Source organism: Cibotium barometz, chromosome 29 (assembly GCF_041138505.1).
Source record: "Cibotium barometz isolate CiBa-2024 chromosome 29, ASM4113850v1, whole genome shotgun sequence".
In the NCBI taxonomy this organism is placed as follows: domain Eukaryota; kingdom Viridiplantae; phylum Streptophyta; class Polypodiopsida; order Cyatheales; family Cibotiaceae; genus Cibotium; species Cibotium barometz.
The window spans coordinates 51,637,515-51,709,603 of NC_141074.1; the positions used below are offsets into that span (position 1 = coordinate 51,637,515).

Genomic DNA, 72,089 nt, shown 5'->3' on the forward strand with positions numbered 1-72,089 from the left:
TCATAAATTGTAGTGGTTTTTTTAAGTCTACTGTGTTTTGAACCCATTAATATGTAAGAAAATAAAGATAAGTATAAGTAAGTATAATTATAAATATAAGTATAAATATATATTTAAGTTTAAACAATAATATAATTAATTATCTTAGAAATATAAATATGTTTTATGATTTCTTATATTTTAATAAAGTGTCATTAATTTTAAGTCTATGGATATAAGTATTAAAAAAATATAACTTTAAGTGCAAATAATAATATAAGGAACTTTGTAAATAATATAATAATAATATGTAACAAGAAATAGAAGTATGATTTATGATTTATTATATTTTATTGAAGTGTCCTTTATTTACTAAAGTATAAACATAAGGTATTAAAATAAATATAAGTTTATAGATATTTTAAGTACAATAATAAACATAAGTATAAATTGCATCCATCTAGCCTCATGAAACCCAAAGTCATGACCCACCACTAGCTTCATTGAGTGCCATCACCATTGAAGGGGTGGAGTACCTCCTCGTGCAGGATGTGTTGGAGCTCTTAGAGTTTTTATGAAATAAATATTACTCCATTAAAATTTTAATAAAATATATATTACTTTATGAAAGTTTTAATGAAATAATATATAACTTTATATTTATAAGTATAAGTAGGGGTTATTTTCATTCACTTCTATTGCATTCTCTATCTCTCACTTTCTATCCACCTTGCTTGTTGCTCCCTTTATGCCTTCACCATGGCTTCTCATCATGATGTGTTCGTATAGTGGATGAGTTATGGTCAGATGTGGGACCAGATTTACCCTAGGTTTTGTTATAGTGTTGAGCTAGAGAATATATTTAGGACTCTAGAGTCCGATAGCTCAGTGCTTGCATATTTTTACGTACGGGATGTGATGATATCACATTTTTCACCCTGACTCCACTGCTCGATGGATACCCCTAGAGTTCCTCTTCTCCATGAAGAGTGTTGACAACCATAGAAAGGTTGTGCAAAGAGCACTTGCACATGTCCCCCCCCCCCCATTCCGATCTACCTCTGTGCCCCTCAATTTTGAGTCGACAGACCCAATCGTCGATCTCATCGAGCGGGATATTGCCTTTGCTATTTGTATATTATGCTCTGATTTTGAAGAGGAGAATGATGAGGAGCCAGTGGTGCCTCTTCTCACCTATGAAGAGAAGGAGCGAGAAGAGACAATCCTAGACAAGCAAGAGGAGGAGGCACGTAGCTTGACTTTGGACTTGTCGACTATCCACCAAGAGGTAGCCCATCCTATTGAGAATGCAAAACTTGCATCATTGAGTGCCATCACTATGGATGGTGTTGAGTACTTGCTCATGCATGATGTCCTTGAGGTCTTGGATTTGAGGGAGCAAGAGCTGTACTGCCAGCTTGTCCAGGATGTTGATGAAGACCTCATTGACTTTGACACGTGGATGTCCCTCCACAAGTAACTGAGATTGGCTCTGATACGATGGTACGAGCATGGACGATTTCTCTGCAATCATCCACATCCAAAGAAGTGCTATAGAAGCTGCTCAACTTGACTATGATATCTCAGATGAAGAATTTGAGAGGTTGCAGGAGGAGCTCTTTGGACCTCGACCACACATTAACCTCTCAGACCCTCTACATGGTGATAGAGCGATCACTGGGGGGGCAGACCTAGATGCACCGATCGAGAAACTGAATGATGAGGCTGAGAGGGTACGTAAATTTTTTTTAAATCTTCTTGAAAATTTTTGTGCGGGGCCTCAGGGGCCTAGGGACCTGCAGAATCAAGGCCATCCTCGCCAGCCTTCAGCTGGCATGCCGCCTGGAGGGCCTTGATGTATGCCAGATTACATGTGTGGGGTCCCCAGGCCCTTGAGGCCCTGCACAGACTAGGCCTTGCTACTGGAAAGATTGATCTTCATGCTATCCAACTTGAGCTCGAAGGAAATTTTGTTGTAATTCCTTTGCTTAAAGCTCCTACTAACTCTGTTGAGCCTAGTACTAAGAGGCACAAAGTTTAGGATTTTTGTACTTGCTTCTATGTCATGATGTAACAATTTCTATATTAATAAAAATATATTTCTGAAGTTTTGTTGTATTCGTGCGATCAACAAATAATATTTAATCATTAATTTAAAATTAAAATCACAATACAATTATGATTGCCAAATATAATCAAGTAGACACTTGGCAAGGATTTTTAAAAAATATTCTCATTAAGTAAAGCATTTACATCATGATCACATGAGATTACATTGTGGCATATACATGAGATTACAAGATCTCCCTAAATTTGCAACTCATCATCATAATCTTCCCTCCACTTCTGCATGCGTAGAGCTAGTCGCATATCTTTGTCACTGGTGATGGTGACTCTCTTGGCATGGACTGCTGCTGCGTACACTGTGTCACCAAACATGTCCACCAAAAAATCTTCAGCAACCTCTTGAAGAGCTTCCAAAGCTACTGCTGTCCATCGTGCGGGAGCCTCACTATTGCCGACCCGACGATGCCATCGAGATAACCGGCTCACGTTCAAATCATCCATGATCTCCCTAACGAGGAGATGAAAAGGTCTCCTCGGGATCAGAAGGTCTGTCATCTTCTGATACTTTCTTATTTCTTGAAGAGCGACAGTGCTAGGTCTCCACCAATGTATGCGATGTGTGGCCGGTGTTGGGGGCCTGACCTTCACGGGATCAATCCTCCTGGTAGTCTGCTTGGTGCGAGCCATGTTCTTGAAGAAGATAAAACAAGAATAGAATGAAAATGAAAGACTCTAAACTTATATTTATAACTTCAAAACTCGAAAATATAACTTATATTTATATTTTTATAGAATGAAAATAAATAACTCTTAAAAATTTTAGTAGTTTTTATTATATTTAGTAATTTCCTTATTCATCATAAGAGGCCCTCTGGAGTGGTCGGGTGGACCTGATGAGTCGGGTTTTTCCTTACAAGAGACTAGAAACCGAAATGAAATCTTTTGACATATTAGGTAGGATCCCCAACCCTGTGGAGATCGCTTATAATGGATTGTCCACAAGAGGCATTGATGAGATCGCTCATAATGGGTTGGGATTGATCTTATCGAGTGAGGTGCCTCCCTATCCTTGGTGAGACGGGATGGGTGGTATCTTACAGAAATTCCTCTCAAAGTTCTCATTCTTTATATAAGAACTCACGAAGAGATTCAATCTGCTCTTGTATTATGGGGCATTGTGGCAAATCTACCATAGCTAAAACTTAAGAAATAACAAATATTTTTTTATGAGAAGAGTGTTAGAAAATACATATCTCATTGTTGTGGTGTCTTTGAAATTATCTAGAAAAAATAATTTAATACTCGAAGAGCATGTGAATTTATATACTTTTTATGCATATAAAGTATAAACTTTTTAATTAAATATTAAATATTAAAGAAAATGAGAAAAACAACAACTAATATTTTTAAAAGTTGCTATTGCGATAGTACTGAAAACAACAATTCAAATAAAACTTGAACTCATAAAATAAAATATAAACTGATTATTAATATCAAGGTAGGAAAGACTTACCTTGAATTGATGAAGTTGTTTGCTATTTTTAAACAATAAAATTTAAAATTGATAAAAACATTAACTATAACAAGTTCAATAATAAGTTCTACAATCTTCTAATAATACGGATGTGATTAGAGACAATTACTTTCTTGGGTGGTAAGTTAGATTTAAGGTAGTGAAGACGAGTAAGAAATTTCATCAGATATTTTTGGGCTGTCTTCTAAGCTATATCCCCGAATAATATTTATGTATTTCATGATCTGACAAAAGCGGATGTTTAGAGTGAAAAGTTTGGTGTTACGACGATGGGTATCATGACAAAACATTCCTCATGGTCACGTGTCCAAATCTTTGACCATTCGTCGATCACATCAAGGAGGAACAAGTATATTGTGTTGGTGACTACTAATTATGTCACCAAATGGGTTGAAGCAAAAATGTAGATAACTTAGCAAGAAGTAAAACATGGTTTCTCTGAATGACCACAACCTCAACACATTGGCTAAATCATTAGTAGAATCAATTCCATTGGGTAAGTGAAAGAGAAAAAGATAAGATTTAAAAAATAAAACGAATACTCAAAGTAGAGCTACGAGATGATGCTGCTCAAGTGGCTATATAGAGGGAAAAAGGCAACGAGAAGAAGAGAAGAAAACTAAGGAGTTGTTAAATGAGCAATTGCAAATCAATGAGAAGGTAATTCAAGAGAGAAATGAATTAAAACATGCCTATTTTTGCAATTAAACAGAAGAATAACCATAACATATCTAGAGAGAGAAATGAATTGAAACATGCCTATTTGTAGTTACACGTAAGAATAACCAAAGCATATTTAGAGAGAGAAATGGATTGAAACATGCCTATTTGAAATTACATAAAAGAATAACTAGAGCATATCCAAAAGAGGAGATAAGGGCAGTCACATCAAATAGTGGACACAACACATCAACTTTACTAAAGCAACGATCAAAGCAAAGTTGAGATAGAGTTGAAATACCATGAGCATATTCTCAAAACTTAGCTCAGTTCCACACCCACCAAGAGGAGAAAGTAAAGTAGAAAGAAGAAGTGAACCAATCTACAAAAACTTGTATACACACTTAGGACCATACTTACAAGATGCATTAGGACCATACTTACACACTTAGGACCATACTTACACACTTAGGACCATACTTACAAGATGTATTAGGACCATACTTACAAGATTTATTAGAGAGAATCATTCAAAACAAAGTCATAACATCAAGGGGTAAAGTGGACTTATAGTACCACTCCCCCAAGTGGTACTGTAAGATGTATTAGGGAGAATCATCTAGAACAAAATCATAACATCAAGGGGTAAAGTGGACTTACAGTACCACTCCATACTTACAAGACATATTAGGGAGAATCATCTAGAACAAAGTCATAATATCAAGGGGTAAAGTGGACTTACAGCACCACTCCTCCGAGGGCCTTTTGTTTTTAGAAAATCTTGAAGTCAACGCCAAGTTGCAGACAATCAGCATAAATAAGTATATGCTAGAGATCTACCAAGATCATTAACTCAAAGCTATGTTTGGAGTTTGTCAAGTCTCAAGATAAGCATACCAAAACTCGAGAAGTGACTATGCTAGATGGAATAAAGAAGAGAATACAATGACATCATGTAAGCACTTCAATTGCCCCCAACTACCATAACTCACAAGCTAGATGGAATAAAGAAGAGAATACAATGACATCATGTAAGCACTTCAATTGCCCCCAACTACCATAACTCACAAGGTAGAAAATAAATAGCTTTCATTTGAACAAATACTGACAGAGATCAAGTATAATAATAATAGGGTGGAATACGATAAAATGAAGACACAAGCATATAAAAAGACCTATAGGGATCGAACTCACGGATTATGCAAGTGAAGCCAATGGATAGATATACCATATACCTATCAGATTCTTTTGCTACGTAGAAATCCTACCCTAAGGAGGGATATAAAGTATTGGGTTGAAGGAATCTTGGACAACACAGGAGAAATGAGGACAACACAATCAAGACTCCCGTGAAAAAATATACTGGTTTTTCATGCCATGATGACTACTACTAAAAATAGGGCATATGCCCCAAATCTGTAATTGGTGGCCCACCACAACCTAAACCTCATGACCCCCTGAACACTTAATTTTAGGCCTGAAAAACTCTGATTATCATGCCCATGAAAATCCATTTCTTGGTTTTTCAAACCTAATAACCAAGTTCCTAATCTCTCAAATTAAGGGGTTGTGAATACCCTAACCTTCTTATTGACTTCGTAAATAGAACTAACATTTCTTGACCATGAGATTTTGTCAAGAAAATCATGCATGAAAAACCTATGGTTTTTCACATCCTAATAATTCTCCTTATCCATTCTTTATTAACAGCTTTCTCTTATTAATATGTTTTCTATCATGAATTTATCTTCCCTCTATAAGAAACAACCCTAACCATTTAGTGTGAATATCTTTAGATATCCACCATGACTGGAAAACCAGTCTAGTTTTTCATGCTAGAGAAGTTGTGCTAGATTAACATGAAATCAACTACGTACATGTTTTCCAATCTGTTCCATTCATTTGCTGCTGATCTCTTAAAAACATTAAAACATAATTGACGTGAATATCTTTGGATAGTCGTGATCATGAAAAACTAGTCCAGTTTCTCATGCTTAACCAATTAACTCATAAGTACTTAATTTCTACCCAGATCTCATCCTTGAATCCAACTAACTCCATTTCTCTAGTAGCATAACCACCATCCTTGAGGCATGGATATCTTTAGATATTTACAAAAACTAGACCAGTTTTTCATGCTTAATAGTAACCAGTTCCAGAGAGAGCTGCATAGATCACTTACTATAACATACACACAAAATAAGGCTTGGAAGATTCCATACCAACCTAGTGAGGTGGACAAATTTATGTCTACTATTATAGGATGGCCCCTCCTCCTAAGGAGACTGAAGATTTAGATTGCACATCTTTAGACCCTACACTTGGGCCAAGAAGAAAGGAACAAAGAAAGTGTCTTAGGCATAAAATCTTACCCACCTTGGTTCATAATGACAAGATGTGGCTGGCACTTAGGTGGTGATCATAGCAAAAGATGGATGGTGGCTTTCCAATATCACTCCCTCGAGTGTCTACTTTTCCTAGAAACACTCGTGTTTTGTGAGAAACTACAAGCAATGGCCTCAAATAGTATTTGAAGAGCAATTCTTAAAAGTAATAAATGCCTTTCTATGTGCAAATTTCATCAAAACTTCCAATATCACTCCCTCGAGTGTCTACTTTTCTCACTTAAAAGTAATAAATGCCTTTCTATGTGCAAATTTCATCAAAACTTATGATATAAAAGGACAAAGATGGGTGAAGCAACCTTGCTAGATGGGAGCACAAGAAGGGTAATAATCTGAGAAGATATAAAAGGACAAAGATGGGTGAAGTTATCTTGCCAGATGGGAGCACAAGAAGGGTAATAATATGAGATATCAGAGATGCCATGTGGATATCTCCAGCTACCTGTACACATTATGTGAAAAAGGAGAACCTTCCACTTGATACAATGCTCAAAGAAACAGTCTTCAATAACATAAGGTGGAGTACACCAACATCCGTAAGACTGATGAAATGACTAGCAAGGTTGTCTCCATGATTATACAAATATAGCTAGTGGGGATAGGTACAATCCGATTAACCTATATAAGCTCCAAAAGATCCACCTAAATCTATAAGATAATTGGGCATATTACCTACACAAAGGACTAAATACATATCTTAACTAGCATCAAAATAAGGTGGTCAATTCATATCTTCTAACCAAGGTATTAAGTCATATTACAGTAACACCATTGCCTACATAAAGAACTGAATAACTAACTTAACTAGCATCAAAGTAAGGTGGCCAATCCACATCTTCTAACAAAGGTTTTGAGTCATATTATAGGTACACCATTACCCTCAAAAGTCACCCATGAAGATATCCTAGAGAATCTCAATGAAGCTGACCTACTCATAGCCAACACAAAAGAAGTCTTAGTAGGTATGGAGACTAAGAAAAACAAGATAGCAAGGAGGAAGTCCACTCCAATGAAACTAAGCCCACACAAAACCCACACAAGTTAAGAGGATATAGGTGAAGAACCTCTAGAGTCACCACCTCCCCAGGGCTTGCGTTTGTCTCCTTCACAGAACAAACCCCATCCTCTTCCAGCCCTTCACAAAGTGTGCGACAGTAGCCAATTCATGTCACCCTCATTCAGGCAGCTCCTATTACACTTCAAGAAGAGCCCTTAGACCACCAACAAAATCAAGAGGTACACATAAAAGCAAGACAAGTATATCTATCACACCATGACTCCTTGGAAGTGCAAGCGTCAGGTGAAGAAGTAAAGTTATTAGAGGCAGAGGGCCAAAAGATAAGGACTGAAGGTTTACACATCGAGAGGAAGTCTAACCTACAACTAAAGTCACACTTATCCCACAACTCGATAAAGCCTCACCCGATAAAGCAGCAGGCCCATCTCAAAAACATGAAAGATCCAAAGATGTAGAAGATCAAAGGCCATCCAAAGTACAAAGAAGTTTTTAATTGAGGGACCTTACACTCCAATTGCCTGTCCCACAAAGATTTGATTCATTAAAGCTTATGTCTCCATGCCAAATTGAGCCAAGCCTACTAGGATACATGTCAATCTTAGAGCACTATTTAGGTGAAATATATAAGGATGCGTGCTCTTGCATAGCTCAACTGTGTCGTAGAATATGGAGAATGAACAACTAGTTTTATAGATTATCATATGCTCACCAATTATATATTGACTCACAACCAATAATTCCACACATAGAGGATGGTGACGGCGTAGCATGTGAAGATGAAATCAACAAAGCCAAATCAAAACTATAGGAAGAAACCACCAAAAGTTGAGCAGGATCACTGAGAATAGAAAACAAGTCTATCAAGATACATTGGTCGAGATTAACACTCACATTGATGCCATGAGAGCAAAGTTTGACAAAAAGGTAGCTGACCTATTAGCACATAAGAGGATGCTGAACTTCTGCAAGCACAAGTCATGGAGCATGTTTAGGAATTGAAAGTAAAGAGCAACTCTAACATCAAAAGAAACTAACATGAGACAAACAAGATACTAGAATTGCAGGACAACCTCCAACAAATACAAAGAGACTTTGGTGCAAGCAAAAAGATAGTAGAAGAATAAATCTATGAGCTGCACAAAGATGAGGAGGCCCAAAAGCAACGAATAGAATATCTTGAGAAGGAAAGAGAAAATATCAACAAACAACATTCCCAAGCTATCCTTGCACATTCTAGAGAATTAGCAGATGCCCTCTAGCTTCTTGGGGATGCCCAAGAAGCCATTGTGTTAAGCTAACTTAAGAGTATTGTGTTAAGCTAACTTAAGAGTATTGTGAGTGATTTCTCAGTGATTTCATGCAATAAATTACTAACATGTTAGTGTTATTGACATACGCATAATGGGGCCAAAGTAATGTTTATGTATTGCAAGGGATATTTTATGTGTTGGTACTATGCTAGTGTGTTTAACATGTGTTTGTGCCTTATCACCCATGAGTGGTTATTATGTATTTAGGGGTATGTATTTAGGGGATACGTATGAGGATACCAAGTGAGGTGTCACACATGTGTGAGGTTACCAAGATTGAGGTGTTGTACGGATGAGTGGTGCAAGGGGCAAAACAAAAGTAAGGACTAGCTGGCCATGGCAATTGAGAGCCACCAACAGTAACATAGGTAGTCACACACTTGACCACATCCCTCTAAGAAATCTTGGCAGCTTTATAAACTAAGGAAGAGGTGCTAGAGCAGATATCAACACAATTGGTAACTCAAGTTTAAATAGCTCAAGAAGCTATGATGAAGTATGACATGCTTCTGCAAGCAAGGGTAGTATGCAAAGAAGCAATTACAACACTTCTAATAGTAAAAGACCAAAGGATCTTCCCACTTGAGCAGTAACTTAGCCAACAATAGAAGCCATAGCTAAGAACACCAAATGAGTAGCTAAATAACCTCATGGAGTGAACATCATAGTTGGCGCATCATGCTAGTGGTTCCCCCTCCTTAAACTTTTCTATTTTCTTTTCTACACTAACACTCTTCTTTTGGCAATATGACCTTAGTCTAAGTGAAGATCTAACATGGGGAGACGTTGCATTGATCTAGTAAAATTTAGATAGGGATGTCAACCTCGCCATCATCATGGGGTAAATCTTTTACAATAATCTAATAGATAATAGATTATACTATCATGCATACATATGCCATGCATCCTACATTTCTAAACTTTAAGTCCTATTGTAGATTTCTAATCAACTCTCTCATTTTGGATGACAAGAAAGAATTATTACCTTTATATGCCACCTAACCTTCCTCCACCCCTGCTACTTTTGAAACACTCACTAACTCTTTTACATGGTTCTAGACCTAGGGATGGGTAGAAGCTTATGATACATTTACTTATCTAGACCTTCATGAAAGTACATTATACCACCCCAATGGGATACTAAAGCTTTATCAAAATATCTATGAGCATCTAGAGAAGATATCAGTCTTGGTGGTTTATAACTTTTCTATAAAGCATATGGAATATCCTACTGTTGTCTCTCAAGAGGAACAGTTAGAGCTTAATAACTTTTTAAATATCAGTAAGCCCCCTCCTCACCCAAATCTTGAGGATGATAAAGAGGATGAAGGATCTTATCCATATAGATATCCTCTCCAAAAGCCTCTTTCTTCTAAGTTCATCCCATCCCATGGGCAAGTCCCTCCTACACCTGCTACTAACACAAAAAGTAAAACTAGTGTAGCATCTTCATCTATACAACTTGAACTTCCTACTGACACTCTAGCCCCTGAGGAACCACTATCACTAACACTGATAGAGCAGGAAAACTACATAGAGGTAGTTTCTCAATCATTTCAGTTCCAACTGAGTACCCTAATGCTGATATTTTGTTGCAGTTACCAAAAAACTGATTATGAAGATCTCATGTTCGAGTGGGAAATCCAATGTTACGGCCAAAGCTTTTCTTTAAAGTGCTCATGTAGGTGAAACCATTCAACCCCACAACTTGAATTTTCCCCAAAGCTTACAGTACCACTCCTTACAACTTGCCTTATGCTTCTTATCCAAAATGAGCACCCATGCCAAAATGGGAAGAATTGATGTCAATAGGAGAGAGTATTCCGGGTACTTAGAAAGCTATACATATTATGAGAAAGCTGGAAAATTACCAAGCTTATTAAGTAGATTAGGGTTAAGTTTATGCGCCCAAGTGTGAATAAGAGCCAGCTGTATAAAAGGGAATTTCTCATAATGAATAGACATAATCCCCCTTTGTGTTACTTGATTTATGCTTGTCTACTTGCTCTATCTTGTGGAGAGAGAGAGAGAGAGAGAGAGAGAGAGAGAGAGAGAGAGAGAGTTGCAAGTAGAGTGTATGATTCTTTGTGCATGTGCCTCTTATTCATTATGTGAGAGTGAGTGAGAGTGAGAGAGGTGAGTCCTTGCAAGGAAGTAGAGTATCTCTTATTCATTGTGTGAGAATGAGAGAGGTGTTATCGTGTGAGATTGAGAGAGGTGAGTCCTACAAGGAAGTAGAGTATCTCTTTGGTGAGATGACAATGAAGAGGAAGGAGCTTGGAGTTAGAAACCATTGACAATGAAGAGGAAGGAGCTTGGAGCTAGAAATCTTGGAAGCTATGAATCCCAAGCCGAATACAAGGTTAGTCCCCCTACAATAGCTTTAGTTTGTTCCACTTCTGTTAGAATAGGAGAGTTCTAGAGAAGCTGTGAATGACCAAAACAAGCACGGCAATAATCATTCATTGGTAAGCCTCTCTCAAAGCATACATTGAGAGTTCAAATGTTTAAAACGAGAGATATAATCTCTCATCAACTCATGCTCTTATTGCTTAATATTGTAGAGTTGTGCCACTGAGCTCCACTTGTCACCACTTCTTGAAAATCTTGGCATAAAGACATTCTTAAGTCAAGTGAAATCGACCTTATCCTCTAGCTTAAGTGGCCTATACCATCATTTACATGCCTTCCCACCTAACATTAGGGAAAAATAATGGATCTTTATGAGTTCATTCCTATCTCCATTGAAGCTTTGCATTAGTTTTTCTGCGTGGTATGGCTTTATGGGATTTTGCCTTGGGGCATAAAATTTTGTAGTCCCCAATTCCCTTGCCACCCCCTATCTATTCGACTACAATCCTTAACAAATCAACTGGGGTAGCTATGGTGATTAAGAATAGGGGTAGCTAGGTTAGTTTTGTGAAGTGTATATTCCCTCTCCCTCTTCCCCTCCCCCTTCTAAGATTGGTTTCTCTGTGATATTCTTCTCTACTTGAGGTCATGGGAAACCAAAGTATTTTTATATTTAGTGCTTCTCCACCTAGGAAAAAATATCTCTTTCCCTTGTAATAACATTGTATGTGAGGAAATTAGGATTTGTTAGTTTGACTTTATTATCATTGTATTGAAGGTCTCTTACCTCTTAATCCTAGGAGTGTAAGTGATTCGGTCATGAGGATGGGTAAAGGTTTCCCTTGGCACAAAATTCTATATGGGAGGTGTTGCTTGCACAACTCCTCTTCCCATTGGCAACCTTTAAGTTGCTCATTGTTACGTGACCACTATTGGCACGCATAGTGAGCCTCTTGGTCCATATCTGGCTGTATTTGGAATAGCCCTTTGGCAATGTTTATAACAAGCCCATCAAATATTATGGGGAAGCTTCAAACTCTCTCCTCCACTTGCTCATATATCATCTTAGCTTCTTTCATGGATTCCTTGCTAGTAGTCTCGCTTGGACTCTGAACTCTCCAAGTAAACACACTTTGATGTGTGCTCTGGACCCAATACTCCAAGTAAACACACTTTGATGTGTGCTCTGGACCCAATACTCCTTTGGTAGGAAGATCCTTGGTAATTAGATGCACTACACTTTGGAGCAATTCATCTCCCAAAATATTTTTGTCCTTTAAAGTTTATATAAAGAAGGCTAAACCTCAATTTTTGGACTAAATTTCTACTTTATGAACCTCTAGTTACCCAAAGGCGGAGTTATTCATGGCATGAATAAATCAACCTTTATAGCATGGATAATTCTGGTTTTTCACATCAAAAATTTTAACTTATCCTTAAACTAGCATTATTTCCTCAATTGGTTAGACTAAGCACCATTCACGATTGAGCTAACTCAAAAGACAATCATGACGTGAATATCTAGAGACAATCTTGCATGAATAAATTAAGAAACTCTGGTTTTTCACACTGAAATTTTTTCAAGCCTTAAGTACAAATTCATTACCAATGAAGTCAAACAATCCAAAATAATGAAATAATTTTAGGGCAATTTTCTCAAGAAACTCACGGTCATTTATAACTTTGGTTTTTCATGACAAATTTCTTGATCTTTTCATACCACAATGAACTTAAGTGATTGGTTTAAATTATGTGGACATCTTTAAATCCTCGAATGATGAAAATATTTTGGCATAATTTTCTCAAGAAATTCACAGCATGAGTATCTAGGAGATAGTCACGTGGGATACCTTTGTTAAGTTGTATAACATAAGTACCAAGGCTAGGAAGATGTAGTTAAAGTAGCAATTGCATAATATATCAAGGGAAAGTTGTGTATGAATGATTACTCAAGGAAAAGTTATGTATCAATGATTACTCAAGAGAAAGTTATGTATCAATGATTAGGGATTACAAATTCTCTTGCCCTATATTCGAGCACTAGTTGATGATCGTGATTTGGTGTCAATTACATTGAATGGGCTTGAAACACTTGATGATGGCATGGTGTTAGACTATGATCAATTTTAGACATTTATCTAAATTGGAGAATTTTCTAAACTTTTAGGACCTTATAGCCCTTTTGATTAGTGAGCCGATGAATGTTGGGAGTAAATCATCCGTTTATAAATTATAGGGGTAGGTCTTTTACTCATATATAGGTAGATATAGTGGTAGATATTCATCAAGGGAAAGTTATGTATCAATGATTACTCAATGAAGGGGAAAGGGATTGCAAATTCTCCTACCTCTATATTGGAGCACCAGTTGATGATCATGTTCAGTGTCAATTACATTAAATGGGCTTGGAGCACTAGTTGATGATGGCATGGTGTTAGACTATGATCAATTTTGAACATTTATCCAAACTTGAGAAAATTTCCTAAACTTTTAGGACCTTGTCGCCCTTTTGATTAGTGAGTAGTAGATGAATGTTGGGAGTATATCATCCATCGATAAATTATAGGGGTAGGTATTTTATTCATATATAGGTAGATATAGTGGTAGATCTTGATCTAGAGGATGAGGTAGAGGGGCCAATATGGAAATAAGAATCATGGACAACGTGATTCACAAACATGATTCACAATCATAAATACGTGAAATAGGCCACTATAGGGGCAAGAGGAGCTAGAGAGGATGAGGTGGATGGCAAAGAAATCAGAGGTGAAAATAGTTTAGAGTGATATTACTATGACAAACCATGGCATATAGCAAAGGATTAATATAAAAAGAAAAATGATATAATTTAAAGTGGGAAGTTACAGCTAAGGGAAGTATGCATCTTAAGTGAACAAGCTAAAGATATAAGTGAGCAACAACTATTTATGACGTAACATATGCATCTTAAGTGAACAAGCTAAAGATATAAGTGAGCAACAACTGACGTAACATATGCTTAATTTCATGACTGCAGAGATGCATCAAATTGAGGAGACGTATGGTATGTTGATTCGGGCTTCTCTTGCCATATGACCATCCACGGTTAGTGGTTTAGAGAATTAAGGGATTTGGAAAAGCTAGGCTATGTAGAAAATAGGTAATGATACAATACACCCTAATTGTGCATGTTTGTAGGTTTCTTCGTCTTTGCAAAGTACCTTGCTCATATGTTTTCATGTGATAAAACATAAGAAAGGACTTGGTTTTTATTAGCCAAATGATTGAGCAGGGCCTACACAACAAGTGTGGTTTACCCCTCTTGGATGTTACATGGAAGACTTTAATAACCACTGTCGCTTGGTTGTAAAGGAAAATTGAGTTGGCACTATGTTAACATAGGATGTAAGCATGCTAAAAGTGAAGGCTACAATGTTTTCACATGGTACATGTGTGATTGCAAACATTGGCATTTGGCATAAACACCTTGGACATGTCAATATTACGTGATTGTAGAATATGGAGGCCCAAAGTATTATTACATGTTTACGAAAGTTTAAAGTGGATGGAATACGAACACTATATGAAGCATGCCAATTAGGCAAGCTAAGCATACATCTCACCAACCTAAGCCGCAAGTCTCGAAAGAAGGGTGCAACTCTTCTACGAAATCCACAAGAGCCTAACCATAATCTCTACTAACTCAAATGTTGTGGTGGATTTCCAAAGAACTTTTTGTAAGCTCGGGGATATTGTAAAGGTAATGTTGAATCATTAGGAGAATTCAGAGGTCATTTTGAGGCCTTGTAAGACTTTCTATATCATCATAATTTTTTGGGTGAGAAAAGTTGAGAAATAGGTCATTTTTGGCATAAAATATACAACTATTTATATTTCATTTTGAATATAAAAAGATAGTTTGCAAAGTCCGAGGTGGATGGAGAGAGAAACGGTGCAGAATCTCTTTTAATAAGTGATATTCTAACTACCTCAAAATGAATAATAAGTTCTTAAGCCGTGATATCTTCATCACAACAAATTCCTTAACTCACAACAACATTGAATTTTTAGAATAGAAGAAATGGAGGCAGCAATAAGCACGAAGAAAAGGAACAAATACCTTGTCTATCCATTACACACATTGATTTACCAAAAGAGTATGAACCAATTTAAAAGAAGAATAAGTGTAGCCACATCTCAAAGACACAAAAGGAAAGCATGAGAAATATAGGGATGAAGAAAATTGATCTTTGGTGTGATGGAAGATTGTATCCAAATCATCCCAATACAAAAGCTCCTTCTCCCTTTTTCAATCTAACTACACTACTATAATGAGAAAAATAATATACTTTTTGATCTAAAGTCTATATAAGAAGCCATGGTTTGCTTCTTTGATGTAACTCTTAAAGAAGCTCAAGGAATCCCCAAGTTTGTCTGATAAAACTCGACGAATGCGAGGTTGTCAAGCAAAAGAAAACATAAAGGATAACAATAACACTTATGAATAGAGCTTTGAATCCACAAATAAATTGCTCTGATCCATGTTACTTCAGTGTTTAGTTAGAAAACAACATCTAGTGGCTTGGTTCATTTGAGGTAAAGTCTATATAAGAAGCCATGGTTTGCTTCTTTGATGTAACTCTTAAAGAAGCTCAAGGAATCCCCAAGTTTATCTCATAAAACTTGACGAATGCGAGGTTGTCAAGCAAAAGAAAACATAAAGGGTAACAATAACACTTATGAATAGAGCTTTGAATCCACAAATAAATTGCTCTGATCCATGTTACTTCAGTGTTTAGTTAGAAAACAACATCTAGTGGCTTGGTTCATTTGAGGTAATATTCCAAAAGTTTTTAAGTTTTATTATAAGTTGTATTAATTGTTTGCTTCAGACCAAAATTAGCAACATTTTGGATGTCTAAACGATGGACAAAAAGCACCCACAGGATCTCGAGGCAGCCTCGACCAATTTCACTAAAGAAATCCAGATGCCTCGACGAACGCCCCTGGGTGCGTGCAATGGACTCTGTCACGCCTATGAACGCCTCCCCCAAACACCTTGGAGCTCATTTCCTACCAAATTATACACACACGCATCCACGGGCACATCGCCACCAACACCCCGAATCCATGGGCATCACCCACTAACACCCCGGACAATGCCCGCCATCCTCTCCCCTGGGTACGCCTCCCTACACGTACCCCCTACCACCTTTCCCCCCTAAACCCTTCCTGTGGATAAGTGGTGCACATACCCCCCCTTGCCACCTCTCCCCCCCATGTATACCCCTTCAAGATGCCTCCTGGATAGGTGGTGCCCCCTCCCCAACACACCTACCGCCCATGCAGCTAGCACTAATGGTACCCCCACCCAAATGCACTTGCTCCCCTTGCTGGCACTCTCTCCAAATGGCACTCCCTCCGTGCGCATGCACCCCCTCCTGCATCTATATAAACCCCCCTCCCCTCCCCCTATGGAAGGTAACACTCGCGTAGAGTCTAGGCTCTAGCTCTAGGACATGTTCTATAACTCTTCTTCCCCCCTGTGTGAATAGGCTTAAAGTCACCTCTTAGCCTCTCCCATAGCCACGGCTAACCGTATCCAAGCCTCACTCGCCCTTCACCTTGAGAGCCCTCTGGCTAAGGACACCCTCTCCAAACTCCCCCATGTGAAGAGACTTAAAGGTGAGCTTAGGCTTTGTTCTCAGTAAAGCTTTAGGATTTTAGGCAAGCTTTTGGAAGCCCAAATGATATCCGTTTAATCCGCTAGAATCCTCTCTCTCTCTCTCTCTCTCTCTCTCTCTCTCTCTCTCTCTCTCTCTCTCTCTCTCTCTCTCTCTCTCTCTCTCTAACCCCCCCATGTGAGGAGACTTAAAGGTGAGCTTAGGCTTTGTTCTCAATAAAGCTTTAGGATTTTAGGCAAGCTTTTGGAAGCCCAAATGATATCCGTTTAGTCCACTAGAATCCTCTCTCTCTCTCTCTCTCTCTCTCTCTCTCTCTCTCTCTCTCTCTCTCTCTCTCTCTCTCTCTCTCTCTCTCTCTCCTAGTGACCCTTAGCATTTTGCACCCACCCCACTCTGTTCCTATTCTCCATGAATAAAGGAGCTACTATGGCGCCAAATTGTGCCAAATTGAAGAAGCACACAACATTCAAGGTTGAAATGAGGAGGCATGCATCCAAGCAAACAAATCCGCTCCTTCCAAAACAAATCGTCATGTAAATGATAACCAGACTGGCCATATTTTTTATTCTTTTAAAGAAACTTCTTCCTTTTGGCTCATAAAGTTAAGACTCTTAGACTTAGTAAGATTACGTTCCTATTGGATAAACTATGACTAGCATTGTAGAAGCATCATGCCTCTCTTTTAAGTTAAGTAGCATAAAAGATTAAGGCTCCAATATAGAGAATTTCCACTTTCGTTCCTCATATATGCCCTCTTAAGTATCCTGAAGTAAGGCTAGAATGCAAAATTGTGAGTAATTAATCTTACTCTCTAGAATACCTTGTGGTTCTTTTTTCTTGTTAACAAGGATTGTAGCTGAGAATACCATCATTTCTTGATGTTGTTTTCTTATTGCTCAATGAATTATTGAAAAAGAAGAGAATGTTTTCCTGGTTTCAATGGATATGTTTACTGGTTTCATTGTTAATCTGCAGCAGGTACATCTTCTTCCCTCCCTAACTAACTCCGCTCTTGCTTACATAGTCGATGGGTAGAGGAAGTGGAGAAGCAGAAGGGTTTGGTTACAAGCGGCAGTGCTTGAAGAGGCAATATGCCGGCTTGGCCCTTGCTGGCTGCTGAGAGTATGGTCCATGGGGGATACCCAGCTAGTTGAGGCTGGAAGACTGAATTCTAGATCATTTCGACAGCTTTGTTTGGTTTGGCTTTGATTTGGATATGTCTATGGACATGGATATGGAAGCTTGGATCTGGTAGTTGACCTGGTTTTAGGGTCTATTGTAAATATTTTTGCTGTAAGTATAGTTATTATGTGAATATTATTGCTTACAATTTTGTGCACTAAGGGTTGCTTAAAGAACATTGTGGAACTCCTTTAATTAAAGAACATTGTGTTTTACATTGTGGTAGGACCTATTTAGATAACAAAATTAAATTGGTTGAATGGGTGGAAAATGGGGGATGGATGCCCCGACGGTGCTATCCTATGGTGGATGGGTGGACCCAATAAGTCAAGTAACTTTCCAACAGATTTATTAATTACAATCCATAGTCAGAATAGGGCCCCGAATTAGTTTCATTTTAGGGGAATGAGCCAACTCTTAAAGAAAGAGGAAAAAGGTGTTGTTTTCTTAGAACCAAGTACGGACTTGTTCCATCTTTGATCATGCACATTGAGTGCCATTCGATCGAAGGAATAGATTCTTGTTAGAATTACTATGTTTCCCATGCGATATAGAGCTAGGTCCTTCAATTTGCTTGTATCCTCATATTTTCAAGAGATTGAAGTGTCGCCAATCAAAGACCAGGGGACTTAGCCACCTATCAAAAGGATCCCTTTGGCCTAGCTAGGGTAGAGACCTTACACTATGATAGGATTGGTGAGTAATTATTGGGCAATAATTATAATTACAAAGGATATAAATTTCCCTTGGAATTCTTAGTGCTGGTACATATTTAATGATAGGAAAACCTTTTTAGAACATGGGTAGGTGTGTCCTTTACAAGTCTTAAAGGTAGTTTTTATTTATTTCTTTGGTACAATATTAGGTTCAACTACCTTAAGACTCACGTCACATATGCAACACATATATATGCTCACGGCTCTCATCTATAGGCTTATTTCTCGCGTTAGCAAGTTCACATCATGTCCCTATCTATACTTACGTCTAATTTTCATGGGACTGTGGTCACATTCCCAGTTTGGCCTGGTTTTTGGAGTTTTTCATAGTTTCTTGAAATTGATTAGGAGTGATTAAGATTCCTAATTCTAATGGTATTTATGTAAGTGATTATGTGTTTTTTGTTTGATTTTGATTGTTTTTACATGCTCTAAGCTACCAATTTCAACAATGCATAAACAAAAATTCTAAAATACATGAACAAAGATCACAACTTTCTCACTTGAATCCACACGAAATGGAGCTTGTAGCTAATATTTTTAAAGTGAATCACACTCCTAAACATAATTGCTAAATTATTTCTTAATGCAACAAAATCAAAGCCTTCTAAGCTTCCAAAACATGCGAAAGTAGTACTAAATGTGTTCAAGTCAAGATCTTACCTTCGCTTACATTAAAATAAGTGTCGTTTGGTCTTGCCTTAGAGCTTCAAATTCAACTTCCTAAAGTGGGTGCAGTAGCCCCCATCCATTGTATCCTCATTCCATTGTCACACCGAAATGGGGGTTGTTTTAGAATTCAGGTCAGGGTTGCAACAATACACACACACAAGATAGAGAAGCTCAAGAGCACACAAACTCTCTAGATTAGAATGAACAAATATGTGCCAGATACAAAAGATAAGTACACACCCCAAAATGAGTAGATAAGAGGGTGTACATACGCACAAGGGAAAAAACCTCCTAGTGAGGGAAAAAGTGGCCCGACGGTCCTAAGTGTGTTCACACACCACTACCATATAATGCTACAAATCCCCCCTGGAGGAATGATGATATGAACATGTACTGGGTATGGCCGATTAATCCTAAAAAAGGCAGTAAGCCCAAAGCTTTACGAAAAGCTTCAAACTTTTCACGAGGAAGAGCCTTCGTGAATAAATCTGCCATGCTGTCATGTGTAGGCACATAGACCAAGCTGATCTCTATTGTAGAAAGTCTTTCCTTGACATAGTGGTAATGCACCTCAATGTGCTTAGTGCGAAAGGTACCTGAGGCAATGAGAGAATAACCATCATTTCTGTCATCCACAAATTTCACCCCATCGCTTGACAAGGCTAAGGCTAAAACTGATAGAGCAAGTTCTTCTTACTGCCTGGGACATATAAAACTTTAGAAAGCGTAAATACGCCCCCATTTGCAGTAGTGAGCACAACTCTAACAACTCCTTTGACAAGATATGAGGAACCATATGCACATGTGACGGTTCCTTCATTTTTGGGACATATTCTAGAGATGAGAACAAATTTTTTTTGTGAAGTAATGTGCTTACTAGCACCACTGTCAAAGTACCAAGCATATGATTCTGCCACTAACATGCATACATCATGAACAGAAGGGTCCTAACTGCAATGTACAGTTCATGCCCAATCATCTTGAGCAAAATTTGTAGATTCCTTCTCTGCACACTTGCAATGGAGCCAAGTCCTTGCATGTAGACTACCTTTTTTTTTATCATTGCCATGCCCTGTTTTTGGCATTTTGGCTATCAAATACAACCATTTATTTTAAGGGATGTCAAGAATAAGGTAAAATATGAAATAAGTTACAATTTGCATTTACAAAATATGTCATGCCTTCATGTGAGTGGGTTATTCTGTTGTTGTTACATTTGCTTGTATTCTATAGTTGTAAGTTGTTATATTTTTTGCGGCAAGAGATACTTTTTGGATAATTTGCATTTACAAAATATGTCATGCCTTCATGTGAGTGGGTTATTCTGTTGTTGTTACATTTGCTTGTATTCTATAGTTGTAAGTTGTTATATTTTTTGCGGCAAGAGATACTTTTTGGATAATTTTAAGGATTTAATTCTATATTTTAAAATAAGTGGGTGAATTAAATAAAAAAAATATTGAAAGTTAAATTGTAATGTACTCAGTAGAACCTATATCTAATTGAAAAGATAATTATCAAATCACTTTAAAAATTATAAATAATAGACCCATTTCAATTGTTTAAACTAAACCTTATTGGATGTGTGTGCGTGTGTGTGTACACACACACACACACACACACACACACACACACAGAGAGAAGAGAAGAGAAGAGAGAGAGAGAGAGAGAGAGAGAGAGAGAGGGAGGGAGGGAGGGAGGGAGGGAGGGAGGGAGGGAGAGGGGCGTCGTCTTTTTATTTTCGATTTCGAAGCTTTGTTCGTTGACAGAGATACTGAGATAGGGAGTGTCTAATGCAGGCTCCTTGCATGCCAAGTACAAGGACTCTGCCTACATCTACGTGGGAAACTTCTCCTTCGACCTCACAGAAGGCGACCTCTTAGCCATCTTTGCCCAGTAAAAGAAGGTGATATCATAGATCTCAACCTCGTCCGTGACAAAGCTATAGGAAAATCATGATGTTTTGCCTTTCTTGCCTACGAAGACTAGCGTAGCTCAATCCTCACAGTTGTCGAAATGAATCAAGGAACCATAGATATGGATTTTGTAGAGGCGATGTCTCAACAAAATATACATAGAAGTTTGAGGGTGGAGGGCTAGAGCTAAAGCCTGAAGATCAGGCTAAAAGGCAGAGATTGATTGGAGGTGAATATGGAGGGAAGGAGGTTGGTCGGATGCTTTAGGATACCTTGCTTCTTGATGCACCACAAGAAGAGAACCACGAGGTGGCTTTTGACTTTTGAGTTGCACAAGCTAATCAAATTTTGCAACCATATGTAATGGCAAATCATGTTAGGGCTACCAAGGTTCCAATAGAGGAAGTGGTAGATGCCCGAGTGGAAACATGGTGGTTTGTGGCACAAGTGGAATCCTTTCATAATAGGGCTACAATTTTCTTTTATACTGGACGAATTCCATTCTCCAAATAGGATTACATATCGGTTATATGATTTACTCAATGTGGTAATTTTGTGGAGAAGATCTTTGACAGTCCCAGAGGATTCTATGAGGTCCTATTCTCATCCAAAGAAGTTAGAGATTTGGTTATGCAAAAAGTCCCGTTATTTCTAGATGGACAATTGGTGCATGTTGTACCCTAGTGCCCTATGGTAGAGTATAGAGATATGTTGCACCAAGCATGCCCTATTTGGGTTCAAGTTGTAGACTTTCCATCAATTATGTGGGAATTGTTACCGTTGGCCATGCGTACTATTGGGGAGGTGTTGGTGGAGCCCATAATGTCATCAAATAATAAAAACAAGGTTTGCATGATGTGGGATACTGGGAAGCCATGACCTCAACAATTGAGGTTATACATGGATAGATTTGACCCTTTGTATTTCAAATTCAAGTGGGGATCGTTTGCAGGCCATTGCTTTCGTTGTGGGGAGATGGGTCACTTCATATATCAAAGTGTCCAGAGGAGGTGAATGCTCAGCCACAACCGAATGTGTACCAGGGTGACTTATAAGGATACATTAGCTTCTGTTTGCCATTTTGTTTGAATCTAGAGAAGGGAAAACAAGTAGCAAAACAAAGTGAGCAAGTGGTAGATAAAGGTAAACAAGTTTTGGCAAATACAGAAGATACACCTTGGCTTGTAGTGGCGAAGAGAGGTGCTCGCTAGACAGCTCCTTCTAGTGGTAATCAAAATGTGGGTGCTGGTCATGATGCATCTTCATCATTTCATCATGGTGCCACAAGATGGACTCGAGAGAAAGATAACCAAGGCAAGGTGTCACACTCACGGTATAATCTGAGACCTTGAGTTAAGAGAAAGAAAATCAGGTAAATTTTCCTCTTCTATATGATAGAAAAAGTGACTATGGTCTCCGCCTTGGGATAAGAACTATCCGAATTTCAAGTGGAGACAGGATACATCACCTAGTGATGCTCATACTTTAGGTGAGAAGGAATAGGTGGATGTTTTGCTATGAAGAGTATAGGAACATATGGAGAGAGAAGGCATTGAGGATCCTGTGCAATATTTTAAGGAAAGAGAGGCCGATGGTGGTACCTCTCATTGATTGGCTTTCTATTTTTTTTATAGATTATGAAGATTGCTCTTTAGAATGTAAAAGGTGTGTGTTCACCATCCAAGAATCATCTCATGTGGCATACTGTGTTTCAAGGTCAATGGGATATGTTTTGTGTTGTGGAGCATAAACAACATTCCATGGTTGGACTAGTGTATGATTACAAGGAATTTCATGTGTTTTATAGTGGGCACCCCACCACACAATCAGGGGGTCATGATTGCAATGAAATCTTAGTTTAAGCCATCACTGGTTATGCAAGATGTTCAGAGGCGGTTCATTGTTGTGGAAGTGGAGTTTATGGATGAAACATTATGGCTTGTGGGGCTATATGCGCCTAATAGTGTTGCACAACGTCATCAGTTATGGGACGATTTATTGTGTTTGTAAAACACTAATCTTGGCTTTGTGTTGGGTGATTTTAATGTATGTGAATTGCCAGAGCATGCTTCTACACCTCACTCTATTATGGGCTGGAGAGGCTCAGCTGGAATGCGTTTACCAATCAAGTTTTGAAATAAGATATGTGGTCATGGCTACACCCGCATGAGAGAGGATTACATATGCCTCCTCTCCATAGTACTTGGGTACAAGAGCTCGTCTGGACCGAATGTATATTTGCCAGCATGATTTGTTTCTCCTAGAGATATTGTCCATGCAAGTGGAATATAATCATATTTTGTCAAATCATTTCCCTTTGGTATTGGAGATGCATAGCCATTCCATGGATGCTTATAGGCAATTATTGGTAAAGGCTCCTCTTAAGGTTAACCAAACTTTCTTAGAGCATACTGGTTTCCATTAGTTTTTGTTGGCAGGTGTTACAAAAATTTCGAGGCAATGTAATTTCTGTTGGGCTGTTAGATTGGGAGTGTTGTATGTTCAATATTCAAAAGCTTGCTCGCCAGTATGGGATTCATAATGCATCATATTTTAGGGAGAAGTTACGAAACCTAGAACTGTTGTTGCTGACGGTTCTTGCCACGACATTGAGATAGCTATTGATTGGTTATCCCATCAGGTTGCAACATTACACAAGAATTAATATGTGAGATATAAGCTTATGGCTCAAATAGATGCCCTATTGGATTCTAATTCTCAGCCACATATGCTCTTTGCCCATTTGCAGCAAAAGCATTCACATCATAATATTGTCAAGATGCAAGATAGGCAAGGAGTATTGATTACTAATCCCGCTTGTGTTCTAAATGTGTGTATGGACATTTATCGCCATTTGTTGGGTCTAAGGAGGTCATGTCTCCTGATGTCATTGTAGCTAGTGAGTCTTTGTTTCACTCGGTTCACTAGGTATCAGATGTTTCTATAAATGAATTGGAAAGAGATATTTTTAAGGATGGGGTGGAAGTAGTGTTGAAGCATTTGCCCAAAGGGAAAAGTCCAGGATGTGATGGGCTCCCCAATGAGTTTTTCACGAAGTATGTTGATGAGTTGAAGACCCCTCTGGCTTCTATTTTTAGGAGGTTTGGAATATAGGTATCATGCCTGTGAGTTGGAAGATTGGGCTTGTATGTTTATTGCCTAAAGTTCCATCCCTAGTTAATCTACATCAATGGAGACCAATCACATTGATGGGGGCCATGAATAAGATATTTACAAAAGGTCTTGGCCAACAGATTCAGAAATTTCTTCCTACTTTGATTCATGCAAGGCAATATGGATTTATTAAAGGTCAAAATAATTTGCATAATATACTGAATGTACAAATTAGAATTGATTATGCAAGGGCTTTGAGGTCGTTATGATTCAACTGGATATTGAAAAGGCTTAAGATCACATTAGTTGGTCTTTTCTTTCACAGCTTATGCACACTATGGGATTTGACCCTCGCATGTCTTCTTTGATTTATACTATTAGTAGCCAACATGTAATGGCTAGGCTTATGATTAATGGTGGGGTAACTAAGCCCATTCATTTGATGAGATCAGTCAAGCAAGGATGCCCATTTAGCCCTCTCTTGTTTGCAATTGCAATCTTATCTCTCGACTGGATAAGCTAGCTGAGGACGGTGAAGTTGTAGGGCCTACACTTCCAAGCAGAGAGCAAATGGTCGGCCAAGCATTGGCCGATGATTCTTTCATGTTCCTTAAGGCTCAAAGAGAATGTTCAGAAGGCTATGGTTGGGATACTTTTGGTCTTGCTTTAGGGTTATGCATTAATATGCAGAAGTCTGCTCTGATAAGTCATACCAAGAACGATATTCTTGGTTTGGGATGGAACGGGTAGGTCATACAAAGGGGATGCATCACACGCCACTTGGGTTATCCGATTGGAGTTGATGTTGATTCACAAGCTTTATTGGCATGGATTTCTACAAGGATAAATGATGAGTTTGTGTATTGGAAATCTTGGGGTTGACCTATGCATGTTCAGCTCAAGTGGGGCACAATCCATTATGATTAGCATGATATCTTTTTTCTTTCCTTTATTCCCATGGATGGGCAGCAAAGCTTTACATCAGATACAACAACCAATTTATGCTCTGGAAAAGAGCAAGAAATAAGCTAGGGCAGACATGGATTTCTTTTGGGAACATGTTACTACTCTGAAGAGGAGTGGAGGGGCAGCCCTATCAGATGTCAGATTACATATGGGCGCTAGGAGATGGCTTTTATTGTTGCAAGATGTGTGTATCTAAGGAGCCATAGGTGGTAATGGCTAAGACCCTTACAGAGGAGGTCGCACTTGTGCATGGCAATACCAGGATTGATGATACATGGTGGGATGTAGTGAATGATTTCCAACAAGTTCAAGTGGTGGCTTCACCTCTCCTTTCTCATTTGATGATCTCATGGATGGAGGTGTTGGCACACACTAAATGGAAGCCTTCAGATTAGTGGTTGCAATTGAATTCTATGGCAGGTGAGATGTTAGCTACTTCATGACTTCTAGAGTGGCCTGAGAAACTTATTGAGCGTCCAAAACTCAATAGAATGGCTCAATTGGGACTAGTGAGAATTCTGGATGCTTTGTTGCCACGTAGAGGTCACTTATTGTCTTTTTGAAAAATCCGTTAATATTTTCAGTTTCCACATGGATATGTACAGTTATGGGAGAAGGCGAGGGCAGCACTTACATCGTTTGGTGATATTCCTCAATTAGAGGATTAGTAAACTTGGTTAGATTGGGAATTTAGAAAGCCTCAGGACATTGTCCAGTGTACAACAAATCAAGTGTACCATATGATGGTGGAAGATAAGCGTTGGATCACTGAGAAGGCTAATAGGGTATAGAACATCAGGAAGAGTAGGGCGTGGAACGAAGTAATCTTATAGGGCTGGTGGTCTAAGATTCCATATTAAGGGAAGGTGTTCCTATGACGTATGCTAGTTGGAGGCCTACCATTGGGGGACCAATTTCGAAAGCGACGGATTGCCTCTAGTAATTGTGTGTTTTGTACTACATGCTTGGAAATATGCTCGCATCTTTTCATTTCATGTCTAGTAGCAAAGAAGGTGTGGGATTTCCTTTCTCGCATATGGATCCATTGATAGATAGGCCCATAAAGGTTAAAGATTGGATTTTTGGAAAGATTCCGAATGGGCTGGTAACCCAGAACATTCAGTTTTCTTTCATTTTTTCGGGTGGACAGGTTTGTGGCATATTTGGTTAACTAGGAATGCCTTCATATTTGATGCAAAAGTTGGTATTACAGCTCAGATAGGGCTACTATTGTGGCAAGTCTCTTCCTTGTAGTTAGCTCATTTGGTGGAGAATGGCACGGCTATATATTGGATGAGGGTACTCTGAGCTACACCTATGGTTCAAAGTAACTAGTGAGGGAAAGCTAGTACATCACATGGCGGCCATGTGGCCATTTGTAAAGTAAAGTTTTTGGTAATATATCTTCTATTACAAGAGAGAGAGAGAGAGAGAGAGAGAGAGAGGGAGAGAGAGATTTGCCTACTTGTCCAACATCTAGTTTCAAAAGCAAAACAACAATATACATACAAGTTAATTAAATTCATGGCATTCTAATTTTATATATCACAACAAAAAACATGTTGCTAATTACATTGCAATATGAAATCGATGTCCTGCCACTCCAAAATTTTATCAGTTTATTTCAAATTGCTAATTGCAATATGGAATTGATGTATTGCCATTCAAAAATCCTATCAATTTATTTAAAAGTTGATTAAAAATAAGCCTAAATCCATGGAGCTGGATTATTGCCATTCAAAAATCCTATCAATTTATTTAAAAGTTGATTAAAAATAAACCTAAATCCATGGAGCTGGATTATTGCCATTCAAAAATCCTATCAATTTATTTAAAAGTTGATTAAAAATAAGCCTAAATCCATGGAGCTGGATTGAAGAAGCGAATGAAATGAAATTAAGGAGATTGGGGAATAACTAATGAATCTTTTATGCTCCTCTTGTCCTTGCTAACTCTATAAGTTTGGTAATATTGGGCATGATAAACCTTGAGTTTTTAGCAATTACTAGTGGGTCGGTAGAACATTGCAAAACACACTAAAACATATAAACTTTACCTTTCATGATTCACTGCCTACTTGGATTCCCAACCCTCTTCCTAGAGCGCTCAATCGTGTTTGGTTTGTGAGAGTTTAGGTTGCCCAAATTAGTGCAAGTTAAATGGGGAGTTAGGCTATTCAAAGCAGAATGATGTGAGCTTAATGGACTGGTTAGAAAGGTTAAAAAGAGGCTTACTATAAATTTTAGACCTCTAAGGTCTAAAGGCCTTTAACCCAGCTTTCCTATGATGTGCATTGTGACAACTATTACCACCTCATTGCACAAAATGAGACCTACTTGCAAGACTCCCATACAACTTCAACGGCTATTGGCATCCCCATCCCTTTGGAGTTTGAATGCATTATGCAACTACCTCCAATTCAGCATGTCGACAAGCAAAAAAACAAGCAAGTGGCTTGTGTGTGTGGGTGGCAGCAAATATGTGTGCGAAACCACCAAAAAAGTTATTAGTAGTAGACACATATGCGTGTGAAATTATATAAAAAAGTTATTGTCACCCCATAAAATACACTCAAAATATATATCCAAACACAAAGTTATCCCAAAGAAAGCCATTAACTCGCTCCGCTATCAATCAAAAGATGACAAAGATTCTAATTCTTTAATCAAAGTCCAACATTAAAATTAAAATTAAATAAACTACAAAAAATTTGTAGCCCTTGGATGAACCAAGAAGAGGTTGATTGAAAATGAAATTGCTTGGCAACACTCCAAGGACCTCTAATTGGGCGGCTAAGCATATTTTATGGGCGGCGGTTTTTTCGTGTGTGAAAAGGCCTGGGTGCGTAGGCAGCTTATCCATCCTTCTGTGCGTCTGAGATAGCCACAGCGGTCATGGCTCTCGCCCTCTCTTCTATGTTAGCTTCTCCTTGCGTCCCGACGTTTCGCCGGGGTGTTTTCCCCTCGCCGCAACAGGTATTCGTCTCAGTTTACTTCATTTCAAGCAAGGACAGTATATTTTAGTTTAAAGTCTTCGAAAATCTCATGGAGAGAGAGAGAGAGAGAGAGAGAGAGAGAGAGAGATCCATCTACCTGGAATTGTGCATAAAAGGTTACCCATTCAACACTGGTAGCGACTCCCAGGTGTCTTATGGAGCACATCGCAGACTCGAGAACGTGCACGCTATGGTGTGCATGCCAGGGGGTGTCCAAGGTGTCCTAGGGTGCATTGCTGACTTGAGAGAGTAGATTTACGCTAGAACACGGAGGCAATGATTAAGGGGGTGTCCTAGGTTCCACTGCTAACGTGAGAGAGTAGCATGCATGGCTGACCTTTGTGAGTAGCACCACACTAGAGCTTAGAGGCTGGGTGTAGGACATGGAGGTCACAGAGAGCGGGTTCCAGGGTGTCCTACCATGCAAAGAGGTTGGTTCTATGCTAGAACATAGAGGTGATGGTCGGCGTGTTGCGAGGTATCTTAGTATCTTACTTTCACTACCCATGATGCAATGGCCAGAAGATTGGCAGGTTGGGAGTTTCCTAATGTGTATTACTGAAGTTGCACTACATCAGAGTATAGAGGCATACTTCCCTGACCTCGAGAGCGGCACTGCACTAGCACATAGAGGCTTGTTTTGTCAACGTCTCAGGCATATTTCCAGAGCAACCTCCCACAATAGAGGTCCATCTTAACGGATTTCAATAGTTTGTGGAATGAGCTTCCAACATTAAAGGTCCCTGCATGGATGTATGGATGAATATTAGAAAGGCAAAGGCATTAACCATGTTTTTCTGTGAGTTGTTTCAGGCTAGTTTGAGCTTTGTTTGCTTCGATGGCTTGCGGATAACTGATACACCAAAAGGGTTAGGGTTACCAAGCTTAATTCAAGGATGCACACCTGTCCCACGGCAATCATGGGATGGGTCTCTTGCCGTGGTCCCTGTCAGAGCAACCACAGCAGAAGCTGCACCACTGGTCAGTACATCTTCTCATTTTTAATGAAGCTGACTACATTTTTTTTTGTTTTCAATCTAATTTAATGTATCTCTCCAATTTAAGTCAAGCTTAATACGTGTCCTCGCTTAGGCAAGCTTAATATGTCTCTTCAGTTGTTGTTACCATAGAGCACCTAGGGACCTGAAGATGTTCTATAGTTGTGCACGCAACCTAATCTTGTGTGTACATTGCTAATTCTCTCAGTCACCTTCAGGGAGTGCCTCTATCAACAAATAGAGGCTCATATGATACCTTGCACCCAGCGTATGTCTGATAGCACTTCAGCAGTATAACATTCAGCATCCCCTCCTGCTTCTTGGAGCAGAGGGCAGGAGAGTCACCCTTGGATCCTGATGCTCCACCTGTTTCTGGTATATATCTGAGTCTTGTATCTGCATTTGGTATAGAATCATCCGAGGATAGCCCAAATGGTAGCTGTGGAAAATCTGTTACTGTTTTAACAACTTCAAACAGCTTCTCGAGGTCTTCACAAGATGCAACCTATCTTAGATCTATCTGTTAAATAAAGAAAACATGCAATGAGAAAGTCATCTGATGAGTTTAAAGTGTCTAGAAAAAGAGAGGCAGGGGCCAGGGGGCTTATTCCATGGCTGGCCACTCTCAAAGGGAGGCTACATATGTCGTGTTGGAATAAAAACCACATTGGGGCCGGGGAGGCTGCACATGCTATGGTGGGGGAAAAAACCATATTGGGGGATGTCAAGTGGTGTCATTCCCCCTCTGAGACAAGAAAGGTCTGGGGATCCAGATGTGCAGAAAAGCTGCCCTTTGTTCTTGCATAGCCTTGGAGCCGGCCTGGAGGTGTTCCCAGTGGCTATGGAGGGTGTGAGCAAGGATGCTACTTGCCTTTCTAACGTGGAAAGCCAGGGAGGCTACACATGCTATGGTGGGGGGGAAAGCCATATGGGGGGATGTCACCCCCCCCAAATCAGACAAGAGAGGTTGGGGGGTACAGATGTGGAGAAAAGCTACCCTTTTTTCTCGCATTGCGTTGGCTGGAGACGTTCCTGTGTGAGCAAGGATGCTACTTGCCTTTGTAACGTGTTGGTTTTTCTGCTCACAACCCAAGTTGTCAATGAAACTCAAATGAACAACAGCAGAATACATTTGAGAGGTGGGATGGCACCTCAGGGTTTGACGAGACTTGTGTGTGGTTGGTGCCTTGAATAGAAGCAACTGTACAGTTTCAGCATTTCAAAGAGTTGCAGAGAATTGATACCAAGTCATACTGCCTAACTCAAGCATTGGTGCAGAAATTTCTAGGCTTGATGTGGTCTGTGGGGTATCGCAAGTGGTTGGTGCCTCCTATGAAGGCAACTATATGGCTTTCTAGTAAGCTGCAGGAAGACTAGATAGTCGTGATACCATGATTCCACTAGCCATACTGCCTCAATCATGTCTTTATTCAGAACTTGGTCAAATTGTCACGTGCAAGACATGCACTGGCTGATCTCAGAGCTAATCTTGAAGGGCAACAAGATAAAGAACCAGATAAGAACCTGATTTTGGAGCGTGTGCTGCTTGAGTGGGCAGGGAAAGACTAGTGGAGGACCCAAGAGGGCTGTTGGCCAGCGCAAGAAGGGAATATTCTATTGTTGGCTGCAGTATTTTGGGAATTGTTTGTCCAGGACCTGGTTGACCAGCAGTTGGCCAGTCCACTTGTAGTTCCCAAGGCCTATAAAAGGCATAGTTGCTCATTGTTTTCATTATTCAGTCCAACCAAGGACTGAGTCGTAGATTTAGAGTCAGATTAGGTATCATTACCTTCTCCAAGACAGCCTATGGCTGTAGGACTTGTACATCCTTTTGGTACCATATGAATATACTAAATACTCAGCTCTTCTGCATGCGTTTTGCATCAAGCATGTTCCAGGATGGTGTTTAGGGTTGAAAGAAGACTCCCAAAGGTTCTGCATGTTGCACAAATACTACTTGCCTCATTGACTTGATCCTTTGCTAAAGACCATGCAACACGGTCCATTTGGGAATAAGGACTCCTTCACTGTCCACCAAATCTGGCTGCTGCTTCTACTTCACTATTGGAGGCAAAGGTCCAATCAAAATTTGATAAATAATCTCATCATATACTTCTCAGCATGAAAGCATCCATGGAGGCCACATTGGAGGTCTGTAATGCTAAGTGATGTCATTGTCTCTGTCAGAGAGGAAGGTGCCCTATTGCCAAGTGTGGAGGAAGGAGGCCCCTAGATGTCTCTGCATGCGGTCCGAATCTCCGTGAAGGTTTTCCCACTAATCGTAGAGTGTATGAATGATATCTGACCTGATGGCCTAGATGGACTCCGCTTGTTGGGGGGGGTGAGAGAGAGAGCCCTCGATGGCCTCTTGCTCCATGCCCACCAAATGTGCCATGCCGCAATTGTTACGTCCCAAGGCTAACCGGACCTTCAGGTTAAGTTAACCATCGCCTATGGCAAGGCATTTTAAGTGGGGGTAAGTAGCTATTATGAGACATGTGCTATATTTGGCTCCTAGTAGGAGGCCTATATAAGTAACTCTATGAATCAGTTTGAGGGAGAGCTCCTCAGACCTAGACCGAGACTCGAGGCCTTGAGATTACTTCGTGCTTATAGGTGTGTCCCCCCTGTGCTTGGGGGTGAGCCTGAATGGCTTTACGGTTGGGTGGTGAGCTAGATGCCCGAGTCTTTGTGTGTGTTTCTTGTTTGTTAATGCTTAATTGCAAGGTCTGCTAGCCTGGGGGCTTTACATTGGTATCAGAGCGAGACCTATTTGGATTAGTGTTGCATGCTCGGAAGCCTTGCTATACTGATCCACAGTCCTAAGCCTGAATAAGAACATTGATGCCAAATAAGCATAACTAAGACAGAGGAGAGAGAAGAAGAGAGAGATTGGTGTCCGGGTTTTCTTATATTTAATATGGTACAAAAAGGTTACATGCATTGAGGTTTATTGTGGTAACGCACAATAGGGTCTTCTTTATACCTTGAGCATCCAAATTCTCAGAGCAGAGAGAGAGAAGAGAATGAGAGAGTGAAGTAGACAACACCTTATTGGGTCCCAAATACTTGTTGAAGGGTCCCCGTTGCAAGTAGAAGTATTTGCTTATATTTTTCTTTGGAGAATGTTGTACAATGCTTGAGAAAACAAGTGATATGAATGCCCAACACAAGGACGAGGAAGACCGTACGTCGATTGAGTATCCACCAACTCCTCAGACAGATAGCCATATAGAAATATATAATTAGTTGGCATTTGATGTTCTCAAGTCGTATTGCCATAATTAGCAATCAAAGTGGGAACATTATCTTTCTTTGGTACATGCCATCATCAACGATACCCACTCATCTAGTATTGGTTAGAATCCTTGTGAGGCAGCATTTGGTTGCCATTTGGTTGCCATTTCTCATCGCTTCTTACGAGGATGGTGTTACCTTCCTTGGAGGCCAACAAGAACCACAAACATTTTTAGAAATCATTGAGTCAGTAAAGGAGCACCTTGCTAAAGCTTATGCTAGGCAAGCCAACAAGTCTCGTAGAGATGTGAGTTGGACTAGCATTGTAGATGGTCTTCGATGAGCAACAACCAGAGATGGTTGACAAAGCCGAAGTCATCGAGCTCAAGCAAATTCTCCTCCATAGATGGAAGCATGGTTCCGATCTTAGATAACGACAATTCTATACGAAGTTTAAGGACCAAAGCACTCATGAAGCCGTATGGCTAGATGAAGAATTCTTCCAAGAGTTCTCGTAGATATTGTTGGACTATTTGGAAGCCATGAACTTGCTGCCAAGGCAAGCAAGAGGGAATGTCACATGCACCTTGCACAATAGTGCTATGTGTTAGCACTATATGTAACATCATACAATATTAATACCTTTTTAGGATTATTTGTTTTATGAATTGGTCTGCTCCATTGTAAGTCCTAGTCTAGGACATGTCAAGCACGAGCTACTTAGTGATAGAATGTGCAGCCGAAGAAGGGAAAGTGGAAACACAGGAGAGAGAGTGAGAGAGAAAGATGGAGAGGAAACACAGGTGAGAATCTGCTCTCAATATCATCACCAAAAGGAATACATGTCCTGAGCAAGAGGGGAGAACCTCGTATGTGAGGGATTGCAGCTAGACAAGCAGTGAGATATGAGGGAGGCATGCTGGCTATATATATGCCTACATGAAGGCAGCCGACTGGAGATAAAGTGCCTCCACGACTGGGAAAATACCTAGGACCATAAAATGGGAAATAAATGTCACCATTTGGCCACCCGATTGGTCCATCCGTGCTTTCTTATCATGTATGTACATTGGATTGGTGTCCATGGGAGTTGTATATGCCGGGGATTGATGCCACTCATGTGATACTGTGGACTTGGCTTTCCGTTGGGACTTGTGCCTTCGTGTACATGCCCGGAAATGCTTGGTGGATTGGTGTTCCATTGGGTCTGGTACCACTGGAGCACGTCTATTTTGGTAGTCTCATGAACGGGGATTGTCCATACCAATGCTGCATTGCATAGCATCTTTATGTGCTTGCTTGCAATTGAAATTGCATGCTATTTTCATGCTTGCTTGACCAATGTGTAGTTCCGGGTAAGGGGACGCGTGCCCACGAACTGTGCGTGTGAAACTGTCTGCTGACATGGTTATGTGGCATGTTACAGGTGGTAAGTATTGGTCATAAACCTAGCCTTAGGAGTTAGCACTAATTTATAAGTGAGTGTGTACACACTTCATTAAGTTTTGGGCGACCAAAACTCACTTTTGTTCTATATAAGAAACTCTTCTAATCAAGAAGTAGAAGGATGTTTGCTAGAATTGGGAGTGAACCACATTTCTCTATAACTCATCACTTTTGTAAAAGCCTAATTTATAAAGGCTACCTACCTTTTCATTTATCCTATGGTTAAGAGGGGGTCATTTTGTTCTTGTATGTCCAATGCTCACCTTGCTCCATGTTTGGCATTCTCCCATGGTGACATTGAGAGGGGAAATTGAAATATATGTTATACAAGTGGTAAAGGGTGAGAGAAAGAGGTCATGTAGGTGTGAACGCACCCCAAAAAAAGCGAGCATGTGGGTGGAAATGGGATCTAGGGTTGGCCCAACCCTAGCCCTTGGTGGACCCTATATAAAGGGCAGAAGGCCTCACTTTTTGTAACACAAGTAACACAACACTGTCAGAATACGCAGCGGAGATGATGACAAAATCTGGGAACACAAGAGCAAAAACGCAGGCATAAAAACAGCACAAGAGAGAGAGAGATGTAGGCGTGTAACTCTGCTCTATATACACAAGAAGATCCCGAGAAATGATACAAATAAGGTATGGGGACTGGGGTCCTATATATACATCCCATAGAGGGCAGTCGGCCAGCAGAAAGAGTGCCCACGACTGATAAAAAGGTCCCACGATTGCATAAATGCAGTTGGCCAGCACATGAATGCCCACGACTGATGAAATCCGGTCGGCCAGCAGCTCAGTAGCCCACGACTGATGAACATACAGTCGGCCAGCACTGGAGTGCTCCTGGCATCCTCTGGCTACCCTCCCAAGCCTCAGAAAAATGGGAATAAATAGGGGAAAAATACGGGGAGTGAGGAAAAATGATAAAACACCTGATAAGGGCGGGCACACCCACAACAAAGGCCCTGGTGTATAAATCTAGACAGGAGATGACTTCTAACACCCCCTCTCAGCTCCTGGTTGTGTAACCAACCACTGGGAGCTGGGGTGCCGCCTGAGCAAATCCTGAGAGAGCGACTTCGTGAAGAGGTCCACCGTACTGTCCTCCGTTGAACAGAACTCTAGCAAGATGTCATCAGCAACGATCTGTTCACGAACAAAGTGCCTCTGGATGACCATGGGTTCCTCCAGTGGAAGCCCAAACCTGCAATGTAACCTCCTCCTGCTCCATAAAACTGCTCTTGGGCCATAAGTAGATCCCCTCGTGTCCGAATCTCCTCCCCAAACCGAGTCACTCCAACCGTGGAGTCGGACTCCATCCAACAATCCCCCTCCTGTGTACAAAAGTCCATGATCCTTCGCATGCCGCAAAAACCACAGGAAACACAATCCTGCCTCCCAAAGAGACATCTGCAACCATGAGCTCAACCGCCTCATCAGGAAGCTCCCGTCCAATCTGGTGTCCATCAACCAGATCAATGAACCATACATTTTCTGAGTCACAGAGACATCACACTGCTCACAAGGATCAACACCTGTTACAGTGCACAAACAAGTCCTGGAAACCTGATGAAACCTGTCAACAACCCCCTCTGAATCCGGAACCACAAAGCCTGGAGAAACCACCTCCTTCTGCAAGTAAGCACCTGTCACCTGCCTGGCTTTCCGAAAGGTCCCCGTGGAAAGGACATCCTCATCTAGTGGAGGTTCTTTGTCCCGAACACTACGAGACATCAGAGCATAAGTGACCTGTTCAGCTTCCTTTGACTCATTAACACAAGAACTACCAACATCAGTACTGGAAAGTTCCTGCCAACTGTTGCCATCTACTGGCAAGCTATCCACCACCTGGTCTCGGAAAGCCCGCACCTGTAGCGTATCCACACTTAAGTGGCCATTACCAGACTGCCACTCATCACAAACCTGAGGACCTGGGAGAGAGAGTGCTGAAAGCCTGTAAACTCCATTCTCCACTCCGCCTTCCCAAACCACTTGGCCTGTTGCTTTATCCCGGAGAGCAACAGAATGCTCATCAAACTCCACCCGTACGCCAGTCTTGCAAACCTGATGCACTGACAACAGATGAAAACCAAGTGCCGGAACATACAACACCTGGGAGGAATGCTTCCCCCTCTGCCATCGGGAACTATCTCCATCCTGCCCTCACTGTGAACTGGGATAGTGGATGTATCACCAGTAAGAATATGACCAGAAAGCCTGCAGAGATCCTGTAAACTGGAACGGGAAGGAGTCATGTGCCTGGAAGCACCACTATCGAGAATCCACTCCCGAGTATCCGTTGCGGAGAGTCCTCCAATCTCCTCTTTGCCTGAAGAAAATGAAGCATCGGTGTCCATCACCTCCAGGTGCACAAAAGCCGGAGTCTTCATGATTGCTGCTGAGGAGTCTTCACCCTTCTCGGTCTTCTGCTTGGGACACTGCCTCCAATAGTGGCCTTTCTCGCCACAATCATTACAAGTCCTCTCTGCCTTCAGTTGCTCGCGGTCAGCGTCGGACTTCTTCTTAGAAGACTTCTCCGATGAAGCCTTCCCTTTGCCCGAGTTACGGCCTTTCGACCGTTGGCCAGTTAAGGCCCAAAAACCTCCACCCTGAGGAGGGTTCGTGAATCGTTCCTCCTGGTCCAAGACCATGGGCACAAGCTCCTCCCACGTGATGGTGCTGAGCCTGCCACCACTGGTAATCAAAGACGAGTAAAATGTTGAGTACGAAGAGGGCAAGTGTGACAGCAACGTGATGGCCATGTCCTCTGACGATATCTCCTTCCCAGCCTGAAGAACTTCCTGCTGAAGAGCCTGCAGCTTGTTAATATGCTCCCGCATCATCGACGACTTTGCAGGGCTCATAACCCGCATCTGTACTTCCAAGGAAATCCTCTTCATGGGCGATACCCTGTTGTAGAGTGAGGCCAAATGCTGCCATATACCTCTGGCCAGCGTCATATGCTTTATATGATTGATTACCTACGGTGTGCAGTTGAGGAAAATAAACGAACGGACCCTGGCATTGACACGATCCCACATCTGTGTCTGGGCCTCCCGGTCCTTCCGGATCGATGGTAACTCCCCTTCCTCTACTTCCGGCCGTGGAACACCAACAACGACGAAATCGGCGAGGTCGTAAGACTCCAGAACAGATTCCATCATCACCTTCCATATGCCGTAGTTGCTCCCGTCCAACTGACGGTCCACCGGGAACGTGGGGAGTGTCGGGATCTTCACATGTCTCTCGGCCATCTCAAACAGATCTGCCATAGCGGGGATGTACTCTGAAAAAGGGTGGGTGGGTGGGAACAAAGAAGAACTAAAACTTGCAAGTGGCTGTCCAGCAAATCAGCCCGCCTTCCTCTTGCTTCTCCTCTTCCCGATCAGCCCAAAACAGTCCACCAATCAGCCACAAAACAGTCCCCCTCTTGCTCACACAAATCCCAAGACCTATCTAGAGCCTAGGGCTCTGATACCATGTCAGAATACGCAGCGGAGATGATGACCAAATCTGGGAACACGAGAGCAAAAACGCAGGCAGAAAAACGGCACAAGAGAGAGAGAGAGATGTAGTCGTGTAACTCTGCTCTATATACACAAGAAGATCCCGAGAAATGATACAAATAAGGTATGGGGGCTGGTAGGAGAGTGATTAGTACTTGGAAACACTCTTGGAAGCTTGGAAAACACCCTAGCAAGTTGGGTATGGCTATGGAGAGCTTGGAAATGGAGAGAAATGGTGGAAAAACAGAGTTTTCAGCCTCCAAAAATCCTCATGAAGAGAAAACACGAATTTCTCTTAATAAGTAAGTGAATTGGGGTCCAATCAGGTGAAGGGACATGGGGAGATGCCCATTTATGAGTAAAAAGGGAGGATCAGGTCCTGGACATTGAGTCTTGTCCGCCTCGGGACTTCAGTGAGTGTGAACTTGGAAGCGGTCATAATTTATAAGTGACTTTTGGGCGCCCAAACTTTAATGAAATGGGAACGCACTCACTTATAAATATTGGCTAAGTCCTAAGGGCTATTTGAGCCTAGATTGGGTAATACTTACCACTTGTTCACATGCCACACAACCATGTCAGCAGACAGTTTCACACGCACGGTTCACGGGCGGGCGTCCCCTAGCCCGGAACTACACATAGGTCATGCAGGCATGAAAACAGCATGCAATTTCATTTGCAGGCAAGCACATAAAGATGCTATGCAATGCAGCATTGGCATGAGCAATTCCCGTTCATGAAACCATATAAGACCAGGCGTTTCCAGGCAAGTATATGCGATACCAGACCCAGTGGAAAGCCAATCCTCCAGGCGTTTCCGGGCATGTACACAAAGGCACAAGTCCCAGCAGAAAGCCAAGTCCTCCAGGCGTTTCCGGGCATGTACACAAAGGCACAAGTCCCAGCGGAAAGCCAAGTCCTCCAGATATTCCGGGCATGATAACATCAAGTCCCAGCGGAATATCATATCCAACTATACAGCATGACACGTGTCAATCACCTGCATAGGCATATTCCATAAGCCATGGACACCAATCCAATATGTACATAGTGTGAAAGCAAGAGTGAACCATTTGGGTGGCCAAATGGTGACATTCCCCCCCGCTTCTAAACAGTTGTCCGCAACTGAAATGCATCCAAATATGTCTGAAGCACATGCGGGCAATCTTTGAAGAACTCTTCATCTACCCATTTAGCATCAATGGGAAGATAGTTCTTAAACTTCACAAGGTAACGCCTCACAACTTTGCCTGCAGCAAGCTTGCGTTCCTTGTGATACACAATCTGCTCTGGCTGCAAGATCTCCTCAAGCTCATCCACTTCTGGTGGATCCTCAATGACCATTTCACTGGGCTCCGGCCCTACATACTTGCGAAGGAGACTCACATGAAAAGCATTGTGAATGTGCCAATGACTAGGTAATGCCAATCTGAAAGCCACTTCATTGATCTTCTCGATCACTTGAAAAGGTCCATAGTACCTAGTTGCAAGCTTAGGATATGCACCCTCTTTGCCAGGCCTCTTTGCAAGTCTTGCTTTCTCAAATTTCAGCAATACCCAATCATTCTCTTTAACATCCAATTGCCTTCTATGCTTGTCGGCAGCCTTTTTATGCTTGTCTTGTGACCTTGCAATGGCTGTCCGCACCTGAGCAAAAGCAATATCCAAGTCTCTTACATACTCATCAGCTGCAAATATCTCATCCTTTGTGCGAAGGATGGGTGGCAAAACCACCTTATCATAAACAATCTCAAACGGGGCCTTTCCCGTAGATGCATGCACCGTGTTGTTGTATGCAAATTCCACAAGCGGTAAGTACTTCTCCCAAGAAGACTTCTGATCCGCCACATAACATTTCAAGAGATCCAACACGGTTGAATGTGCAGCCTCACTTTGCCCATCCGTTTGAGGGTGATAAGCTGATGAGAAGTCCAATTTGGTACCCATGTTATCAAATAAGGCCCGCCAAAAGAGACTTGTAGTCCTAGGATCTCTATCCCCCACAATGGACTTCGGCATTCCATGATGTTTGAACACTTGTGTAAGATATATTTTAACCATATGCTCAGCTTTGATGGTCTTTTTGACCGGCAAGAAATGAGCTTGCTTGCTAAACCTGTCCACAATTGTCCAAATTGCATCATTACCCTGTTGGGTACGTGGCAAGTCCATAATGAAATCCATTGTAATACTTTCCCATGGCTGCGTGGGAATAGGCAATGGCTGAAGCAAACCTGGTGCCTTTTGCCTATCAAATTTGACCTTTTGATAGGTGATACATGCACGTACATGTGCCTCTATGTCCTTCCGCATACCTGGCCAAAAGAAATACCGCTCAATCATGTGCGTAGTAGGCATTATGCCTCTATGACCAGCATATGGAGGAGCATGGCACTCATCCAAAACCTTTTGCCTCATGTCAGACACCACACATAGGCAATTATCTTTCATGAGATAACCCTCTTTGATCACATATGAGGCATGTGCATGACTAGCCATCAAATCAGCCCAAATAGTGGCAAAATCAGCATCCGTATGATACAAATCACGCATGGTAGACAAGTCCCCATGAGAGGCAACCGAGATAGCTGCTACATACGGCTTTCGTGACAATGCATCGGCCACTACATTCTTCTTTCCCGGGGTGTGCAAGATCTGAAAATGAAACATAGAGAGGAAATTGGCCATCCTCATATGCTTCTCTGACAATTTAGTTTGAGTAAGAAAATATCTCAAACTCTGGTGATCTGTCTTCACAGTGAAATCAGCCCCAAGAAGGTAATGTTTCCATATAGTAAGTGCATGAATTACAGCCAAGAGCTCTTTCTCATAAATGCCAAGAGATAGCTCTGCATCATGCAATCTACGACTCTCATAAGCCACGGCATGTCCCTCTTGATTAAGGACAGCCCCTATGCAATTTCCAGATGCATCACATTCCACACAAAAAGGCTTTTGCAAATCCGGAACGATCAACACTGGACCATGAGTAGTTGCATCTTTCAATGCGAGGAATGCATCTCTCTCTACATTAGTCCATTTGAACACGGCCTTCTTCTTTGTCAAATCATGCAAAGGAGAAGCAATCCATGCAAAGTGCCGAATGAACCTGCGGTAGTAAGAGCATAATCCAAGAAAACTACGGATCTCATGCACTGAACTCAATTCGGGCCAATTCCGAATTACATCAATCTTTGCAGGATCCATCCGCACTCCATCTTTGGACACAATATGCCCAAGATAATGTATCTCTGACAAGAAGAACTCACTCTTCTTTGCATTTATGAAGAGTTTATGCTTATGGAGCTCTTCAAAAACAATAGCCAAATGAGCTTTATGCTCTTCTTCGGTCTTCGAGAAGACTAGTATGTCATCAAAGAAGACACCTGTAAATTTCCTGTATCCACGGAATATGCGATCCATCATTCTATTGAATGTAGCCGGGGCATTTGTAAGACCAAAAGGCATAACAAGATACTCATAAAGCCCAAATGCTGTCCTAAAAGCAGTTTTGTGTACATCCTGAGGCACTACACGCACTTGATGATATCCACTCTTGAGATCAATTCGGCTAAAGCATGCCGATCCATCCAACTTGTCAAGGATGTCGTCTATGCGTGGAATCGGAAAACGATTCTTGATGGTAAGCTTATTCAAAGCTCTATAATCCACACACATACGAAAGGATCCATCCTTCTTTTGAACCAAGAGGACGGGTGAACAATATGGAGAAGAGCTTGGCTGAACCAAACCCTTCTCAAGAAGCTCATTCACTTGCTTCATGATCTCCTCTTTTTGGGATGCACTTACACGATAGGCTGGCCTATTAGGTGGTGAGCTACCCGGCACAAGATCAATGCGATGATCTTCCGGTCGTACAGGTGGTAACTCATTTGGTAACTCATCAGCAAAACAATCATTGTGCTCTTGCAAAAATTTCAGCCTATCATTACTAAGAGTGTTTACATGTACATTATTTTTCTCAACATGATCTCGTACAAAAATCAAGTACGCAAAAACACTCTTTTTCATTACTTTCTTAATTTGTACATGAGATACAAGGAGAATGGTATCACCCTCTTCACCAGCATCAATTACATGTTCTCGGCCTTTATGCATGAATGTGATCCTGTTAGTCTTGTAAGCCTTGCACGGATCAATACGTGTATGCCAAGGCTTTCCAAGCAATACATCACAGCCATTCAAAGGCGCCACAAGAAAATCCTCATGATCCACATAGCCTTGAATGTGTATGCGCAACTTGCCAAAAATAGGCATGACCTGCACTTCTCTACCAACAAAGGCAGTCCCTGCTTCAATTTGAGGACCCATGTCCTCCACTTCAATACCCAAAGCAGCTGCCATCTGAGTGGATATGAAATTCTCCGATGCACAATCATCAAACATGAACAAAGCAGGTTGATCTTTGAGCTGTCCCCAAGCTTTACATACAACCCTATCTTTGCTATCATGTGAAGTGTTGCCCTGCACATCCGGAACCATATGCACATTAGGCTTCGGTACATTAGCATTTTCAACTTTGTTCTTCTTATTTGGGCATGCTCTTGCCATGTGCTCAGTGCTGCCACAAGTAAAGCATTTGCCTTCACGCATATATTGCTCCTTCTTCTCAGCACTAAGACCAAAGTTTGCCGGCTTATAAGGGCGCTTGTTAGCAAACTTATTTTCAGCTTTTGGACCTGATTTGGCTTGGTTTTGGTCCCTTTTAGGTGGCTGTCCATCATTTTGCAGGTTTTGGACAGCCCTCTCTTTGCCTTGAAATGAGGGTTTAGCCTTATTGGATCGACTCAATTTGAGTTCCAATTGCTCGGTGGCGGTGGCGGCTGCGATTAATTGGTGTAAGGTATGACCAGGATACATTTGTAATCCCGCTTTGTACACGGGTTGCAATCCCGATTGAAACCTTCTTTTCCTTTCCGCCTCGGTGACATGCATAAATGGAGACACCTCCAAGAGCACTTTCCAAAACTTTTGTACATATGCATTTACCGATTCCCCCTCATTTTGCTTTACCCAATCCCACTTCATTGTTATCTCATTCAATGCATTGGGAGGCAAGAATTGAGCATAGAACCTCTCCTTGAACTCTTCCCATGATCTAGCAGGATTCGGTGAGAGCTTCTCCGTGAGCCACCAATGGGCAGCAGTGCCTTTCATGAACATGCTTACATGCTGGATCATGGATTTCTGAGTGAAATCCTCATCACTGAAAGCAATATCAAACTGGGCAATAAAAGCAAGTGCCTTTGATGCATCATATTCTCCATGATGTGTGTCAAACTTCACAGATTTGTCTCCGGTTTTGAAGTCACGAGACTTTGATGCATGTGTGTGCATCTCAACATGTTTTCCCCCATGTTTGTCCATTGGGACAGTCCCTGTAATTGGCATCATTTTTGGACCAAAAGGTGATGCATAAGGCATAGATACATGTGCCCTGTAAGCATGAGGCATGGCTGGCCCCTCAACATGCATTGATACATTTTCAGCCATAGCTTCTCCCTCACGAGCACACTCGAAGGCATGAGTGGCATGAGAGATACGCGGAATACCTGCACCAACAGAAAATTGCAGCCCATGTTGCATGTGTTGTGCATGTACATTTTCAGCCGGCAATGGCATTTGACATACATTTTGACCACTGCCATAAACATTGTATCCTTCACGGGCTACATGAGATATTCCTGCATGGCGTGAAGTCACTGATTGTTCCTCTCCCAATGCATGGAGATTCATCCTCTTAGACATAACTTCTTGTTCGGGCACTTGTGGGGATTCCAAGACATGTGGGATGGTTGCCTTTTCTGCATAGGCATCCTCGGTACGAGCCAAGTATGCACGTGCTGCATCCCTCGGTTGCATGTGCAACTCTTGAGCAATCATTGCCATTGCATGATCCATATAAGATTCAGCTTTCTTGGCCTTCAAACGATCATGTACCAATGGATCCTCGCGGCGATAGAGATTCAATTCTTCTTGTTGTGCATGGAGAAGAGCCTGCATACGAGTAAGTTCAGCTCTCAAGACTATGGACTCTTCTTCTTGCATCTTCTCTTTGCCACGAGACGGCTGTCCCACATATTCATTGTTGGGGTAAAGGCGTTATGCCCACCCTTATAGTGTGTACAAGCCCATAAGTTATAGTACATAGTACACTTAGTACTTTTAATGTACTAAGTGCACTATGTGTACTAGTGCAATATACATGTGTGATAGGGGAGTCACACACTCATGCCTCATGAGTTGACTTATCCCCACAACTCTCTCTCTCTCTCCCTTGTTCTTCTCTGTGTATGTCTCCCATGAATACTCTAACCTAACCCTAATTCCAGTTTCTCCCCATCATTCATGTTCCCTATTGTGCACCACATGAGTTTGCTCATCCTGTAAAGCATTGGAGGCATGCATTTCATTGTCCTTGCCACTTGTATTAGCATCTCCAACATTCATTGTATGGCTGTCCATAATGTTCTAAGTGTAGAGATAGCTAGTGTTCACGGTGATCGTCTCTCACGATAGAAGTGAAAGAGAACCGTATGCTCTGATACCAATGTAACTTGGTTGAACACAATGCTAATCAATACACTTAAATACACTAAGATTTGAAGGACACTTGCTCAAATACAAGAAGTAAATTGCTGAATTGACAAGAGGCACACAATGAGCCGGAACGGCCGACCCCTCCCTTGAGTAAATTGTATTACTATTGGAGAAATTCAATACATAGCTTCACGGGCATCCATTGCCAAATCCTCCATGCCAATGCATATGAAATTCAGCATTTAGAAAACAATGGTATGTCGATGTAGATCACCAAGGAGCTGCCTTGATGCCCGGCCCGACTTCAGTGCCCATATTCTCTACCATTGGCTCTATGTTCTACCAAGCAAGGTAGCAACATCTTCAAGAGCACATAGGACAAGAGAAATACTACACAGGGCGGCTAAACAAGGAGTCCTGCCCTTCTACTGAGTAAGTAATGACAACACATTGTCCAATTAGCTTACCAGTCTTCATAGAAGTTGTTGCAAGCGGAAGCCTTCGCGTTGGAAGCTTTAGAAGTGTTGATATCTTCGATTTGCCGCAATCCTTCGCGACAAAAGTCTTCAAGAGGATGAAGGGAACCTTGGGAAAGCTTCCCCTATGGTTCAACTTGAGAAAGGAAAGCTGAAATTAGGGTTTTCAGCAAAAAGACCAGAAATTACAGCAAAAATGAGAGCTGTTTTGCTGAATTTCAGTCATTGGGAGTGAGTAGGAGAGTGATTAGCACTTGGAAACACTCTTGGAAGCTTGGAAAACACCCTAGCAAGTTGGGTATGGCTATGGAGAGCTTGGAAATGGAGAGAAATGGTGGAAAAACAGAGTTTTCAGCCTCCAAAAATCCTCATGAAGAGAAAACACGAATTTCTCTTAATAAGTAAGTGAATTGGGGTCCAATCAGGTGAAGGGACATGGGGAGATGCCCATTTATGAGTAAAAAGGGAGGATCAGGTCCTGGACATTGAGTCTTGTCCGCCTCGGGACTTCAGTGAGTGTGAACTTGGAAGCGGTCATAATTTATAAGTGACTTTTGGGCGCCCAAACTTTAATGAAATGGGAACGCACTCACTTATAAATATTGGCTAAGTCCTAAGGGCTATTTGAGCCTAGATTGGGTAATACTTACCACCTGTTCACATGCCACACAACCATGTCAGCAGACAGTTTCACACGCACGGTTCACGGGTGGGCGTCCCCTAGCCCGGAACTACACATAGGTCATGCAGGCATGAAAACAGCATGCAATTTCATTTGCAGGCAAGCACATAAAGATGCTATGCAATGCAGCATTGGCATGAGCAATTCCCGTTCATGAAACCATATAAGACCAGGCGTTTCCAGGCAAGTATATGCGATACCAGACCCAGTGGAAAGCCAATCCTCTAGGCGTTTCCGGGCATGTACACAAAGGCACAAGTCCCAGCGGAAAGCCAAGTCCTCCAGGCGTTTCCGGGCATGTACACAAAGGCACAAGTCCCAGCGGAAAGCCAAGTCCTCCAGATATTCCGAGCATGATAACATCAAGTCCCAGCGGAATACCATATCCAACTATACAGCATGACTCGTGTCAATCACCTGCATAGGCATATTCCATAAGCCATGGACACCAATCCAATATGTACATAGTGTGAAAGCAAGAGTGAACCATTTGGGTGGCCAAATGGTGACATGCGTACTCCCCATAATTTTGACATATGCAAACACATCCTTGAAGGACATGAGCAACATCAGGACTTTCTCCCAGAACTCAAAATCCAACCTAGCACTGATGCAGTCATCTTTGGGTCATCAGTAGTTCCTAGATTCATCTTTGTCAACTCATCTTCCTTGACCCACTTGGAATGCTTGAGGTCTTTGTCAAAAGCCTTTTCCGCCCCACTGCAATGATTTGTTGTAGGCTCGGGGTACTGCCATCATCGGCCAGAGCCTCGTAAACATTTGTAGCTTCACCTAGACTTTGCCTTATGCTTTGCGGATTAGACTGATCCTTGGTGACTTTATCCTTGTGTGGAGGGCTTGGTATGTGTCCATTATCTTGACTACGTCAACCTTGAACAGGCTAATTAGGGTTGCATTTTACTAGAGATAATCTTCCTCCTCGTCGAGGTATAACCCTTCCAGCATGTTGACTCCCTCGGCTACTCTCAGCCAAAACGGAGATAGACTGGGGAGTCCTGTGCAAACTCTCTAGTCTGTCCCAACTTTTTTTTACTGCATAGTACTTTCTTTGCTGAGCAGTGCAAATAGCAGTGAAATATCGTTGCAAAATAGTGAACCCGTTTACTGCAAAAATAGCAGCATTTTTAGCAGCAAAAACAGCCCGACATCTACCTATCCTTCTAGTTATAAAAATGGTGCTATTTTTGTTGCTACACCCTCATTTTGTTTTATTGTTTGGCTTACCCTGATCACATACCATAGCAATGGCACAACGACACCAACAAAATTTGGCTATTCTAGGATTCATAGGTGAATACAAACACATTGATGATTTAATGACTGTAGAGAAGATTGTCTTGTGACCTTGCAATGGCTGTCCGCACCTGAGCAAAAGCAATATCTAAGTCTCTTACATACTCATCAGCTGCAAATATCTCATCGTTTGTGCGAAGGATGGGTGGCAAAACCACCTTACCATAAACAATCTCAAACGGGGCCTTTCCTGTAGATGCATGCACCGTGTTGTTGTATGCAAATTCCACAAGCGGTAAGTACTTCTCCCAAGAAGACTTCTGATCTGCCACATAACATTTCAAGAGATCCAATATGGCTAAATTTGCAGCCTCACTTTACCCATCCATTTGAGGGTGATAAGCTGATGAGAAGTCCAAAAGTTGTGAGGCAGTACCTTGTGAAGTTTAAGAACTATCTTCCCATGGATGCTAAATGGGTAGATAAAGAGTTCTTCAGAGATTGCCTGCATGTGCTTCAGACATATTTGGATGCTTTTCAGTTGTGGACAACTATTTAGAAGCCGGGGGGGATGTCACCGTCGGCATCACAAGATGTAAAGACTCTGTATAAAAGATGGGGTCCATTTGCTCAAACTCTGTACCATGAGTTGCTCAATGCTGTATAGAAGTACACGCCATTGAGTGGGCATCGCAAGATGAAAGAACACCACATCCCCCTCTGAAAAAAGAAGTCGTCGGACTGGTACAAGCCCAACTGATTTCTGATCCAAATCCAAAAAACTTTGGAAGTACCACTGTGTCCCAGGCACGTTTAGCAACCACAGATCCAAAGCATTCCACCGGGTCCAAAAAAGCGTCCTCCAAAACAACAGGCTTGCAGAACTAGCAGGGGGAGGGGCATCCTTAGAAGCATCACAAAGAGAGCCAGAGGTAGATTCCTCACAATGAGGAAGGGAAGCAGGATATAAATTGCAGTGGTAACAAAGTCCTCAAAAGCATCAGAGATAGCAGAAGACTGTTCCAGAAGTAGAACCAGATCCCAAGAATCAGCAACAAATAAATGATTCATGTGAAAGGATCACACCGCAAGGGCAAAACACCCTCCTTGTTCTGCAAATATTACAAAGAACACAAGCTTCGACAAAATAAACTCTCCTCGGGATCTCTGAGAAGATCACCTCTCCTCCAAAATCTGTAAACTCCTGTCACAGAAGAAAGTCTCCACAGATACAAAACAGCTCCCGAAAAACTGATCCTCAAGTGAAGTAGCTGGATGTAGAAACCGGGAAACCGTGTAGGCCAAGAACAAAACACAGGTATAGATGCTCCAAAATCAACAAAACGCTGACTGAAATCTGAAATTCAGAATCCTCCTCAAGTACCAAACTGCCTCCAAAGCCACAATCCAAACAATAAACCCCCTTTGCAAGTGATCTGTGTCCACTGGAGAAGAAAACACAGCCAAACAAGGGCTACAAACCTGAAAATTCAGGTCAACCAGTGTCCACACCTCCTATGAGGAAAAACGCTGAAGAGAAGGTACCTTCGGGTCCAATAGATGAAGCCCAGGTGAAGGTAGAGCTACCAGCAAGATCGGGTCAGAAAAACGCAGCAACCATGGCTGCAAATCTGAAAACGCAGAGGTAAAAGGGGCAATAGAAAGGGCTGAATATGGAAACGTTGAAGCCTTAGATCAAGAACTGCTGCGAGAACAAGTACAATCAGGGGGGGAGGGATGGCACACGATAACTAGAAGGGACAGGCAAAAGGGGAGCCCAGAGAGCTCCAAGAACAGGGCGTGGGAAAGCAAACCCAAACAGGCCAGAAACGCAGCCTGTTGGGACAGCAATGTTGCTGCCCAGACTTGGAAAAATAGTCACCTGAGAACCTTGGAAGGTGCCGCTAGAAGGGTGCATCTCAAGCTCGCTATGTCTTTGCACTTGCAAACGACTGGCTTATAAGTGGGACCATGTATTTTACTCTTATTTCGTCTCATCATGCTATGATGCTTGCAATTGCAAGTGATCAAGTGGTCCAGAAGCTTTTGTTACTTTGAAAGAATGGCTGTTTGACATAGCTCTCATTAAAGTTAGCTGTCGGGGCTCCTTTTAAGGGTTTTTGACTTATTTATTTCTGTTTGTGTGGCTTACTGACTGCACTTTTTCATGGCTTTTAAATATATGTACTAAACTGTGAGACTGTGTAATTGACAGGCCCTTCCAAAGCAAAAGATTCGCATCAAGCTGAGGTCATATTGGGTACCTCAAATCGAGGAGGCCACAAAATTGATTCTAGATGCTGCCCGCAGTACGGAGACCAAGATCATGGGCCCGGTGCCTTTGCCCACTAAACGAAGAGTGTATTGTGTGTTGAGGTCCCCACATGTCAACAAAGACTCTAGGGAGCACTTCGAGATACGAACACATCAGCGCCTCATTGACCTCGAAAATCCGAATGCGGGGACAATCGACTCTTTAATGCAGCTTGATATTCCCGCTGGAGTAGATGTTGAGGTCAAGTTATCGTAAGGATTTACACCTTTTGGGTGAGGGCAGTTTTTGAGCCATTTTCACGACAAGTGTTTGTGTTTTAAATGCATTTGCGTGGTGATTTCCAACCTTTTTTGCAGGGGTATTGTTTGTCTATCATGTTCCCAAAAGCATGTTCTGATTTCAATTCTAAGTGTTGGGAGGGTATCTCTCTTGTCCTCATGGCATGTTTGGCAATAGGTCTGTCTGCTGTATATAGTTTCAAGGAGGCGGCTATGTTGGCCTTCTAGTTCTTGCTTTATTGGTAGCCGTGTAAGATTTTTTTTTTTGCCAGCAAACCTTGCATTGGAGCTTTAGTGTCATCCCTTCCCCGCGGCCCCTAAAACTAGCTGGCAATCACATGCTCGCTCATGTTCGCATGGGCGCACACCCCTTCACCTTGAAGAAGCATAAATGGTTTTCATGATTTTCACTTATTGTTGCATTGCGTTAGGAAACAATTGGGGATGATTTTTCATGATTTTTTGAAGTTTTTAGTTGTTGCACTAAAAACTAGGGTTTGGGGTTTTTTTTTTTCACGTTGTGAAAGCCATAGTTTTTTACATAGTTACTCAGCTTGTGTTGAATAATAATTTTAAGCCATTTCTATTGAATTCTTCATCTAGACGTACAGTTGGTTTTTATGACCATGAAAAAACTAAATTTTCACTGTTCTCATTTTTTGAGATTTTTTTGGCTGAAAAACTTTTATTCTAAGTCACTTTTTTTAAAATGGGAATCTTGAATTTTTGATGCTAGCACATCCGTATATGCAATTAGGTCAATGACCAATTTCAGATGATGAAAAATCAAGTTAGTCACTAATGTGAAAATTGTAAACTTGTGAGTTGAAATTGACTTTTTGCATACATAGTGGATTACCGTTATATAGTAAAGATAAAAAAACATGGTAATCATGTGATAGAAAAGAACACAATGATGCGAATACTTAAAGCTCTCATATCAGGCTTGATACAAGAGCTTGACCATACATAATGCATGCATTAGTCTCTCCATAGACAACCTTCCACCACCTCTATGTAGGGAAAGTTAAATAAAAAGGAGACAAGCCTTTATAGAAACAAGGCTTACAAAAAGATACCCATGACATTTTGATTTTGAGGGGCTGAAGTCTAAGCAAAGAACCCATGACTATACAATATACTCAAATTTTGGGAAACATCCTGGGGAAAGAATTCTTGACTCTAGAAAAGGATTAGAAAGCCCAATCATAACCTTGCTCAGTAAGAGAAAGATTTTCCATCTCTGTGAGAGGGCTCCAACTTCGGATGTCGTAGATGCTTTAACTTCATCTTCATACTCTTGTACCATGTTTGCATGATCCTTTGATTGATTTGTTTCCATCTTATTAAAACATCTGTCTTTTGTATGTCCAAGATTTTGCAATAGGTGCACGTGATGGTCTTCCTTTCTTGTTTGCCTTTTATTTTGAAGAGGAAGGCTTTTTATGGTTGAAGTGGTGTTGCTTCAGTCAGCTCTCTAAGATGGTGACTCATCATATTTTCTCATGAGACATCCTTAGTATTGGTAGGATCTCATTGCTCTTTATATCCTTTCTATGCTGGAAGAGGATGTCATTCATATTATCTTCATCAACTTGTGCTTTGGTCACACAACAAGTTAAATGATGGAGCCTAAGTTGCTCAAATGTTCACCCAAAGTTTGATTCTCATTCATCCTTAAATTAAAAAACTTTTACTTAAGGAATATCTTTGAGTTGTTGATTTTGTTGCCCAATAGGCTCTCTAGTTTCTTCCATACCTCTTTTGGGTAATTTTGTCAAAGTACACATGGTGGATGAGTTGTCGGTCCCAAGACAATCAATGCCATTGCTTTGCCATTCTTGTCCTCCCATATTAGGATTTGTTGGGCATCTTCTTCTTTGTTCGATGTTCCATACTCCTCACATCATTAAGGGAAGTCATATCTTAGTCTGCCATGTTGGGAAGTTTTTCCCACAATAAACTTCTCAATGGACACGTTTCCCCTATGTGCCTCCATGCTATAGGAAGCCATCAAGTGGTGATACAGAGGGACAACCCATAATGCTAAAGAGGCGGGAAAAGAAAAGCGCAAGGTTGAATGGATGAAAAAAATGTGTGATGGTGGAACAGTAGAGAAAATACATCATAGATAGTGGTGATGTAGGATTCGCCCTTGCTTTGATACCATGTAGGTGAGCATGGTTTTAGCCATGAGAAAGCATGAGTGGAAGGAGAGGTGGAGAGATCAAGCCATGGTGACTTGGTGCAAAGACATGGCTGGATGGAGATGGAGATGGAGAGAGAGAGAGAGAGAGAGAGAGTTGTTACACAACACAACAATGATTGTATTATAATACTTCCGCTATGTACAATGATTTATATAGACACCAAGGCTCTATCTTATGTTCTCTTAATAAGAGGGTGTTCACAAACCACTAAACACTTACTAGAGTCCAAAATATCCAACGTGAGTCTCTCACAAAAGTCCTACTTAAGCTCTTCCTCATTTCACAAAGCATTTTCAATCCTCTTTCATTCAAGTGGTAGTTCATGAAAGAACCTTCAAAGAAGAAGGTATGAAGGTCAAAGAGGAGGAGCATATTTGAGTGTGGAGTGCTACTCAAGTGGTGGGTGGAGCTCTTGTCCGAGAAGAAGGTATGAAGGTCAAAGAGGAGGAGCATATTTGAGTGTGGAGTGCTACTCAAGTGGTGGGTGGAGCTCTTGTCCGAGTAGTCAAAGACAAAGAGAAGTGTTATCTGTAAGATATAGTTATCAGTTAAACCAATTTCCTAAAGATTGCATGATCTCTCTTCTAGCATCTCCAATGACACCTCCTTTCTACCTTCCCAGATTTCTCTCTCTTGGTGGAAGTCTTCGTGATCTCCTAGGACTTGCTATTCAACCTTGGTGAGAAGAATGTGAATCTCAAATCGTACCTTCTTGGTTTAAATCTAGCACTTTTGCATCAAGGTAATAGTGGTGGTTGTTTTGGACTCTTTTGTATTCATTGTTCCGACTTGAACTCCTACATTTTTTTTCAATTTCTAGTATAATTTCTCCAACTCCTCCTACATTGCCCATTGAACATTATGGCACCATTTCTTCCTTTGTTCTGCCAAATGTGGAGCCTGCTATTCTAGCAACTTCTGACGATTATCTTCATCTTGAGGGGAATCTTCAAGATCAACCAATTTCTCTTGATGGTCAGTATATCTTGAGGATAAGAATTGGTTTGGAGTAGATAAGAAGAGTGAAGTTCTATAGGGGTAAGTTTACATTTCAAGTGACTTTTTGGTGGTTTATCTCTAAATTTAGTTTCTAGTTCAGCCTCCAAGAAAGGTATGCTCTCATTACCTAAGCTAGGGTAGTTTAAGTGAACATATTTAAATTCCCTCGAACTAGACTTTTCTAAGTTTTCTAGATGGAAGCATAGATTTAAGAATAGTTTCTAGATTCCCAAAGGATAATAAGATGACTCGCTGTAGGTACAAATAGTAGTCCCCAACTTCATATAATCCATAAGTAGACATCTAAGCTAGATTATTAGAAATAAAATCCCTAGGGAACTGCTGGTAATATTCAAACATGCTTTTTGGTAAACTGAGAAGGGCTCTTCATCATCAAGAAAACCTTGAGATTTCATAAGTACAATGATCCATGCCCTAAATTTAAGAAATACAAGATGAATGGGAAATTCAAAAACATCATTAGGCTCCTGAAGTTCTACATCCCCATTAAATAAGGTCGAAGTAGGTGCAGCGCATTTTAACAACCTTTTGGACATAAAATCTACATCATCATGGCTAATGGGATAAGAAATCTATTTGCCTTTCAATAATTGAAATTAACAAGGTAGATGTAAAGAATGTTTGAGTTTACTTGGGGTTTCTAGGTTCAATAGCTAGGGTGGCTCTAACAACTGAGAAGAATGAGAGAAGAGGGTGTGCATGTAATTACCCAACTACTTGCAAGGTGAGCTTGTATCTTCATTCTCTATTTTCTTTTCAGCCTTTATCTTTGCACTTTTGAGCTAGATGAAGGGCTTCCTCCATCTTTAAGGATGCTTGCTCATAATTCTCTCTTGTTGTTTGTGCTATATTTTTCTCATCTTTCTAGTACTTCTACAGTTGTTTGAGAAAACTTTCTCTGGCCTTTAGAAGCTAGGCATTCTTCTTTCTTTCATCTGTAAGTTTCCCCCCAATTTTCTCTTTATTTTTTTAAAGTTGAGTCATTTGCTGAGAAATCTCCTTATTGGTCTTATTCAGCTGATCTCTATCTTACTTTAAAGTTGAGTCATTTGCTTAGAAAGCTCCTTATTGGTCTTATTCACCTGATCTCTATCTTTGTAGATCGTAATTCCTAAACAACCATTTCTCACACTTTTTCTTGAGTCGACCCATGTCATTTTCAATCTTGTGCTTCTCAGCCACCCATAGTGTCGAGCTTGTCTTTTCTTCCTCCAACTATTTTAATAGGCTAGAGATGGTGCAGCTTGTGATTCTGACATTTTCACCTATGCCTAGAGTTCTTGGTGGATGTACTTACTTATTAACTTTATCTTCTCCTTCTTCTAAGACCTTTGACTTTGTATTTTTGTGAAGTCCGAATCAAACTCCTTGAGAGTGTTATCATCCTAATCTTTTGAGTCACCTTCTTGCTCTATACGAAAATGGTTTGTCAGTTGCATTCTTACCTTCTCCAATTTTGGGTCTTCTTTCGATAATCTATCTAGGTTGTCCTATAGAAATTGTAATAGTCCAAGGTACTCATTTTATTAATAAATCTATAGAGAAACTAATGGAATCGTTCTTGATAGTTCATAAGGTGGTTAACTCGAGAGAATAAACAAGACTTTGAATGGCATCCTTAAAAATATTGTGCAAAAAGAATAACATAAGTGGGATAGAAAGTTGATCACAACTCTATGGGTCTATAAAGAAAAAATTATAAGACACACACCAGTTAGAACCTATAGTTCCTCTTATAGAGTTTGTGCTATAGAGAACAACCTACAAGGTCATAACAACACAACACACACCATTAGGACCTCTAGTTCCTCTTCTAGAGTTTGTGCTACCAAGTCTAAGGATAGTATTGAACATGAAATTGACGAAGTATAAACCTCTGAGAAAGATTGTACTAACTAACAAAGATTAGTGAGAACAGACTTAGAGTAGCTTGGTCACAACAAGTGGTCCACAACTAGAGCAAAGCATGGCATGACAAGCTCATTAAGGAGAGAGAATTTAAAAAAGATTATTTAGTCTTAATTAATATAGGTTGGACTAACTAACCAAGATTATTGAGACCAGACTTAGAGTAGCTTGGTCACAACAAGTGGTCCACAACTAGAGAAAAGCATGGCATGACAAGCTGATTAAGGAGAGGGAATTTTAAAAAGATTATTTAGTCTTACTCAATCAATCTAGGTTAAGATCAAGAAAACCAAACTTAAAAACTCCTTGGACTGGGCCATATAAGATTGAGCATGTCTATATTAACAGTGCTGTCCAAGCTAAAAGATTTTGCAAGACTACTTCTTCTAAGATTTTGTAACACAATCCAATATTAAAGGTTATACACCAATGATAGCTAAAATTTGTATGTGTGGTGGATCCAAGATTATAGTTGCCAAGAACTATCCAAATTTGTGTGTGTGGTGGACCCAAGATTATATTTGCCAAGAACTATCCAAACTAAGAGATACAATCAACAACTCTCAGAGAAGTCCAAGGAGGTAAAGGAATCTTAGAAAAGGGCAACTAAGAGGCCACATCAAGAGAGAAACTATACCAAGGAAGCTAAGGCCAAGGAAAGGTAGACCAAAATAAAGAAAATTATACAAAGAAGCCTATATTTGAGGAAATGTCAGCTAAGGTTGAGAAGAAAGGGGACTGAGGAAATGTCAGCTAAGACTAGGGGATCGAGAAGAGAGGGGACCAAGGAAAAAGGGGACTGAGAAAGGAGGCGGTTTTAAGTAAGATAAAGGATACTTTACTAAGACTCAAGGATAAGATAAAGAAGAAAGGCGTTGATTGAGGCAGAAATTTTCAAGACTCGCGTAAAAGGGAAACTTCTAAGAAGGGAGACCCAAGAAAAGGAGCTTAAGAAGAGCAAAACTAAGAAAACTCTCAGAAGAGACCCCAAGCAAAGAGAGGACCGAGATAGATGTGACAAGATTCACATGTATGTGGTTTTATATTAGGTTTTGGCATTCTAATTGCAAGTTAGAAGGGGAAACCCTAATTTCTTTTCCTAGTTACATTAGTTTTAAGGCTAAGAGGCTTGGAATTATGGTTACATAGAGCCAAGAGGTTGCAATGTGATTAGGAGTGTCATCTACTAAAACATAAGCTATAAGCTCCAATTTGTAGTGGATTAGGTTGTGGAGGTTAGTTTCTTTTTCCTTCTACAAGCTTTAGCTCTACAACTCTGTTGGTTTTAGAGATCATAATCTCTAATTGTTTATGCCGCAAATCCAAGGCTTGCTTTCTACTATGAGAAAGATTTTTTTTTGAATTCCTAGTTAAGCTTCTTGGATTTCCTCTACAACAATAGGGAAGAATGCTTCTCCACTCCTAAGAGCATTGTTAACACCTCTCCTAATCTAGAGAGTGAATTGTTGTTCAAAGGTACTTGCAAGATTCTTTCCTTGCACAAATGCTACTAGGAGAGATACAATCTAAGTATAACTGCTCTTCCCTCAAAATTCATGGGGTGCTTCAATGTCCTTTTCACAAAATTTATGGTGCTATTTACTGAGTTTATTTGTAAATCCGGGTCATCTGGCACCTCCTATTTCCAAGGGTCTCATTTCTAGGGGTTCCATGGTTTCTCCACCCACATCTAAATTTGTTTGCCTTATTTCTTCCCAAAAATCCTTGTTAGAGGAGTCTTGGCTTCTTAATAGAAAATTCTATTGAGTTATGATCATTTTGATGGGATTGATGGTGGCTAGGTGGATTTACGGAAGCATGGTTTGATGCACTACAAACAATTGGATTATCATAATTAGCGCGGACCAAATTCGCCACCACCAAAGGGGATTTCTCTTAAATAATCAATCTTTTTAGTGGTTGAGTGGGTTTGAGGAAGTGTGGTTGGATGCACTATAGTTGACTAGATTGTAATTAGCCCATACCAAGTTTACATCGAATGTGTTTCATCAATCTAATGGGTGGCTAGTTAGATGAGCAAGTTTAGTCACATCATTATTTAGAAATAACACATTAAGGAAACTCTACGACTCTCATATTGGTCACTCAAGAAAGTCTAAACAGAATCATTATTTAGAAATAACACATTAAGGAAACTCTACGACTCTCATATTGGTCACTCAAGAAAGTCTAAACAGAATCAAACATTAGGGTTAAGTGGTGGGTGGCTAGTTAGACGAGCAAGTTTAGTCCCTAAGGATTATATGCATGTTAGTGATCTTGTATCGACCTCTATCAATGAGAAGTCACGACTCACAAAAAGATAAAATTCCCTGCTAGAGGATGTGAAGTGCACATAAACATGTACCGTACATGAAGGTAGAAAGTGCAAGTTTCTATTGGAAGATGTTGCACTAATGTGCTACATATACTTGAAAGTTGATGGAGATGACAACAGTGACAATAAAACAAAATCCACCATGCCGCTGCAAACCAATGTATGCATTGGAGATGTAGTATACTTTAACACATTCTGCTCATACCTAATTTCTATTCTTTTGTACCACCACTGTGAACAAGATGCCTCATTGACATCATGTATTCCACCTCCATGTGATGTTCCCTTTTGAAAACCACATCGAGCTTACCAATGAGATTGTTCCATACCTTGAGTAGACCATATGGTTAAGCTTCTCTCTTTGGCAAAGTACGATCCATAAGCCTCCAAAATGTGCTATAAAGTAAGGTCCATATCATAGGTACTTTAAAACTTCAAAAAAACACTTTTAGATATAGTTTTATACAAATTTGGAAAAACTCTTACCATGTAGTCTGTGATACTACTATGACCCCAACCTTCTACCATTAATTTGTAAAAGTTTCTTGAAATTTAGAATATCGTCCATTATAAATGTCATCTTTTGCAAAAGAATTACCAATTGGTCAAGTGTAACCTACATGTTTGTCTTTGCCAATCGAGTCTTTACTCCATTGATCCTGTCAAGCGCAACCATACGCAATCTTTATCCATGCATTATATTTATTTCGCTACTTCATCAATACATAAATCTCCCTTTTCATTATGTGGTGGAGAAAGAAATTTTATCACCTTTACTCCACCAAAGCATGGCTTGCAAGGTAAGTCTCCACTTACCCCTGACATCTTTTCATCCTTTTTAATTTCCACTTGACCTTTGTGTAACCTAATGTCTGACAAAACCTCTTCTACTTTCTTGCATCTCTTAAGCATCACTCTTTGGTTATATCCTATAGAAAAAACACATGTACTCACATATAAACTTTTTAAGCATCCTTACCATGGCATGTAAAATGCAAAAGTAAATCCTTGTTAAGGGTATCTTTAGAATAGGATCCCACTTTGGATCCAAGTAGGTTATTTTTTCCTCGCATATTATAAGTTGGTCACAAGTTGGGGCACCGTCCTTTCCTACATTTGGTATACTTGTCAAGTTGAAGAAAATCTTTAATATTTCATGGTCTTCTTTTAGAACTTCAAAAATAGCAAGTGACCATATGTCATTTTTAATTGAACACTGAAATAATCTAAATTCTTTTTTGCGATGTCTAAACCCAAGGCTTTATTCATTAGGGTCAAGCTTACCCTCCCTGACTTTTTTCCTTTGAGAATCTCACATTCGTCGAGTTTTAATGTAAACTTTAGTGTACCACCACATTCTTGGAATGTCATGTTATAGAACTTGACCATTGCACTTTGCACCTTACATACATCTAGCACAAAATATACCCTTTGACTTATATTTATATAGATGTATAGGCTCACCAATGAGCTCTAAAACTTTACTATTTAAAGTTTTTTGTGCTTGTCTACATGATATGGTTTTGGGAGAGGCAAAATCTTTTTTCATTTCATAAACCGTCTTAAATCCTTTGTCTAATTGCTTGTAAATAACAGCTTATGCTCTTGAGGCAATCCAAGCTTTATTACATATACTAGGGCATCGTTAAGTTGTGAATGTCTTGGTCACTTCATGCATCTTATCTCTTGTTAAATCTTCTGACATTGCTTTAAACTTCTTGTCTTGGAGTGCAGACCTTACCATGTCCTTTGAGAGAACTCTAGCAAAGTGAGCTATCCATCTCATCATTTTTTGTTGAAGGTATTGGATATCCTTAGAAGCCCTAATTCGTTCACTTCCATTGTCCATCTCCAATGACCAATCCATCCATTGGTTTTAGCTCCTTGAGACGTGCTCTTGGCCCGAATGCAATGTTGTTCTCCAACATTCTTTGCATCTTCTTATTCACTTTCTCAAAAACATGACGAGTGCTAACGCTACTAGGGAATGTGTTATATGTGTGAGGAGAAAGGGATTTATTATTTGTAGTGGCCCTACTAGTGGGGTAGGGGCAGGAGCTCAATAAGGTGCATGAGCCACATACACACACACACACACACACACACACACACACACACACACACACACACAGAGCAAAAGAGAGAGAGGGGAAAGCAAAAGACAAGCTAGAGAGAGAGAGAGAGAGAGAGAGAGAGAGAGAGAGAGAGAGAGAGAGAGAGAGAAGAGAGAGAAAGAGAGCACATTTTTTGTGTTTTTTTTGTTTTTCATTCTTGTTTTTACTTTATTTTTTTGTTGTTTACTTTGAAAAAAATAATAAAAATAAAGCAATAAAAAGTAAATGAAAAGTAGATTACAAGGTTTTTTTAAGTTTGTTAATTTCTCAAATAAAATATAAATAAATATAAATTTGAGAATCATATTAGTGGGGGAAAGTTTTTTTATCATTCTAGAGATTTAAATAGTTTATATATATATATATATATATATATATATATATATATATATATATATATATATATATATGTACTTATGTACGTATACACACACACATATAGATATATTTATTTATTTATTTATTTATATGTATGGATATTAAGCTTAAAATTTTAAATAATAACAATAAGAAATTATTTTTTTCATTTTATTTTTAGGGGTTTTTTCTAATTTAGTTATTTTTTGAATAAAAATGAAGAAGGTAAAATAACTCAATTTTTCCATTTCATTTTTAATTAAGAAAAAATGGAAGAAGGGAGAGAAAGGTGTTATTGTATATACATGAATATGGTTTTTTTTTTGTCCAGTATGAGAGACAATAAAGAAAGAGGAGAGAGGAGTGAGCGAAAGAGGAAAAAGAGGAGAGAGAAAATTAAAGAAAAGAAGAAAGAGGGAAAAGAAAAAGAAAAGAAAAGAAAGATCCCCTTACTCTTTTGGCCATGAAAATGTCCCTTTTGTTTTTGTTTGTTGTTTGAAAGGCTTTAAGAAGGATAATGGTATAAACCCTTCAAGTTGACCCATCCACTAATGCTTTCCAACTCATCCCTTCACATGGGATTCTCTCACATGGCCCTATTTTCATGCGAAGTCAAGGTCTAGTTATTGCAAAGATTCTCCCCCAATTATCCCACTTAGCCTTGTTTAAGTTTTGATCAAAATTAATTCACTTGCTAAAAACCACAATTTTGCAGGCACAAAGACCTCTTTGATTTGCAAGCCCATGAGGTGCTAAAATTGCACCAAAGCACATGCACACATCTTCAAATAAAGTAATTTACGTGCTCCGAATGCAATGGCGATGTCAATTTCAACCAGTTCTACCAATCCAGGGCACAAATGAGCATCTATTTTCAGCTTTTAAAAAAGAGTGCAAAATGAACAAAATTTGACAAAAAAAATAAGTGAAATTGAAGAGATTAAGGGTGATAAGAGAAGATTAAAATAACACAAACCATGAAATCAAAGTAAAACTTAATAAGAAACATGAAATTTTTGGGGGTTTGTTGTGTTTCCTTTTGTTCTTGTTAGTAATCCTTGTTAATGAAATTCCACTAATAGGAAGCATCCAAAGCATAAGGAAACTTGGAGGCGGGGCTATTCCCTAGTAACAGTCCCATTTATGGTAGGCCCTTACACCATGGAAAAGGTGTAGGGAGCAACCAAATGTCATGGGGACCTATCGCCGCCCACCGCCATTGGGAGCACAAAAGCTCAACCAAACTACCAATCTACCATGTGGCAAATACACAATTGCGTGGTTAAGATGTGTCACTCACCTGGCCAACTGCGGTTGGGATTCTTGTAAGCTGTGTCATTAAAAGAGCACTCATGAGCTCCTCTCCATTGTCATCCCACCACACACTAATCAAAGCTCCATATCCTTACGACTCAACCTCACACACTCCCTCACTCACATACATGCACACAAGCACACAAGGACTCTAAATATATTAAGAAAGCATAAACAAGGAGGCAAGCGAGTAGAAAAGAGAGCACTCAATTAGATTAGCATAAGAGAATGCCTTTTGAGAGTTACAAATTGACCTATATACTTTGCCTTGGATTTCACACATTGGGTAGCCAAAGTTTAAAAAATAGGTCCTGAGGCCTGCTATACCACCTCTGCATGTGCATAAGCCGATTCTAAGTTTGCAGGTCACATGTGCATCTCGTGGCGTGCCTTTCATAAACAATTAGCGAGCGCTCACATAAAAAAATATATAATACATAACCATGAAATACGGCCTTTCTAGTGCCTACAACCAAATCGAGTGAAAGTCTAAAAGTGGTCATCATCGACACCTATGTCCAAAAAGGGTTAACATGCCCCCCTTCCTAATGTAGATTCCTTCATTAGAATATGTCAATAAAGATGAGTCAATGCCGCATGCAAGAAGGTGTTGGTTGTTTCAAGATATAGGGAAGCTCTTAGGGAGATGTTAAGACTACAAGCATGGATCATGAGGATCTACAATTAAATAATTCAACAAGTTATGTATTCCTTTGAAAACAAGAGAGCTTGAATATTGATTAAAAATTAAACATGCAAGAATGAGTTCTCTATTGGAGACCACTAGGTTTTTCTTCATAAATAATTGCTAAAAAGAGGAATGTTACTTCTTATCTAACTTAGAACAAGTACTAAGCCTATCTATACTTAGAATTATTATAAAAATATGCCTATGTTTATGAGCTAACTCTCAATCCACAGTAACTTTTGGTAAAGCTATCTAGAGACATATACTAACTCTATAAGAAAAATTATACGTGATTATATTTTAATTCATTGAGCAAGCTTATCTTGCTCCCTTTTTTTTCTTTTTTTAAATAATTTCTTAGAATATAAATAAGTAGCTAGGACATAAAGTACCAACTCATGAAGACAAAAGGCATCGCTCTCAAGGCACCATCACTGGTAGCCAAGGTTCCTACCGAGCACCTCGCATGGTGATGGTTTTTATTTCAGTCCTATTTATTTTATTTTTGGAGACACAAGGTCCCATCCCACAAAGACACAAGGCATCAGTTCCAAGGTACTATCACTAGTAGAGGTTCCTACCAAGCACCTTTACATGGAGATGGTCATCTTCTTGTCTCTTTTCTATTTTTGTTTTTGTTTTTATTTTTATTATATATATATATATATATATATATATTCAATTAAAATAAGTATCCTTTCACTCACAATAACCCAGAGCACTAGAATATAACTAAAGATGGCTCACTAAAAGTAAAATGTGAGTACTTGGCATTCTCCATGAATGATGGAGTATTAAAATTCATTTTACTAGCAAAAATAAGGAAGGTCAATCCATTCATACTTTAAGTTCAGCATGCATCCAATTGAACACGGAATAGGTACCACCAAGGAGATCTACCAAGTATTCCTCCCCAGAGGGACGTGCTTGCACGTCCGATTTAACCCCGATGGCTATTATGTAGAAGACTTTAAAGATAAGTATAGGCTGGTTGCAAAAGGCAACAAAGTGGGCAGAATGTTACATTGAATGTAAATTTGCCTGAAGTGAGTGCTGCAATGTTTGCAAATGGTTTAGGAGTTGTTATACATAAAAACATTTGGCATAAGAGAATTGGGCATGTAAATATGCAAAGAATGAAGTCTATGCAGATTAAAGAAACTGTGACAGGGCTACCTAAGTTTAAGGTTGAAGATATGTAGAAAGTTTGTGAAGCATGTCAATTTGGAAAGCAAACAAAGCATGTATTTCCACATGACAGAAATGTGAGCAGGAATGTACTAGATGTTGTGCAGTCACATGTATGGGGTCTTGTGAAGACTATGTCTATGGGTGGCTGCTGGTACTATGTAACATTCATTGATGACCACACGAGGAAAGTGTGGGTGTATTTCATGAAGGAGAAGAGTGAAGTGTGGGTGTATTTCATTGATGACCGCACGAGGAAAGTGTGGGTGTATTTCATGAAGGAGAAGAGTGAAGTGTTCAATAATTTTAAGAATTTTAGAGTGATGGCTGAAAAACAGATAGGAAAGCATGTGAAGTTCCTAAGGTCAGATGGAGGGGGATAATACTTCTCCAATGAGTTCTCTAAATTCTTACAAAATAATGGCATTCAGAGACAATTGACATGTAGATACACTCCACAGCAAAATGGAGTTGCTGAGTGAAAAAACAGGCACATTGTAGAGATAGCATGGGCATTGATGGGGCAGAGAAGAATATGCCACATAGCTATTGGGTTGAGGCTGTATCTACAGTAGTTTATATCATGAACAAGACTCCTACTGTAGCCATACATGATGCAATGCCAGAGGAGTTTATTGTGGCAAGAAACCTGATTTGTCTCACTTGAGAGTTTTTGGATGTATTGCATATGTGCATGTGCTAGATGAGTTGCGTACTAAGCTAGATCCAAAGGCAGAAAAATGTGTGTTTATTGGGTATTCCCTTGAGCAAAAGGGATATAAATGCTATAATCCTGCTACACTACGTGAATTGACAGCAAGCAGGGATGTTGTATCTGATGAGATGAGTAGTTTGGTATGCTGCTGAAAAAGATATTGTTGGGGCCAATGTAAGTGGACATGTGGTGGCACAGAATGCAAATCAGCTAATCACAGTCATTGAGTGGACCAGGAGAGTCCTCATCCAGTGGTTCGATTGATAGACCATGGAGTGGCAAGTTGCATCATAATACCAGTCGTCCTAGAAATGTAGTTGGTACATCACTTAAAGGCAAAGAGAAAGTGGTTGAGCCCCTTGGTATGCCTGATATTTCTGCATAGTCTAGTGGCTTGGAGATGAGCCTTGAGGAGCTTGGGATTCTAGTAATGAGGACACCTGGTGTGAAGAAGGCTATGGAAGCCATGAATGCAAAGTTACAAAGATCTGGAAGAGTCAAAAACCTTGTGTAGAGGTTGACTTATGATGGTTATGTGGCACATCACTATGCGTATATGGCAGAAGTTGTGTAGGTTATAGAACCCACATGTTTTGATGAGGCTATTGGAAATGTGTGTTTGGAGAAATCTATGGATGAGGAGATGGATGCATTGTATGGAAATGAGACTTGGGATTTGGTGCCATTGCCTGAAGGTAAGAAAGCTATTGGTGGTTATAAGTGGGTGTAAAAGGTGAAACATAACAGTGATGGTAGCATAAGCAGGTACAAGGCTAGATTGGTAGCCAAAGGATATGCGCAGACACATGGGATTGATTATGAGAGGAGACATTTTCCCCAGTTGCAAAGATGGGATTGATTATGAGGAGACATTTACCCTAGTTGCAAGGATGGCAACTGTGAGAGCTGTGATTGCGGTGGCTATATGAGGAGTCATTTTTCTCGGTTGCAAAGATAGCAACTGTGAGAGCTATGATTGCGGTGGTTGTAGCTAAAGGTTGGTTTTTACATCAGATGGATGTAAAAAATGTGTTCTTGCATGGTGACTTTCAAGAAGAAGTGTATATGGATCAGCCACCTGGTTTTGAGGATACAGGTCACCCAGAGTATGTATGTAAGCTTCGTAAGGCTTTGTATGGGCTGAAGCAAGCTCCACAAGCATGGCATAACAAGATTGTTGAGTATCTTGTCACTATTGGTTTTCATATGGCTAATGCAGATCACTCTAGCATGGTCTCAATGAAGAGACATTAAGGGTACCCCCTTAAACATCTCAAAACTGATGGATTTCATGTCTTCCAAAGTCAGAACCAATGGTATGGGGTCGCCAAACCTATTGGTATGCTACAAGATCTTAAGATCAAGGTGCTTAGTCATAGAATTAAACATACATTCATCGTTATGGACTTTTCTAAACAACCAACCACTTATGAGATGATCTTAGGATGCCCTTTAATGAGAAAAGCTGAAATGGTACATGACTGTTTCTCGCTAATTTTCCTCTCAACAAAATGGCAAGACAACAGTCTAGGATACCAGACCAGTCAGGTAATGCTGTGGGAGACATTTAGCTACCCACCAGAGCTTTTGGATTCAAACACCAACTCTAGAGAGGTCGTGGGGACACTTAGAACTCAACTCAGCTTTGGAACTTCACACACTCACACTCTGCTCTCATACCGCTCTCTCTCTCTCTCTCTCTCTCTCTCTCTCTCTCTCTCTCTCTCTCTCGTACATAGCATGTTTCTTAAAACAGAGACATAGCATTCTGATTCAACACATTGCAGAAAGTACACATTGATAAAGTGAATAGCAACATTGCTCTTTGTTACATGTATTACTTCCAAAATTAGTACAAGTTCATCATTCCAAGTTCACTATACAGAGCAATTGCTCATCACAAGGCTAGGACCTCCTAAGAACTATGACTATAGTAAGTTTCACATCAAAGGTTGTCCATTAGCTATATGAGACAAGGTAGCATGTACTTCTGCAACCTTTAGCTAGCACCCCCTGTTGCTCGCCTTGCACCATCCTTTAAGCTTAGGCTTCTTGATCTTGGTAATAGCTACTCTGGTGGTTACAGCCCCCACACCATCTTCACACGTGTAGTACCAAGGTGGTGCTCACGACATGGAAGGTGGTGAGACTAAGCACTCTACCCACCACTGAGCTACTGGGCGCAATACTTGGCACACCTGGTGCTGGACAAATTTTTCTCTTTTGAACACCCAAGATCCCTGTTGTCAGTTTGAGGAGTCTGCAGGTCGAACACTCTTACCACTGGTCAGCGTGGGTTTTTTCATAGGATTTTCTTTTTCACCATTGGTCTTGGCTTCCACTTAATACTCTGTCAGATGTTCTCGAAGTGCCCTTTGCTTCTTTTTCACATCTGGTTCTCTGGTGTCCCACTTCCAAACATCGGTGCTTCTTGGTGATTGCATCCTCGATGGGACCATCTTCCTTCCCTCCGAAGTCTGAGAGAATAAGAATTGAGAGCATGGATGTTCCGGAGGGAGGGGTTTCCTAGTCAATATATGGACCTTATTCTCTTTGCATTTTTAAAGTATTGTGGTAGCTGTTTGTTAGCTTTCATCAATAGCTCTGAGAACATCACATGAGAGGCTTCAGAAAATGGGTTATCCGTGTTGGCCCATGGAGCAATTGAGCTATTGTCTAATATTTCTTTCAAGTGCTCATTTTCCTTATTCAAGGCTTGGTTGGCATCCTGCAACTTCCAGACCTCAACGAGTAGCTCTCCACACTCTTTTCTTGGCACACCAATCGGCAAAATCTTCGTGCTTTCTGAGACTAGTTCCGCATCTGCCTTCACCTTGGCAATTTTTGCTTGTAGCTTGGCGACCTCTTCTTTCGCTTCACATAGCTCTAGTTTACACTGTAATCTTGTTTTCTATGTCTGCTACACCTTTTTGCCATTGGTCATGCCTCCTCTATCTACATTCGAGCTGTCTTGTATTCTTATCAATCTCTGGGCCTTTCTCTTCTGAGTTGGTCTTCGTTTTCTAGATAGTGTTGCATTTCTAATTCAAAGGGCGTCCAGATCACTGATTATGTCCATTTCAAATTTTGTACTTTTCTCTAATTTTTCCTTGTATTCTTCTGCCTGTGTTTTTTCCTTGTATTCTTCTGTCTGTGTTTTTTCTTGTCTCTTTCTTCATAGGATTCTCTCAAAAATTTTGCATATTCCTGGGAGGGTGTGGTGTCCTGCAATTACTGCTATAATTCCTTATTTTTCTTTGCTAGCTTCTTAGCCTCCTTCTCCCAGTGAGCTGCTTTCCAAGTTGTGGCCTTCAGGGCTTGCACCAAAGCTGTGCTCCTCACTTTCTGTTTGTTTCTCCTTTTCAAAAGTGCATGGCTTGGGGGACCCTTGGCTTGTAGGCTGCTACTACTACTGTTGGTGTTGCTGTTATGGCTACTGCTCCTTGTCTATATCATCATCTTCATCTAGGTCATGAATGACCTTTTGAGCTTTACAAGCCATTTGTTCATGTATTTCAATCAGTGCTTCCAAGGCTTGGTCCACACCTTGCTAAGTCTGGCCTTTGTTGTTTTTATAATTGTTGTTTTAGCATCAAGCAAAAGGCACAATATCTCTTTTTCCTCCTGGTTCTTCAGGGCGGCTTGGACCTCCGTCTATGTGACTGCCAAAGCTGTAGTGCTCTCTAACACTTCTTTCAGCCCTTGGATAGTGTCACCCCAGACCTTGGCTGGCTTTTGGGCTTCTGCTAATTCGACCCTGAGTCTTTGCACTTGAGCTTGGAGCATATTTTTCTTGCTGGTGTGAGGGTTCTAATCTTCCCTTCACTCAACTCTTTTTGTTGGACGACCAAGCCCTTTTCTACCATGGCAAGCTGGTTCTACATCTCCACATTATGCTGAGCCATAATCTATGCTTTTCTCTCCAAATCCCTAGCTTTGGCTGTAGCTTTTGTGAGCAGCCCACGTTGTTGATGATTCAGGGCGCACATCTGGTGAATTGTGTTCCGGGCCTTTGACTCATATTCCTCCATTGAAGTGATGGCTTGAGAAAGAATGTTTTGGGCCACAGCCACCATCAGCCCTTTGTTCATGCTTAGCTACTGAGTAGGAAGTTGCGCCTCCAGTTCTCTAGGTAGCTTTGGGATATGGCTCGGTCCCTCTTGCATTTTTTGTGCCAAAGTTGCTACCCAAGGCTGAAGTTTTGGTGGTATAAGAAGCTCTGCCCCTACAGACATCTTGCTCTTTTGTGCTTCCTCTTCTCTCTTTATATGTTGTTCTCCTTCTATCTTCTTTTTCTCTTCCTCCTCTTTCCTCCTCTTTTCTTCTTCCTCCTTTTTCCTTTTCTCCTCTTCTAGCTTCCTCTTATTTTCTGCTTCTACAACAGCTTCTTGCTTTTGTCTCTCCTCTAGTTCCCTTTTGCTTTCTTCCTTCACTTTCCATTTCTTTACTTCTTTCAGGTCTGGCAATAGGTCTTCATCCACTCTATGCTTTCTCTTTTTGCTGGCCTTTTGGGCTATTTTCTACCATTCCTCTTCATCATCCACATCATCTTCAAATGAATTGAAAGTGACTTTGGTGGACTTCGAGGATCCTCCAGCTTCGTGGTGTGGGTGTTTCATGTTGGATTCTCTGGAGGACTTGAGATCCATGGACTTGGCAACGTATGCGATTTCCCTTAATTGTGCATGCACCACTGTCGGCTATTTTTGTTTGGCTCATGTGGTTGCTTGTTTTGCCAAATTTTCCTTGTAGATGACAGCCCAAGTTATCTTCTCTCCTACTTCAGCTGCTCTAAGCAGCATGTAGTTTTTGTTTGACATGTCCTCTCACTTTCCCATAAACATCACATTCTGTAAGAAGAAGTTAATGGTTCTCTCCGGGTCTCATTTGCCACATCCTTCACCTGGTGCATGTGGCCTGTCTTTGAGATCTCTTCCTCCACCCTGGGCTTCATGTTTGTGTCTAGCGTACTATCTATTGGCAACCATAGTGTGTGATGCACTCCAAGCTCTGAGATTTTTATGGGATCCTTCCCCTCCACATGCACAGTGTCTGACTCAAGAAACTGATTGATCACTTTGCCTCCATCCTCAGGGTTCTGCAGGTCCTCCCACTAGCGATTCAGCAGCTTTTCGAAGCCGCACTTCCTTGCCCACTCCTGATGTTTCTTCTTCCTCATGTCGAGGACCATCATCAGCATGTAGAGGCTTTTCTCTAGCCTTTTGTCTGGCCTTAGAGGCTTGCTGATCTTTGGCATGGCTCTGTCTCTTCAGAGTATGAATGGGTGAGAAAGCTGTGAGCAAGAAAGCGGGTTGAGAGTGTGCACATTTTGGCTCCTTGTGCTCTTTTTTTCGATGCTTTTTCCTCTTTCCTTCCTTTCTTGGGGCATTGTCATTTTTGGCTTCCCACTTTTTGATGTGACTTGACCCTTGATTTGTATCATTTCTATCGTCTTGGCTTAAAGGCATTAAACTTTGTTTGCCACCTCCCCGTCTTACTGTTGCATGTGGAGTTTTAATGATGTTGTGAAGGTTGTCCTCCATGCAGTCACTTATGCCGACATTGTGGCCATTTGTATTATTGATGTGGATCTGGGTGGCGTACACTTGGTTTATTGCTTCTTTGTTGACGTGGCCTTGTTTGGTTGCGGAATTGTGATCTTTTGCAGACTGGCCACCGTTGCGGAATTCCTCCGTGGCTTTGTTGCTTCTTGGATTTTTTGCGTCAATATCTACTAGTGAGATCATGCCACAGTAGACACTCCGAACTGGTTCCTTGTCCTCCGCTTGTTCTTCTTCTTGTGTGTGACTACCACTGGTTGGCCCATGTACTTTATCATCTTGAAGCCATTCACTATTTTGGGAAAAGGTATGCCATCCAAGCTTTCTAATGTAAAAGCATTTTGAGACTGAATGGGTTTTTTAAACCATCCCTATCCATCGGATCTTGAATTTTCCAGGGTGCAAACCCAACTTGGAGTTGTAGACCAATACCAGGTCTCCTTGCTTGAAAATTTTATGCTTGAGATGCTTGTTAATCCAGTCTTTCCTTCTCCGTTGCACTATCTCCACCTATAGAGAGCTGTGTTGTCTTTCATCTTGTAAAGCTAGGAGCTTCTGTATTCTATGCTCCTGGGATTCCTCCATTGGTAGCTTTTCTTGGATGGCCACTCTCAGACTAGGCACCACAAATTCCATGGGCATTATTGCCTCCATCCCATATACTAGTTTGAATGGAGTTTGCCCCGTTGAGACTTTGTAAGATGTGCAAAATGCCCATAGGGAAGCATCTAGCGCGTCTGGTCCCAATCATTTTTGTTGGCATTTATGATCTTCTTTAAAATTTTGGTCAGAACCTTGTTGGTAGATTCTGCTCGCCTGGACATTGTACTGTGGGTAATAGGTTGTGGACTTCTTGTGATTGTTGATGAGGTTACTTTCCGTCAACCCTTTCATTATCGTGTTCATGAAATGTGTTACCTGGTCATTGACTATTTCCATCGGCAATCCATGCCTAGAAATAATATCCTTGAAGAGGAACTTTACCACATCTTCCGTAGAATTTCTCTTCACAGCTTTAGCTTCAGGCCAATTGGTGAAATAGTCAGTTGGCCACAATGATGTATTCACACCTCTGCTGCCTATCGTTGGGCGGCTTGATTGGTCCAACAAAATGCAATCCCCACTTCATGAATCAATATGGGCGAGATGGGCAATCTATCAGAATCACCAAGTTGACCAATCCGCGAATAGACATCACATTGCTTTGCTTTGTTGTTGGCATCCTTCATGACCATTAGCCACCATAGGCCTCCTTGAAAAATTTTCCAGGCTGTGATTCCTCTGCCCATGTGTCCTTTGGTTATGCCACAGTGTGCTTCCCTCAATTCACTTGCTACTCATGGTCCGGGACACACCTTTGGTATATGCCTCTTTTGTAAAGCTGCCGACAATCATTTTGAAGTTTCTGCTCCTAAAGGCAATCCTTTTCTTTCTGTCAGCAATGTAACCTTTCGAGAATGTTTCATCCTCCTCTAGAAACTGCATCATATCATCATAATACCAATTCTCTCCCGCCTACAGTTGCTACTATGAATAGGTTAGTATCCAAGAGTTGGTCATCCACTCCATCTAGAGCCGATTCTCCAGAATCTAGTTTGGACAAAAAGTTCGCACTGCATTTTATTTTCTTGGCGTGTGTTGGATGGTGAATTGAAGCAGGAGCATCCACCTTACCATCTTCCCCACCAGAAAAGCTTTGTTCACCAGATAAATTAGTACTTGATGGTCCACATGGAAAACAAATTTATTTTCCAAGAGGTAGTGTCAGAACTTGTTCACAGCATATATGATTGAGAGAGCTTCCAGCTCTGTTGTGCTGTAGTTCCTTACTGCCCTTGTGAGGGCTTTGCTTGCATAGTGAATAGGTTGCATAAACCTCTCTTTCTTCTCCTGCATTAGTGCACTAGCCACTGCTTTGTTTGAAGCATCTATATATACATGGAATATTTGCAATTGACACCATTCTCTTTAGCCATTGGAATGCTTTTTGACACTCCGGATTCCATTCATACTTTGCATCTTTCTTGGGGTAAGTGCATACAATGGGTTGGCCACATGTGCCAAATATTTTAAAAATCTAGCATGCCACTTAACCTTACCAAGGAACCTCTCTAGTTGCTTGATGTTCTCTGGAGTAGACATTATGAATATGGCCTCCGCTTTAGCAAGATCTATGGCCTATCCTTGGGCTGACACTATGTGTCCTATAACAATGTTCCTGATTTTACTGCAAATGCACATCACACATTTCCAATTTATGAATTTCAGTCTGAATATCAATTTGTATGAATTTTAGTCTGAATATCAATTTGTATGAATTTCATCACATTTCTAACTTTTTACTGTTACTTCATAAATTTTTGACATTTTTGGCTTCTTGGTTGATCCACTTTAGCCAATTCACTCTGATACCAGCTGAAAGATCCATGTCCCCTCTGCGCAACGAATTCAGGGGTGCTAGCAACGGAAGTAGCACTTCTTGCACAGGGTAGGGTCTCTCACTCGGGGCCTCGCCCCACAGATATCCGGACAAGAGACTAATCCATCGGTTCTTCCAAAACCGAACCCAGAAAAACTTCCCTCGCCCCACGGATATCCGGACAAGAGACTAATCCATTGGTTCTTCCAAAACCGAACCCGGAAAAACTTCCCTCGCCCAGAAAGCACGGGCGATTCCTCCAGGATAAATTTACTCTAACATAGTCAAGAGTCTTAACTAACAGAACTGATCTGACCGAACCCGTAAGTCCCATAGTCAAATCAAGGAAAAGACTTGCACTTGGATCATAGAGACCAACGCTTTTTTCCTCATTGAGAGGCACAGTCGTTGATTCTTTTCCATAGAACATTTTTTATCCAAGATTTACTTCATCTATCGTACCATAACAAAATTGAGTCTCATTTTAGGGATCCATCAGTCCAGTCTATCCAGCGCCGTGGGTTAGCCAACCGCCCAAGCACTGTAGTGATGGGATCCATTTAAGAATTTGGTTAGGTTTTGTCCTGGGTACTAGGGAAAAGAGTTCCTAGGCCCCCTAGCCAGATATTCATGCAAACTTAAAACTAGTCACACCACTTACACACCCATATAAAATTGCCTTTTTCACAGATTCAACTGTCTTTAAAATAATCATTTAATGAAACAATAGTATCACTGATTATAATCCTCCAAAATATCTGGTTGAGTCCTAATTTCTAAATTTTCCTTCATCGGTGTACCTATGGCATCCTTGGCAACCAAAATGCTCACCACCTGTCCACTCATTCAGGGGCCTTTTCGATAGTTCCTAGCTCATAGTACCCGGCAATAGATTCACTTATAAAAAACAAAATGGAATCTCTGTTGAAGATCAGCAAGATCAACCAACAGATCCATATAAAAGAGCCATGGACTCATCCGTTGAGGACCAG

At 40.6% G+C, this 72,089-nt stretch overlaps 1 protein-coding gene and 1 pseudogene across 1 annotated transcript; one reads left to right on the top strand and one right to left on the bottom strand.

Moving 5' to 3' along the window:
- Positions 1–2,286: 2,286 nt before the first annotated feature.
- Positions 2,287–2,733, bottom strand: LOC147622338 (histone H3-like centromeric protein cnp1 pseudogene; annotated as a pseudogene).
- Positions 2,734–28,374: 25,641 nt separating this feature from the next.
- On the top strand, positions 28,375–49,425 carry LOC147622339 (uncharacterized). Its single transcript, XM_086823438.1, has 3 exons — positions 28,375–28,529; positions 29,363–29,530; positions 48,928–49,425. Exons 1-3 carry the CDS (start codon positions 28,449–28,451, stop codon positions 49,240–49,242), a joined length of 564 nt encoding a protein of 187 aa, XP_086679564.1. The 5' UTR covers positions 28,375–28,448; the 3' UTR covers positions 49,243–49,425.
- Positions 49,426–72,089: the final 22,664 nt, after the last annotated feature.

Excerpts from the sequence above, each read along its gene's own strand:
- LOC147622339 (XM_086823438.1), top strand. The coding sequence starts at position 28,449 with ATGGCTCTCGCCCTCTCTTCTATGTTAGCTTCTCCTTGCGTCCCGACG. Across the intron at positions 28,530-29,362 it reads TTTTCCCCTCGCCGCAACAG|GCTAGTTTGAGCTTTGTTTG; the intron begins GTATTCGTCTCA and ends GAGTTGTTTCAG. Across the intron at positions 29,531-48,927 it reads CAGCAGAAGCTGCACCACTG|GCCCTTCCAAAGCAAAAGAT; the intron begins GTCAGTACATCT and ends TGTAATTGACAG.